The sequence below is a fragment of the Stenella coeruleoalba genome, assembly GCF_951394435.1.
Source record: "Stenella coeruleoalba genome assembly, chromosome: 15".
NCBI classification, from domain to species: domain Eukaryota; kingdom Metazoa; phylum Chordata; class Mammalia; order Artiodactyla; family Delphinidae; genus Stenella; species Stenella coeruleoalba.
In genome coordinates this window covers 68,545,538-68,606,485 of record NC_137161.1, presented here as the reverse complement: position 1 = coordinate 68,606,485, position 60,948 = coordinate 68,545,538, and the positions used below count along the sequence as shown (strand labels likewise).

The 60,948-nt window shown below is 38.6% G+C and overlaps 1 protein-coding gene across 3 annotated transcripts; it reads right to left on the bottom strand.

The window, feature by feature from the left end:
* Positions 1 to 848: 848 nt before the first annotated feature.
* On the bottom strand, positions 849 to 33,104 carry RBBP6 (RB binding protein 6, ubiquitin ligase). 3 transcript variants are annotated; one of them, XM_079943681.1, is made up of 19 exons: positions 31,795 to 33,104; positions 27,116 to 27,215; positions 24,808 to 24,844; positions 20,362 to 20,406; positions 18,184 to 18,272; positions 17,973 to 18,069; positions 17,481 to 17,620; positions 15,710 to 15,823; positions 14,583 to 14,755; positions 13,042 to 13,145; positions 12,590 to 12,924; positions 10,311 to 10,407; positions 10,133 to 10,211; positions 9,968 to 10,022; positions 8,578 to 8,646; positions 6,134 to 6,496; positions 5,744 to 5,845; positions 3,149 to 4,906; positions 849 to 2,847 (listed from the first exon to the last, which is right to left on the bottom strand). In XM_079943681.1, exons 1-19 carry the CDS (start codon positions 31,958 to 31,960, stop codon positions 1,266 to 1,268), a joined length of 5,505 nt encoding a protein of 1,834 aa, XP_079799807.1. In that variant the 5' UTR covers positions 31,961 to 33,104; the 3' UTR covers positions 849 to 1,265. The 3 variants fall into 3 exon arrangements, with proteins under 3 accessions (XP_079799807.1, XP_079799805.1, XP_079799806.1); XM_079943679.1 differs by lacking the exon at positions 15,710 to 15,823; XM_079943680.1 differs by lacking the exons at positions 5,744 to 5,845; positions 15,710 to 15,823.
* Positions 33,105 to 60,948: the final 27,844 nt, after the last annotated feature.

Below are 60,948 nucleotides of genomic sequence, written 5' to 3'. Positions count from 1 at the left end.
TTTTCTTTAAATCACTTTTTCCTTAAATATTAAATGCTGCATTACACACATTTAAGTATGTTTGTATACCATCTAAAACCGAGTACCAACAATGGTATACAATACTGTAAATATTGTACTGTACGCTCTGGAAATAATGAATCAAGGCAAGACAGGAAGTTAATAAAAGTTGCTGCTAATGTAAGCCCTTTCCTCTTCTACTACCATAGTCCAATGCCCCCTGCCAAAGTACTTTAGGACCACTACCTCACACTAGAACTGGTCTTTTCCTGCTTTTAGCCATTGTCTTCTTAATCTGCATTTATACAGCTATGTTTCTAATGTACCGTTCTTATCCTACTTCCCGACATCCTTTCAACAGCTTTTTATTGCTTACAATAAACTTCCTAAACCAGAGCCATTAAGGAAATCCATTGTAGCCTTACCTAGTGCTTCTTGCCTCCTATTGCTGCTTGCTTCTGTCACCTGGACAGATTGGGTAGGCCACAGACTGTTGTGTTATTTAGTACTTTATCAAGGAATTTAATACTCATTTATCAGGGTTTCAAGAAAAATACATAACCATAAACAAATCAAAATTCCTCATCTCTAAAATTCATGTCCGAACTTCTAATTACTATATTTAAGACCCTTCCAGATTTATTCAACCAGATCTCCAATTAACCATGATTTCTTATTTCTGGCTACCTATTACCAGCCCACTAATAAAGTACATTTTCCATGTTTACTTCAGAATTTTACATATACAGTTCAGCTTATACTAAAGCCTCAAAGGATATTTTAAATATGAAAATGGAAGGGGGAAGAGACATGACACACTTTCCTTCAAATAAGGCAGATATTCAACATCTGAAAAGTTTACTGAAAACTTTTATTGTAATCAAAAAGTGACATAACGGAGTTGTAATGAATTCAGCAAATCATTCTGCTGATATTTTAGAACTGATATCAGCTTTTGCCAGGCAATTAAAAAAATTCAATGTGAAAATTTCACAGTACAGTAAACTCCACCCCAACTAATTATGGTGGTTAAAAATAATAGGCCCTAGCAAAACCTCTCATGTTACATGGTCACAACTCACAATTCTGTACAAAAGTTCGTGTTATAAAGCTCTGATGTAAAAATCAAATAATCAAGCAGCAATATTTTAAGTGCAGCACAGGGTCTTCCATATCATTATTTACAAGGCTTGAATCTCTTTACATTATAACAAAATTTAATACAGATGACTTAGTAATTAAGTCAATTTTTAAAATCTGCCCTTTTACACAGTGACAGATTTCACTTTTTGGTCATCCTTCTCCTTCTCCTTTTCTTTATCTTTGCTCTTCTTTGACTTCTTTTTCTTATGTTTGTGTTTTTGGCTTTTTTCCAATTCTACTTCAGTGCCTGCATGTTTCTTATGCTTCTTATGTTTTTTATGTTTCTTGTGCTTTTTCTTTTCTTTCTTTTTCTTCTTCTTCTTGCTGTCCTGACTTTCTGCAGAGCTAGCACTGCTACTGTGGCTTCGGGTTTGGCTTCCAGAAGGGCTATGACTTCTACTTGGACTGACACTAGGGCTGCTTTGACTCTGGCTCCTGGTTACACCTACCTGGCTGACTGCTGCCATGTCCAGGCTCTCTTTTGCTTTCTCCATTACTTTATCTTTCAGTTCCTTAGAAATTTTCCCTGAAGTTTCTTCCTCTTTTACAGATACATTGCTTTCACTGTCACTTTCATTGTAATCTGGTTCAAAAGCAGCTTCATCAGTTTCTCTAGTTAAGTCAGAGGACAGTCGAGAGGAATGACTTAACTGGGGTTTAGGCTTGATGGTGTTCTTATCAATTTGCCCAGTAACTTGCTCCTTCTCAATCTGTGGGTCCGGTGGGTTAAGTATATACAGTGATTTATTGCCACTTGACTCTTTATTGTTCTTTGCCTCTAACACATGTTTCTCACGATCTTTACAGGGATTTTTATCTACAGATTTCGTCTCTTCACTTGAACGTTTAGTATCATAAGTGGATTTATGATCATGAGGTTTTTTGTCTCTTGAGGGACTAGAGTTACTTTTTTTGGAATCTCCTGTTCCTTTTTTAGGCAAATCTCTCTCCTCCCTTGGCTTAGTTTTTTGTCCAGCTGCAGAGTCTTTACTGCGAGAAGGAGAGTCTTTTCTTCTTGTTAATTCATTCCTTTCATCTCTACGTTTGGAACTTGAATACTCTCTGTTGTCATAATCAGTTTTTTTGTCTCTGTTGGGAGTGAAGTCTTTATTTGAGGAACCTCGAATGGAATCATGCTTATCTTCTTTGCCAGAAGTTCTAGTCTCTTTGGAAGATTGAGACAGACTTTTAAAATTTCCTTGCTCATTCAGACGGTCCAGATTACTATCTTTCTCTGGCTGAGTGCTGTTCTTCCTCTTTTCTGGGTTTTCCTTTTCCAACACTGAATGATCTCGATCTTTGGTTTTCCCTTTTTCACTAGATGCAGAGTTTTTTGAACTTTTGACCTCATGCTGTGTAATTTCATGGCTCACTTCCTTGGTGAGTTTCTGAATTTTCTCTGACGACTCATTTTCTTTTTCAGTATATTTGACTGCATTTGATGGCTTAGTGCTAACATTTTTTATAACACTGGCAGGTTTTCCTACACTTGATATAGGCTGTGTGGTGGATTTAACATCTTCTTCTTCAGATTCAAAGTCATCTTTATCCCATTTGGATTGAGGAACCTGAATCATAATAATAACATCTTCAGCAGGAGCTGTGTTATCATTATTATATTCTTCCATTGTTTTAATGACAGTTCGCTTTGTATCTGTTTTTTCTTCAGATTTCCGCACAGGACTGCCTCCAGTCGAACTGGTACTAAAAAGAATTAAAATATTTTTTAATTCATGAAGAACTTACAGTTATTAAACATTGATAAGTATAAAAAGACCAACTTAAACATGATAAATGTCCTTTTAACTTTCAAAAGCCACTTATTTTGCTGAGATATAAAGATTTAAGTGTATGATTATATAAAAACAAATGTGGCTCACCCCCAAAATCTACTTATCTTTTAACAATTCCTTTCTTCAAAGACAAGAGTAACCAGCTAACCCCCAACATCAATACATTCTTAATTATCATATTCCACTTTTTCCACCCACCCATTATCAGATACCTGGTATAATCCACGAGTGTTGAGCTGGATCCTTCAGTTCCAGTCACTTTTCGCCTGACCTTTCCTTTGATTTTTTCTTGTTTAACTTTGCCAGATGTTGACTCCAATTTTTCAGAGGGTTCTTTTGTATTAGATATATTTTCTGTACTTCCAATTTTTTTACCAGTTTCTCTGTTAAGCTTGATTTTTTTGGCTGGAGCAGTTGATGATGAAATTTTGTCTTTTTCAGGCGTCCTATCCAGCTTTTCAATATCAAGTTCCATTTTGCGCTTTGGTGATGGTTTCACTATTTCAGTTACTTCTAATTTAGAGATTTTCATTGAAGATGACTCAAAATCTTTATCTCCACCTTTCTCTTCAGTTTTTCTTTTTCTTTTTTCTCCCTTGCTATCAAGTGGTTTACTCTTATCATTAGGCTTCTTGGTCTTTTCTTCCTTACTAGTTAGCTTCTCTGACTTGACGTCTTTGGAGTAGTCCTTCTTCACTTTTTCCTCTTTGACTGGTTTTGTCTCCTGGTGTTCCTTTACTGACTTAGAGTGAGCTTTTCTGGGGGTACCAATGATCTTTTCATCTTTTTGAGAGGAAGATGATGATTTCACATTGTCAGTCTTTGGAGTCTCCTCTTTGGCTTTTTTAAGTGGAGGTTCAGATCGAGGAGATTTTTCACGCTCTCCATCTAGTTTTTCTTGAGGTCCTTTAGCAGGTTTTGCAACAGTTTCTTTTTTGGACACAGCAGATCCATCATTTTTCCGTTTGGTCTTGTCACCTTTTGCTTTAGGTTTATCTTTTTCTCTCTTGTCTTTTTCAGACACTGATTTAAAAGTAATGGATTCAGCATCCATTGGTTCATCTCTAACAGGTGTAGCATCATCTCTACTTGGGAGAACAAACAATGAGTCTGTTTTATTTTCTTCACCACTTGTTGGCTCTCTTGATTTCCTAGAAGTTTCTAATAACTCTGGGTTTAGAAAGCCTTCACTTTCTTCCCCCTTTCTTCTTTTTCTGTGTTTCTTATGTTTATTTCCTTTACCATCTCCTGAAACATTTTCACTCTCCTTCTCTTTTGACTTTGTATTATCCTTCTGATTGTGACTGTCTCTTGATGAAAGCTTTTCTGGATAGTTGCCACCTATGTTTCGACTTCTATGACTCTGTCCACCAGAGTACTCCTCTCTGCGGCCTCTTGTGAAGGGAGAATTCCTGATATTAAGTGGTAAAAATCTCTCTGGAGAAAAGTTCTCTCTATTTGCTGAAGGTCTAGGCTGTGCTCCAGCAGCATAGCCTTTATAATATTTTTCATACCATTCTCTATATTTTCTCTCCCATTCTCGATAACGTTCTTTTTCAAATGGGTCTCTGAAGTCAACACTCCTCCCGTAATAAGCTTTCATGTCATAAGGTGGTGGAACTTCTCTGTACCTGTTAAAATATTCACGTTCTGTTTCTCCTTGAGGTACATTACGTTTATTAGGAGATTGTCCCCTAAATGCTTGAGGAGATCTTGATCGTGAATGATACCGTCTATATGGGGGTGACCTTGACCTAGATCGATGATACCCGTGCGATCTAGACCGTGAACGGTAATTTCGACTTTTTCCTCTGCCTCTTCTGGGGTATGGAGGTGATCGTGAATAGGAACGAGAATGTGAGCGGCTAAATGATCGAGAATAAGAACGTGATCGTGTTGAACCAGATCTTGATTTAGAATAAGTATATGAACTTCTTGAATAGGATGAACCACTATAGGGAGATTTGGACCTAAAAGCAAAAATAAAACAATAGTTGATAGTTGAGAAATATATACAAAATAAAACACAGACTCTCAGATTTCAGTATGTTCTCCTCATGGTTCATTATTTATTTATATCATTTCATCTTAGATGATTAAAGAGGCACAGTGACCTCTACTGGAATGGAATAAAGTACACAAAGATCGGAGCAATCACTTGTTATAAAACAAGAGTGAAATCTTAACAATTAGAGTGAAGTGCATTAATGTACCGTGAGTTATATGACCTAGCATTAAATAAAATGCCAATTAAATTTAAACATTACTTCCTATCTGATTATTAAGTAGGAGTAACTTTTTTTGTCCTACGTTGGCCAATAGTCTAGCTTTAAAAGGAACATCTCAAGCATAAAAAATAAGTCTTTTAAACAAACTTCCTGGGAATATTTATAATTCAGTTTTTCTATCAATAAAGCAACTTGTATTCTACTATTAGTTCATAATCACACAGGTTAATGTTCCAGCAGAAAGCTGTAGCCTTAGGTAAAAGGGGCCTCAGAAATGTAATCTTTGGCTAGTCCACTATTTTTTTCCTTCCACAAACATTTCCCAATTATTTCACACTATAAATAACTTCAAGGGACAAGGGCAATTTAATCCCCATAACTGCTAGTTCTACACAATAGAATTTACAGTGAGATATTTCAATAAACAGATATTGGGAAATAAGCTACATTTCCATTTTTATAAACCTAGACCGAATCAGAAAAATTCCATCACTGCAATGTTATTTATATCCATAGCTAATCCCTGGATATTCAAAGTCCCATTTGTAATTCTGTTGTGAAGGCTTGCAAAACACTAACCTGGAAAATGAGCGCCTACGCTCCTTTTGAATCTTTTTGTATTCCATCAATTCCTTAGCAAAATCATTTGTAAACTCATCTAGCTTGGACTTTTTCTTTTCCCTAGTAAAATAAAGTTAAAGAGCGAAAGTTAACAAAAACCATTTAAGAAAACTAACAAGACAAATGTAATTAGATCATGAATGAAATGAATGAAATTGTCATTAGTTTTCCACTTTAAAACTATAAATAACTAGGAATCCCTGAGGAAGCTGCTTGTATGGCTTGGTTTAATTTTTAGGTGATTTTTCTTATACTAACTGGAAACACTGGAAAATGCTTCCAAAGATACCTATTTAACGTTACATCAGAAAATGAAAGTGTAGAATAATTTCAAATTCAAACACTTACTCTTCTTTTAGTCGTCGTTGCTCTCTATAGAATTCTTCCCTGGACAAAGGTGGTGCTTGTGTTGTTGGGATGGTATTTGAATGAGCTGTCTGTACTCCTGATGATACCCAAGGTGTTGATAAATTGGCCGGAGCTGGAGGAAACCCTGGAGGGGGAACACTATACCCAGCAGGTGGTGGCTGGCCAGGAGGAAACTGAGGAGAAAACTGTGGAGGAGGAACACCTGGAGGGAGAGGAAGCGTGTGGGGAGGAGGAGGATACAAGGGAGGGGGTGGGACAGGTACAAAAACTGGATTTGCTGGTAGTGATGGGCCTTGAGTTCTCTGTGATCTTTCGCTGTGGTGTCGTCCACGGTTTATACTTCTGGAAAAATAAATTCCAAGATATTAAAGCATCTGAGACAAGTAACTTTATCTTTTCTACTCATCATCTTTTCAATCCACAAACAAGGAAAAGAATCAACTATTCAAATAAGCACAGGGACACTGATATTGTTTATATGTAAAAGTAACATCATTTATATGTTAAAAACAACATTTAAGGCCAGTTAGGGATTGAGATAAGTTTACAAGGTCTTCTTTATATGGAGATGCCATACTTTTATCTTTTGATAAAAGTTATCTTTTGTGAAGTCCAAATATCACTCCACAATGATCTCATTACTTCCTAATCTGTCATTTAAAGGAACTGACAGGTTAATGTCTCTGTGACCTATTTCTCCCCAAAATGCCTTCCAAGACCAAAAGTTTAAATGAAGAAAACCCACTTCCTATAATATTTTTGAGGAAATAAGACCCTTCAAAGTAGAATAAACATGGGACTTCCCTGCTGGCATGGTGGTTAAGAATCCACCTGCCAGTGCAGGGGACACGGGTTTGATCACTCGTCTGGGAAGATACCACATGCTGTGGAGCGACTAAGCTCATGCACCACAACTACTGAGCCTGCATTCCACAACTACTGAAGACCGCGCGCCTAGAGCCCGTGCTCCGCAAACAAGAGAAGCCACCGTGATAAGAAGCCCATGCACTGCAACGAAGAGTAGCCCCCCCCCCAAAAAAAGAGTAGCCCCTGCTCGCCTCAACTAGAGAAAGCCCGCGTGCAAGCAACAAAGACCCAACACAGCCAAAAACAAACAAACAAATTTATTTAAAAACAAAGTAGAATAAATACTAGTTTTAACATTTGTAATTAACAACTGAAAATCTCACTTTTTCTCTCAAAGGCTTAGATTAAAATTAACAGTGCTAGCCAAAGTTTCTAAATTCTGCCTCATCAAACAAACAGTGGCTTCTTCAAAAAAAGTGGGCTTATTTCTGTTAAGCTAAAAGGATCTTTAAATTATAGGTAACTGGTATACAATAGCAGCAGCTGGGATTTAGATTTCAGGTCTCTTTTCAGAGTCTGATTAGTAAATGTTATCTTCTTATTAAATATGTGATCTAGCAACAAAACAGTAGTTATCTTTCATAAGCTTAGCAATTCTCTTTGGAGCACTAGAAGATACCCTTAAGTATGACCTAGATAGTAAGCACTATATGGCTTACTTCTTAGATTAACACTGCTTGTGCATCTTCTGGGCAAGGGCCCCTAACAATCTTCTGTCTAAACTTTTGGAAGAGAAGATGGTAGAAGATGGGGATAACTGAGTCTAGGGGAGAAATAAATCCAAGTCTTCTTCACATTTGGGAGCTGAGCTCGTTAACATCCATCTTAAATTAAATCGACACCTTAGTTTGTCTGGGCCTTACTGACCACCCTCTACACTCAACAGAGTAAATGTAAGCCAGTATTCTGCTGTGTGCTGACAGGGAGAAAGCAGTCCCTGGGAAGGAGTAGTAAAGATGTAGCCTTAAAAAACCATTTAAAAATAAATAAATAAATAAAAATTTAAAAACCCCATTTAAAACACTAAATGTAGGGACTTCCCTGGTGGCGCACTCGTTAAGAATCCGCCTGCCAATGCAGGGGACATGGATTCAAGCCCTGGTCCAGGAAGATCCCACATGCCGTGGAGCAACTAAGCCCGTGCGCCACAACTACTGAGCCTGCGCACTAGAGCCCATGTGCCACAACTACTGAGCCCATGTGCCACAACTACTGATGGCCGTGTGCCTAGAGCCCGTGCTCCACAAGAGAAGCCACAGCAATGAGAAGCCCGCGCATGGCAACGAAGAGTAGCCCCTGCTCGCCGCAGCTAGAAAAAGCCTGCGTGCAGCAATGAAGACCCAACGCAGACAAAAATAAATAAATTTATATATATATAAAATATTAAATGTAATCTATTCTTTTATAGGCCTCTTAAGGGCAACTACTTAAGATATAAGTGAGGAAAGTATAAACCAAATGAACCCACTCCCCCTACCACTACTGTGCTTTAATTTGTGTTATATTTTTCAGTGTGTCATCAGATTACTGTTTTTCAAGATTTTTAGCAAGCCTACCTGTAGCAGCTTCTCTCCCCTCTTCTAATTTGCTGTGGTGGAGAAACCAGATATCCAAGCTTGTTGGAACTGTGTGGAAAGAAGGATAAAATAGGCTTGAGTATTATACACACCTTTTCGTGTGTAGACTTTAATATACCTATTTTAACTATTCTGAAAACTTTTCCTTACTCCCTGATCCTGATTCTTAAACTTGTTTCAGACAGAGATATGAGCAAGTGTTATATTTACTTAAAATGAAATATTCTTTCTGATTAACATATTATAAACAATTAAGCTTCAATATATATTTTATGTAATATTGTATTTTAATTAGCATTCTATAAGTTTCTCTATGAACTTATTGTTATAGAAAAGGAAAAGAGCTCTTTTATCTGCTGGACACTATGCAGAGGCATTTGACATGTGAGGTAAGTAGCACCATTCCAATTCTACAGATGAGGCAATGGAGGCTGAGAAGTAGAATCACATACCCTTGTCACATAGCTAGCAAATGCAGGAGATGGGACTCAAACCCAGGTCTGTCTCCAAATCCCGTGTTCTTTCTACTGATATATTCTGCTATTCTCTCAACTAACATACTTTTTCTAACATACTTTTTCTGTAAGAAGTTTGGTTTATCTTTCAAACAAAAAGATTAAAGTTTTAGAATATAAGCCAGTTTACATAAATATATGATCCCATTTATATAGGTCACATAAACAGAAATAATTATATAAAAACAATAAATAAATCTGATTTTTAATGCCATAGAACATCCTATAGAAGATCAAAGTTCTTAGTACTCCAGGGTAGAAAATCATACCCTAAAGAATTTTTTGTTTTTTCTTCTGGGAGACGGAAGGATTTATTACTTGCAGCAGTAAGGAGAACACCAGGGATCATTCACAAAGCAGTGTCTCCCACACCCTACAGATTTTAATACGCAATAAAATTTCATTAACATAGCTAGTCAAAATGAGAAATTTTGTGTTTGACAGACTTTAATCTTATTATGTGTTTATTTACTCAAATCAAAAACATCCAAATTAAAGAGGAAAGTTTAATCTACCAGCATAATAACTGACTCAGTATTTAAAATATTCTTTCAAGTAATTCTTATCTGTTCATTAACTGAGATTCTGCCAAGATCACCATTTGTTAAGCCATAAAAGTAAAAAGAATTTACATGAGTTTACATCTTATTATTATAGAAAAGAATTACTAATTTTTTAGGAAGAATTCTTCATATAGTCTTGAATTTGTGACATTTTACATAAAAACTGTGTTAACATGGCATATAAAAGAGGAGTTCACAGTAAAAGACACTCAGCACACACTGCTGAGATTGTAATTTCCATCATCCAGTTAGAAAGCAATCATCTGAAGATTATTTGAGACATATACTTACTGTTCCCAACCTGGTCGACCACCACCTGGACGAGCAGTGTTTATTCTTACTGGACCTTGGAAACAAAAATAAACAAAACCAATAAGTAAATATAAAATTACAGGTTAAATAAAGTTAAAATTATTTTTTAAGGAAAAAAGTTCAAACCAAAATGATTTTACTCACCAGTTGTGGGGATCAATTGTCCATGCAATAATGACTGTCCAAGCAAAGATGGGGTTCCAAGTACAGGCACCTGGTAACCCTTTAGGAAAAAACCAAAAAGGTATAGTTAAAAAAACAAAACAAAAAACTCTACTGTAATAATAATAAATCTCCAAATTTAAAAGCCAGTGAAACTTACCTTCTCTTCCATAAGGGCAGTAATTGCAATTGAAGAGGCTCCCTTTGAATGTTCAGATGCAAGTGCTGCAGCTGGCAGTATTTTATTATCAGAATCCCTAGATAATAATATAATTTACAATACATTAAAAAGTCACCAGAAATGGAGGATTAAAGTTACAAACTTCCACTTATATAAGATAAATAAGTACTTGAGACATAATGTACAACATGATGACTATAGCTAACACAGCTGTATGGTATATAGGAAAGCTGTTAAGAGAGCATAGATCCTGAGTTCTCATCACAAGAGAAAAAAATTTTTTTTCCTTTTTATTGTATTTACACATGAGAAGATGGATGTTAGCTGAACCTACTGTGATAATTATTTCACAATATATGTAAGTCAAATCACTGTACTGTATGCCTTAAACTTATACAGTGATGTATGTCAATTATTTCTCGATAAAACTGGAAAAAAATAGGCAATATTTTCCATATTTTTGAAAAAAAATTCCATGTTACAAGGATGTGAGTCATATTTAAGAGGCCTCTATATATAATACTTGTAAAGTTTGAAAAATAATAGACCTGAAGGAAATGTCTGCATTACACAAATATTATTTCAGGAACACATAATCTGTGATAATAGGATTATAAAGTTTACTTCTGCATGTAATGAGTAAAAATTATCAAAGGAAAATAAAGAGTAAAAGTCACATCTTGTTACTGTTCATCCATCACACTTCCATTAAGATGAGTTACATCAAAGATGATGAAAACTTCTGGGGAAAGTGAGAGAGGACTGGACTTTTGAAGAGTTCTTCATATGTAAGTGAAATGTAAAATGAAGAAGCCTCCTTAAGAAGTACAATCGGGCTTCCCTGGTGGCGCAGTGGTTGGGGGTCCGCCTGCCGATGCAGGGGACGCGGGTTCGTGCCCTGGTCTGGGAGGATCCCGTGTGCCGCAGAGCGGCTGGGCCCGTGGGCCATGGCCACTGGGCTTGTGCGCCCAGGGCCTGCGCTTCGCAATGGGAGGGGCTGCGGTGGTGAGGGGCCCGCGTACCGCAAAAAAAAAGAGAAGTACAATCTATGATAGATATGATAGAAATTGGTTCAGTTTTAAGACTAGTAAAGCTAAAAAAAAAAAAAAACTTGAGAGACAAAATAAATAAATAAAGGATTAAGAGTAAATTCTACTTCCACCTCTACCACTAAATCGAAGGGTAACCTTAGATAAGTCAATGAACTCTCTGGGCCTTATTCCCACTATTAATCAAATAAAAAGCTGAAATAGGTTAAGTGGGATTTAAAAAAAATTTTTATTTTATTCACGTATAGCTGATTTATAATGTTCTGTTAATTTCTGCTGTACAGCAAAATGATTCAGTTATACATATATATACATCCTTTTTCACATTCATTTCCATTATGGTTTATTACACGATATTGAATATACAGTTCCCTGTGCTATACAGCAGGACCTTGTTTATCCATCCTATATATAATACTTTGCAGGGATTTCTTAAATATACTTGTAAAGGTCCTACTCCTAAAGATTTTGTTTCTGGGAACAAACCCCTGGCATCTATTTTTTAAAAGCTGGTTGATTTTTTAAGCCTTTATGAGCCATTGGACTATAAAGGTCCCTTTCATTTCAGGAGTGGTAGGATTTAAATGAGTTTTCACTACTCTCCTACATAATTATGCTCCAAAACAATCATTTCTTGACCTCTCTACTTCTACCAGTATTTCATCCCCTCTTTCTCTATTTATCCAAATTGTTCTTAGTTCTGCTCAAATCTACTGTTTTCTAATAACACCATAAGAGGTGACCATAAGTGACCTCTCCCTCTTGTGAACTGCAGAGCTGACTGTCATGGGACATTATTCAACATTTAATGTGACTTGCTGGCAATGTATATAGTTTTTGACCTTGGGATGCTTAATAATTTGCAAATGAATCTCCTTCATTTGTCTGTTCCTCCAGTAAAACTTAGCCATTTCTTTCTTTTTTTTTTTTTTTTTTAAATTTGGCTGTATTGTGTGGCTTGTGGGATCTTAGCTCCCCAACCAGGGATCGAACCTGGGCCCCAGCTGTGCAAGTGCCAGGTCCTAGCCACTGGACTGCCAGTGAATTCCCAAAGACTAGGTCATTTCTTACAAGTCATCCACCTTACTGAGCACAGTGGGATGCAACAGACTGAAGGTCACTAAAACAACTGTTAAAGCAATATACAATAAAAAAAACTACATCACTCATCTCACTTGTTTCCTAACAGCGAGAAATACATAGACTTACCGAAAAGGTCCATCTGATTTTTCTGAGTGGACTGATATGGAGACTGTTGCAGTTATATCAGGTACAGGGGCTGGGGTAGAAGATGGATTTCCAGGCACAGGAGGGGCCAAGGAAGACTGATTAGAGGTTAATGAAGATATGGATGGAGCCGGGTGAGTTGATGATGTCACTGGAATCATCAGAGGATCTTGTTGTCTTGATATTGGAGACCTCATCAGAGGTTGTAGGTTCCGTTGAATGAGTGGTCTTGGAGGTGGTAGTTGGGGTGGGGGTGGAGGTAACTGTTTTCTTAGTCTTTTCGTATAACCAGTTTCATTTTTGAAGTTATTAACAGCCTACAGACACCAATCATAAAAATGCAGAAAAATGTAATGTAGTATTTACTCAAGTACGGTTAAATCAATTAAAAGATTTTTAAAAGTTTTTCATAAAAATGATACAAATATAGCTACCTGTCGTAAGAACTTATTGGCAATTAAAGCATCAGGAGAGACATCATTCTGATGACATGTTGGACATGTATGTTCATCTGATTCCAAGAGAGCTGTCCTTATACCTATGTGTAAGATTTTAAATATTAACAAAAGCATAGTTAGGAACCCAGTTTTTACTGAATGAATTAAAAAGACAGTTTACATGTGTTCAGTTACATTACTGTTTTTCAAGCACACATCACTAACCATTTCTATTCTTAGATTAAGAAATTTAAAAGTAAAATTTCTCGCCTGATAGCACTCCTCTGCCCTAATCTCTCTCTATCTTAAAAACAGAAGTAATGGATATAAGCTAAACAAACATTTAAACTGAGAGAAAAGATGCTCTTTCCCAAATACTATTCTCTTTGTTTAGCTAGTAATCGGAATATTATAGGGGAAAAAAAAAGAAAAGAAATAGTCTACAAAGAGACAAAAACATTATATGGCTAATATAGGGCTTTTAAAAAAGCATCACTTGGGAATTCCCTGGTGGTCCAGTGGTTAGGACTCCACACTTTCACTGCTGAGGGCCCGGGTTCAATCGCTGGTAGGGGAACTAAGATCCCACAAGGTATGTGGTGCTAAGAAAAAAAGCATCACTAGAAAAGGGCATTATAAATAACAGAAGCATTGTTCAGGCAAGGAAATCAGAGACATCTATAGCACAGCAGGTAAGAACCAACACTAAATTATAGATGCACTGACTATGCTTCAGTGTTGCAAAAAATCCAATCATAAGTGGTCTGTTAAATTCAAGACACACTCTGAAACAACTTTTAAGTGACCTCTTCTTGACTTTGGTCTTCACTGAAGAGGCCCCATAAAAAAGATTTGTATTCCAAAACTACCTTTATTTTGTGGCCGTGAGACCAGGGATCAAACCTGCGTCCCCTGCAGTAGAAGTGTGGAATCCTAACCACTGGACTGCCAGGGAAGTCCCCCCAAACCATCTTTAGAAATGATGAAGACCAGAGCAGGACTGAGCAATGAAATTTTCAGATGACGTAAGAAGGGACAAACTTAAGATAAGTGGCAGAAAAAAAATCAAGTGCTAATAGAATATAAATGATTCACAAGTAACCCCCTGGCAAATGTTGGGTAATATCTTTACAGAGTAGTTCTCAATCACACTTAAGAATTTTAGAATAAGCTATTTTTCACATTCCTAGAAAGGGACTTAGATATCATTTAAAAGTACTTCTGGAATATCTAAAGCCCAAAAGGCTTTTAAATTTCTGTATACCATTTAAAACACAGAGGAAATAAAAATCCTACATTTTATAAAACCTCAGTAAAGTCACCTTGATGAAGGTAAAGAATGTGGTCAATTCTAATATTTAAAAGGACAAGGAGGTGGTTGTTTTTTTTAAAAAAAGTAGCAACAAAAAGTTATTAAATGCTCATTGATTAATTTATCAATAATTCATATTATTAAAATATACAATATTGCTAACAGCCTTTCCAAGGAAATACACATACTCTAAATTATGTATTGTCAAAGATTCAACATTTCTTACATTCATCACAATAACTATTTCCACAGCATGGAATGACAACAGCATCAGTCATAATATCTTTGCAGATGAGACACAACAATTCATCTGGGATAGGATCATCTTCTTCTGAAGATGATGATGGTTCCTCTGGTAAAAAAGGTGGTTTTTCTTTTTTCCCAATTGCATATGCTTCTCTGTAAAAGAAAGTTTTAGTGTTTTAACATTGTTAAGGCGAAGTATTTCCAAAAAAATTTATATATTCTACTATACCATAATGGATACTTATAATTCAGTACAATGTCAAATCAGTTTATATAAGTGTGTACCTCCCAAAATAAGGGAGCAGTTATGAACATCCTCCCCTGAACAAAAAGATATAAAACAAAATCCTAAACAAGTATAACAAAAAAGAAAAAAAATGCTATGAAAGTGGCTAAAAGGATCTTCGAATCTGTAACTCTAAGAACTGAGAGCCAGAGAAGTAAAGCGACACAATCAGTGCCACAAAGTTATATGGGTGGCAGAGACGGGATTTGAGCTTAAGCTATGACAACACCCTAATCACTATTTTCTGTACTACCATGTTTCTTGGGGGAAAAAATTGTTTTTTCTTCCTCCATAGTCTAACAGTCCCCAAAACCTGTGAAGGTACTAATGTGAATACCACAATATGGGAAACTAAAATTGGAACTGACATTACACAATTAAGGGGGATAATTCAAGGGAAATATGTCACTAATCACACCAGTAATTAATAGCCAGAATTAGACTTCAAAACAGTGGTCTACTATACTTAACATTTTAAGAGAGATTAATCTATTTATAGTCAATTAAGAAATATTCATGACTTAGATATTAAAAATATGTGTAAAAAATTTAAAGGAACACCTCATTAGATATTTGGAGGTCCATTTTTCGTAGAAATGTACTTTGCAGAAATGTTGGGTATTAAATATATTAAAAATAAAAAACCAAAATATTCTATTCTCAGACTTATCACCAGTGCTTCCAACACCCTCATCTTGTAATCAGGCACATTTGTAAAACACAGGAATTCCTAGAGAAATCCTTTCTGTTTCATTCAGGAACAGAGTGTGTTCATCTCAAATGCTAAAATGAAAGAATCTCATCTGCACAGAGCAGGGTACCTTAGGTGTGTTATTTGTGTTGCAGTTGCTCCATAGACATCACCACGATTCCAGAAATATGTATCAATTTGCTTATGCCCCATTGTTCCCAATTTGTGAAAGAGGAGTCTCCCACTGCCCAAAAGAGAGAAAAGAAAAAAAAAAAAAGAGGAGAAGAGAGGATAGAAAAAGAAACAGAAGAAGAGTCTAAGTTGCTTATCAGTGGTGTTAGTGGAGAAGGTGAAAGTTTCATTTAAAATATTTGGGTTCCCATTTTCCCCAGTATTTGCTGTGTGTTTGGCACAAATGGGCTTCTGTATTTCAGTATTCAAAAGCAATGAAGTTAATTATTAGTAGGGGTTCACAGGTGATGTTAATTTTTCCAACACAAATTTCTATTTAAATACTTTAATATCTACATATTATATTAATATGTAGCCGTCTGCTCTTAAATTGTGTCTGTAAAAGTCATCAATTTCAACCTAAAGCTGTTTGGAATCATGTATGAAATGTCTGAATTAGAAACAGCGTAACAACAAATTGCTCTAAGATGAACCACAAAAACACAGGATGGTAGACTGATAAAAAATAGATGGGAGTGAAGTTGAGAAAGTGAGTAGGGCTGGGAGTTTAGGAAAACATTAATTCTTATCTGTGAACTACAACAATGTATCTACTCAAAAACAATGTATTTACCTACTCAAAAACACAATCTTTTTTCAGTATCATTCTGTAAGCATAGCCATTTTCATCATCCTTACCTGCTCACCACATCTGACAATATAGCATGAAGCTGAGGAGAACTGTTCTTAATATACATTTTGTCACTAAGAACATGGACATTTACTCTCTAAATTGATGTTTCTCAAGGTATGCCCTAAGGATCCCCTAAACTCATAATCTCCTCGAGGACTTGTTAAAAAATGCAGACTCAGAGTCTCATCATATAATCCCTGGGGGCGGGGCAGGGTACCTAGGTTATTTAACATACTTTTGTAAGAGATTCTTATGCACGATTAAGTTAGCGAACCATATTCCAAAGAACACTTAATATTGTGTTTTATATTGTGAGACTTTACAACTGTTGATGGTAATCAAAAAGGTAATTAAATGTATTAATAAAAGCATATAAAATGGGAAGTTACCTAGTTGAACTATGCCTCTAGGTTTACTGTCTATTCATTTCATTAAAAATTGGCTCATAAAATAAAATCTGAAAACACATTAAAAATAAGCATTAAGGTATAGCTTATAGAGCTATAGCTGATCTGAACTAATGGTTTATAAAATAAACCACACTTCAGAATCTTAAGACTCACACAGTATATCCAAACTTATTCAAGATACCTCAGCATTTCCTTTAATCTTGGCACTTAAATTTGCCTTGATATCTTGCAGAACTTTTATTCTTAACCGTCCTGCTTCTCAGAAAGTTTAAGATACTTGTCTTGTTCTTTTAAAGGATGCAAACAGCATATAAGACTATGTGGGAGTATGTATGTGAATGAGGAAGAAAGCAGGGAATGACAGAAAAAGAAAAATTAGAAGATCACAAGGGAAGTGGCACTCACTGGCAGCAAAAAAACCCCAAATCCATTTTAAATTTGCTTTAAATGGAGCAGACTGCAGCTTCTCATTCTTAACACAGAAATGCAACATGTGGAGACTAAGTCTTGGTATACAACGTTCATAAGGAATCCAAGTAGCCAACTCACAAGCCCAAGATTAAATAAAACACTATCACCTGGACTGACTGTAGTCTCCATAGATCATACCTAATTTGAATACTTACGCATCTATAGTTGGTATTGCATATTTTCCAGTGTTGGTAAGCATTGCACCTTTCATGTTAGGATCTTTCACCTCCATCATAAAACTTCTGGGAATTCCAGTGCTCTTTTTAATCCTAGGACCAGATTCAAAGTTCTTATCCTATATGTATGGGAAAGGAGAGAGGAGGAAGAGAAAAAGCAGTTACCTTTATTTAATATTAGCTAACACGCAGTGCTATCATATATGATCTCATTTAATCCTCACAACAGCCATGTGAGGTAAGTACTATTATTACCTCCATTTCACAGAGAAGAAATAACAGGCTTGGAGAAATCAAGTAACTTGCTCACTCAGTGGCAGTGTCAAGATTTGAAGCCTGGCAGTTTGGCTCTAAAAGCTATGCTCATTTGCCGTTGTAATAGAGAAGGCAGTATTTACCAAGAAAAATAATATGGCTAAGAAAAGATTTTAAGAAAAATAAGGTGTATCATAGCTTCTACTTTGAACTTACCCCATTTGTTGGGCAATTCTTAATATAATGGCCAGGTTTACCACAACGGAAACAAGTATAAGATGGAGGTGGTGGACCTAGAGGTTTCTTCATGTAACTGAAAGGGGAAAAAAAAATTACATGTACACAAAGACTTGAAAAAAATGCTTTTGATATGGGGGGGAGACCCCACCCCAAAGTACCTATTAGTATAAAGTATTTATGAACTTACTTGACTGGGTCGTATTCATGGCCAGATTGCGACATCATTGCTTTAATTTTATCTTCTTCAGAAGCATTGGCTTCAGCCAGATTGGCAGTCTGTTTAACAGGTAATTATTTGACACACACATTAGAAACACATTTAAGACCACACAGCCAAAGACAACACCACTCATCCTGTAAAGAGCAGTATCTAATCTTGCATAAAAACAGTTATTTACAAGTATAACCTAGAAGACGCACTGGGAGTTCATTAGGTCATTACATGATGTTTGGGTGTCTATGGTGCTGAAGAAAGTCTTTCTGGGGGCACTCAAACCTTAGACCCTGTTTGTACCTTACATTTAAGATTTGCATACTACTCTTCTAAGAGTTAAAAACTGAGATTAAGCTAGGAGAGAAACACTTGATGTTTTTAAGTCTTAAAAATAGTTCAAGTGTCACAGCATTAAGCATCAAATGTCAAGCATATAACTTGGAGGTAGGGTTGGGGGTAGAACAATTGAGCATATTATGCAGCAGATACTACAAGTCAGAAGGCTCTTTAGGTAGTGGTGTCAAATTTCAAACTAAGTGCAAAGCACATGCATTGAGCATTCAAATTTTAAATCCAACTCTTCAAAGATTTATGAACTTTAAGGTATTACATACAATAGTCTAGATATAAGCAGGGTCTAAGGGAGTGAGTCCTAATAACTTGAATCTTCAAGCATCTAGCACTCATATCAGCCATTCATTAGGTTTTAGCTTTACATTCATCCACAAAACAAGCAACCAGTTTTAACACTTTATTGTAATTTTATATACAAAGAATGCTTAACATTAACAGAGCTTAGAACAACAGCAACATTTACAGAAAACTGGATTACAGATGTTGAACAACTAATTTGTTTGAACCCAAACAGTAACTTACAGATAGTTTAAAAAAAAAAAAAAAATCCCCCAAACCTCCAAAACTCCGCAACTGCTTCCCACAAAGAAACAATGGTAGGAATAGACCAAAACTCAAATATGGTCCTTACAGTACACATGAATTAAAACAGTGAACTATAAATTGCTAAAGATGTTAACTCTATGCTAAACCACTTTGCATTAAAAAATTATAGAGATTGGTTTTAGCCCACTTCATGTTTTAGAATCATCAACTTTAATGTTTACTTTTCCCACAACAGGAACTTAAAAAGCTGTATTTGTTACTAGGACATTTTGGGGGATACATTCTAGGGGATAAGGACAAAACCTATAACAAAGCCAAAGACAAGATAGGGACAGCACTAATGGAAAACTCATCTAACTCATTAACCTCGGTTGATAAATTTGGTTTTACATTTCTGATAGGGAAAAAATGATTTTCGGAAAACTGGAAAACTTCCTTCTTGGCCCTCAAAAATCTGCCTGATCTGTAATATTTGCCTTTTTTCCCCTAAAGGCACAATTTGCAAACTAAGTCTATTGTTTTAAAAATTAATCCATCACTAGTGCTTTCCCAAACAAAAGGTACACATTGTTGAGCAGAAAATTGCAAGCAATCTTATCGCAAAACATGGCATATACAATGATTTCAGGAGGTAACAATTTTCCCCTCTGCCAAACATACACATTGGTATATTCCTGCAAACAACTTTATACATTTACACAATTCATGTAGTCTGTGTTCAAACAAATTAGGTTGTTTAAAACTTTTTCTAATGCAGACAGACTACAAGTCTATAGCATAAAGAAACAATTGTATCACATTTAAAATGTTGACCTTCAAGGGATCAATTCAAATATTCAAGAAATAACCACGCAATCGTCCGTGTAAAGGAAAGCTTCTATTTTGGCTGCGTAAAGTCCACATAATTTACAGCCAAAACCAGGGAATTCCTCCAGAAATTTGCTAGTTTCCAATGTATAATTAAACAAAATGTATGAGGGGAAAAAAGCGAGTAAGTGTAGCTTCATGTGTTTCTTCTGTCTTGAAGATGAACAATACTCCAACATTATGGTGAAGCTGATTTCAAAATACTCCCCCTATCTTCTCAAAACAGCAACTACTCTTTACAGGATAGTAATAGTACGTACAATGTGTCTGCAAAATATCTCCTCCCCCAACCCCTCTTAAAACACTGTTCCACATTAAACAACAACAAAAAAATACGATGTTAGAAAAAGATTTATATTTTCAAGAATATATATATATATATACCTTCGTAAGCTGGGCCAGAGAAATAGATGCAGAAGAGTCATCAATCTGTTCACAAAAAATTAAACACACATTCAAGTTCCACACTGAAAACATCTGAAAGTGATCATTTAGTCCCTACTGCCACTTAATGTTCAAATACTGGGCATTTTTCTTAGACGTTTTCTAAAGAATGTTATCTTGTTTTAAAGCTGAAATGTAACTCACCCCACTTATCCTTCTCCACACATCCCACATAACAGTAAATAAAGGCTAACCGTTGATAGGGACTCAATTACAATGAGAAAACAGGGTAAAGAACACTATATCACATAGGAAACCTGTTCAGAGTGGTGGTTTAATACTAAGAAAGAGTCCCATGTCTATCAATGGTCTCTAAATTTGATAATGCTCAAGACAATGTACACTAGAAGAGAGAATAAGAAATCTTTCGAACTTTCCCATAATGCCATTACATAACACTGTAAAAACAAGCAGCTCTTTAAAGGCTCAGATAATTGCTTTAATAAAACAGGTTCCAGATAATTGCTACTTTTTCTTCTTTGAGTATGTACTGCTCAGTCTGAATAAGTTCATTTATTCTCCCATACAAAGAGTAACAATAGCTAATCTTGCCAAAGAAACCACAGCTTTATCAGGGCAAAGATGTTAAGCCAAATAAAGGGAAACAAAAGGTACCCCGGGGCAGGGCAAACAGAGTAGTTACAGAATGGACTTTAATATGCAGAGAAAAGAAAGTTAATTTAATCAAACAGAGCAAGTATTAAACATGGATATAAAAGGGCTTTAAAAAACATTTTTTTTCAAATGTGACATTTAAAACTTCTTATTGTTCCCCTGAATACGTTAATATCAGTTTAAAAAAAATGTTTATGTATGTGTGTATGCACACACCTTCAGCCTCTAGCTCTAAAGATATGATTTCCCTACAAGTGTACCAAAATGAAAACATTATTAGCTTCCTATGCAGTAAGTGGGCCGCTTATTCGACATGTTATACATTTCTCATGCATTATTGGTCAGAACTCTTCTTTAAAATGGAGAGAATGTAACAAGTTGTCTGCATCAAAGAAAAAAAAGTGAGTCTTCATCATGTATTTTTCAGGTATTCCAGAGAACTAAGTATTAAAATAAAAGCAGCATGACTTAGAGCCCCAAACAGAAATGTAATCAGTTTCGATATGAAGTTCTTAGCCCAATGCCCACCACAGCAGTAATTCAATAAATAAAAACAAAACTGATGTTGACTAAATTTAAAATACATCTTATAAATATCTTAAGAGTTTTAAATGTTAGTTTGATGGATATTATTACTGGGATGTTTATTTAAACAAAAGGTTCTTAGCTCCACTTCGAGGGACTACAGAGTCCATAATGCACTAATCCCACATACATTCCTAGCCATATAACCCACCAGTGGGTTCTCACTCTCGTGCAGCTTTGAAGTGTTCTTTCCTTAAAGAACGAGTATCTCAGGAGGTAAATTTAAAAAAGAAAAATTGAAAGAACACATAAATAGACTATTTTTATCCAGAACAAATTCTGACCTATTCAATCTATTTTGAAGAGGGTAATGTTTTATTGATATATCAACCAGGAATTACCTGAATTTTAAGAAACAAGGACTGAACAAACTGCTGTCAATCCATGAAATTAATAGCCTTTAAAAATAGCCTATTACTGTCTAGAATATGCATACTGATCATTTCCTTAGAAAGAAAGCAATCAGTTATATCACTCTTTTTTATTGTTGGAACTAAAAAACTAACATTTTTTTGTTCTTCCCACTCCTAAGATACAGCTGTCTTTTTGTTATTATGCTGGGCTTTCCTATCGTTTCTTTTAGATTTCTGCCAACTTGTTATTATTAGTATATATTTATCTGGTTAAAAGTGGTTTCAGATATTCAACAGCATCTAAATCACTTTTTTCCACCAAATAATCCCTATAACACTTTAATACCTTATAATTCACAAGTCAAATTTACCACAAATTTAGAAAGGCATCCAATTGTTTTCTACATATAGCAAGGTACTAAGAAATAAGTGTAAAATGCTGACAAGAAATGCTTTAGAAACTAGGAATTTATACGTACTAAACATCAATAAATACAGTAACTTTCAGATTTAAAAAAAAACCCTACTTAAAAAAAATAGTCTCCAAAAACACTGATTAATGCACACTATAGACATCAAAATTAACCCACATTCTCACATCTAATTTGTGGTCTTGCATCTGGAAGCAAGAATCTGAAATCTTTTATGCCAACTATATTTGCTTGAAATTAAAGGATCTTACAAAATGTAAGCAGGAAGAACCCGCAGCTTTGGAGTACCAACATAGAAGGATGACTACAAACAAAAGTTGTGGAATATAGATAGAAACAGTCATCCTTGATTAGAGCTGGCTTAAATTATCAAAAGTGTACATACATTTACTAATTAGAATTTAAAAATCTGGTTTAGTGATTCTGTCTTAATTGGCTTTTGTGAATTTGCACAATGCACGTAAGTCTCCTAAGATGGGCACTAATTACACTTTATGAATATATTCTCTCAAATCTTAAATGTCAGCAAGTGTACCCCAAGCAAATAAATGATGGGGATATTAAGTTACTTAATATCTCCATTTAAAATTATTCTACCTAAAAATCAAAGTCAGTTTTAAAGTTATTTTTTAAAAAAAGAAGAAAGAAAAGAGAAACCTAAATAAGCATAAAATAAACTGCTTCTTGTAAGTGTAATACAGACATGCCAGGGAACACACAAGGCTAAAAGAACGTTAACTTTATTTATGAACATGTGATCTGTGTTCATACACATGCTAATAAACAAAAAGGAAATAATTGTTTTCAAGAAATAAAACTTCATCTGAATTAGTTTAAATACTATATAAAATGTACTTTATACAAAATGTGTTACATTAACTACTACAGTCACCAGTATAGTCAATCTGATTTGTGCTAGCATTTGGATACATAAAAATCAGTTTTAAACCAATCACCAGCAAAACAGAAACTGTGGACAGTCTTTACAGCATTACGCTTTAACCCCCCCCCAAAAAACCCATATACCCCAAAGAGGGGGAAAAAAAAACCCAAAACACTAAGAGTTGTGATTTTTGAATCACTATATTTAGTTCCATGAGAACTAAAGGCCATATACTTTATAGAGAACAAGTCCAAAGTTCAGATATTCTATGTTATCATGTTTAAGATCCAATGATCCAAGGTTAGTGAAATGCCTGATACACAATTAAAAGATCAGTAGCATTTTAAAAGGATAAAGTTGAAACAGCAAGCAATACCCTTAAATTCTACGTGAAGATTTCAGACATCTTGTATTGTGTACAAATCAAGCCTGAGCAGTCAAATGTTTAGAGCACCATCAAGTTTACAGAACCCAATTACTACAGATCTCTGTTCTGAAATGGATGTTTCACCCCACAACTTAGGAATGCTGCTACCTTTCACTTAAAAGCTTGAAGTCAAAATGGTGTCATACTTAAGGTTAAGATGTTACCCTGGTTAAGGGGAGTTACCTTTGATAAGCTACAGCTTTCAGCTGGCTTACAATTAATGCAGCATTTTAATATCTTATGAGAAACAGGAAATATTTTAATTTGGACAACTGAGCAGACTAGAGAAGTAGAAGACCTCTGTTAAAACTTGAGAACGGTGTACTCAATTGTATAAAATCATCAAAATCATCGACGAGACACTGATATACTTGTAGGGGGCCCAATTCCAGGTTTCACTTTACAGTACAGATATAAACAAAGAATAGGAGCTCAAAATTGCCAAATAAAGCAAAAGTAAATAATAAAAGCTGCATCAATGGTCTCTGGAAAGCTCTTTTCTATGACGTGTCTGAAACTGGAGAAAGAATCAAACCTTAAATATATGCTTTGGATGTTGCTAATGCATTTTTCAAAGCCATCAATCAGGCAGAAAAAAAACCAAAAACCAAAAAAAACCAAAAACCAAAAAAAGAAAAACTAAGTGATACAACGTGAAAATGGCAAAATATACACTCCAAACATTTTTTATTGCAAGAAACAAAAAGCACACAACAGCCTGTACATACATACAAAATACTAACTATAGACAGACAGATGTAGAACATGTTACCATGTTCATTAGTGTAAAACCTACATGATCTAAAAAAAGATCATACATTAACTGTACAACACAGCGTCATACAGGAAGAATGCTATCATATTTAATATGAAACAGTGTTTTTTGGGCACAAACTACCCATTTCTACAAAATAAAGTGTGCAAGTTATGCCACATATATCCATATTCAACTGAGCTGTAATCAAATACATTTTATTTACAATATGTACTATGATCAGTTGGATATTAAGTTCTAAAATGATTTACTTCACTGCTACATTATAAAGGTAAAAGCAATGTGTAGAAAAAGTGTGAGATTGTGTTTTTACATACTGCTTTTGAAGTTCCCATCACTGGTTCAGTTCGACTTCTAAAACGACAAAAAGAAAATCAGCATTAGCTCTCTGTGAGTAGCTATTAATGAATTTTTGTGATAAAAACATCTCTATAATCACACATTTTTAGGAACACAATTTTTCCTTGGCATAAAGATTTTAAAACAGCCAATTTCAGAAGTAATAAACACATTACCTTGATTAATCTTTACTATCTTTGAACAGTTTAAGATGCATTTCTGGTTTTAAAAAAAAAAATCCATACTGGGGAATTCTAGAATAGATGTGTATCTTGCCACTTATACAATAAATGTTTTCTGAAAGGTAGTATGAGTTTTTTGTTATTTAAGAAACTTTGTCGTTATTTCTTAATAGATTGAACAATAATATTATTCCTCAGTTTCTTAATAGGTACAGACGTTAACTTTCATACATCGGATTTCCTTAAAGCAAGACCACTGTTGTTAACATTTTTTAATTTGGATCCCTGAGAAACTGCTGTGCTCCAAAAACTAAATTTGAAATCCAGAAAGGTTGGCAGTTTAATTTTTTAAAAAAGTCTCAAGACAATGACCAAAGACTAAATAAGAATTCTAAGTTCCAAAAAAATCAACAGTCTGACAGAGTATTTTGGTTAAAAGAATAAGTTAAATAAGTTGGTTATGGAGAACTGAACAAATTGATTTTTAAAATACATACACAAATAAGCTCAAGGAGAAATTCCTTTAAAAGTCCACACAGAAAAGGGGACAAGAGTCAAGTTGCTAAAATACAGCCTTTAAAGGCTTAGTTTTAGTTTTAAGTTTACACTATCCTGACTACAAAGAAATGTCAGACAGCGTATGAATGGAGTTTCTAAATCTGTGCATGATTTGGAAGTCCTGAGATAAAAATGAAGTTTTAATTTACTAGTATTTGCTCAACAAATTCAAAGGCACTTCACGAGGCAAGTACATTACAAAGGAAATCATATACACAGTGAATTCACATTTAATTCTTTAAGGGGCAACTATTTTCCCTAGTATTGATACTTTGAACAATTCTCTCCTCAAAGTCTCTGAATATCAAAAAAATCTACTGAAATCGAATGCTTGCTATTTTTAAAAAGCACTTGGTAAATTAAGGAATAACTTCACACTAGATTCTAGGAATTAATTCTTCTCTTACCATGTCTCAAAATTATGTAAAGTAAAAGGCACATAGTTCACTTGGTATTTATAGGAAGAATAAAAGTATTCAGCTTTTTAAGTTGTTGCTATACAGAAGATATTACACAAAAGAACCTCCAAACATTAACGTATGGAATATAACTTTACACTAAACTAATGAGAATATTCTTAGAAAACTTGTCCACATGAGGTAAAGCTCCAGGAAATGACTATTTTCCCTCAATTCCAAGAACACATTCCATTTCCTAGGACTGGCAAATTCCAGAATGTTTCATTGACCAAAAGCAGAATTTGCCAGAATTTCAAGTAAGGTAAAAATCTCTACGCTTTAAATAGCTCAAGTTGCTACCCTTTTCACATATTTTAATTGTTATCACCATTGAAATTTCAAGAAAGCAGAGAAAGTTAGATATAAAGTTTTAATCCCGCCCCTTTAGTGCATTTCTTAAGCTCTAGACCACTCCTAGGATATTACCACATTCTTACTCCAATAAAGGGCATTTACCATGTGCCAGGCACTATTTAATTCCTACAACTCCCTGGAGTTAAATACTCATATCCCTATTTTATTTTGAGGAATCTGAGTCACAAACTTTAGGTAACTTACCCAAATACAACTTCACACAACTGGTGGGAAGTAGTAAATGGAGTCAAACCTAAGCCTGATTCCAGTGTCTGTGGTTGCTTCCCAACAAAAGCCCCGTACTGATTAGGAACAAATGTTAGCATTACTGAATACTCTTGATGCTGACAAAACATTTAGGACAGATCTCTTAAGACACTTAATATACATTTCTGTAGTGAAAAAATGGTAGGGGGAAAAAGTGTACAGGCAAACAAAAACCAAAGAAGGGTTCAGAAATATTTATTCACTAATTTGAACATCATTTTCTTGTCTTTGTAAATATTACCTATACAGAGCAAAAAATCTTTCTAATTAGCTCTTACTCCTAACTAGAGGTTAAGTTAGCTGGGGGAAGAAATCAGGAAAAAACAAACTCATCCTCACAATTTTAAGGATTAAGAAGACATACTTATCAGGGTAAAGTAATGAGTTCAGTTCTAAAATATACTTGTTCTTTCTCACAAAAAAAGTCTATTTTGAGAACTTAAACATGGGATTTAATAAATACTTACATAACGTATGTCTTGCTTGTAGATTTAACACCTCCAATAGGAATTCTTCTAACAATCACAGATGAATTCTTAGGAATTAGAGCATTATCATCAGTATATTCTGTAAATAAAAAGATAAAGATTTGAATTTCTATTTGGGATTTGGATAATTCATAGTCCTCAAGAAATAGAAAACTTCAACCAGACATATATGTTACGGGAAATGATCTTTAATATAAAGGAGCATTAGTAACTACATGCTCCTTACATCTAGATTACTGAAATTGTCAGAACAAATATCCAAAGCCATAAGGGGTTTCTCTTAAAAGGACACCCAATAGTATCAGCAGGTTCTTGGCTCTGGCACCTCTACTTTTGTGGAACCCCAAATCTCAGTAAGACTAAGTCATTCTCTATTTAGCCAGTAATGCAGAACATCTGAACTACATGAGAAAAAGCTGTTATTTAGAATGCAAACATTCTCTCTCTCCTAGGCCCTAAACACAGTATTACTGGGGAAGACACAGTAAAAAATTAAAATATGACACATTTCAAATACAGAATAAAGGGCTTTGTAATAAAGAATGAAAAGTGGATGCAACTTTGGATAGTATGTTGATTCAAGGAAGGCCCCTCTGAGGAACTGACATGTGAGACTAAGAAGCCAGCAAGATGTGCAAAAACACCGGACAAAGAATGTTTCAGATAGAGGGAAAAGCAAGTGAAAAAATGACACAAAAAGGCCAGAAGAGCTGATGAAAATGAAAGAATGAATTGAAATACAAGTAGAAAGGTACACATTATATATACTGCTTCATATCTTGTTTCTAAGTACAACAGGAAGCCACTGAAGGATTTTAAATAAAAATGATGATAATTTTAAAAACAATATTAAAAACAAAGATAACTCTGGTATCTAAGTGGAGAATGAACCTGCATGGGAACAAGAATAGAAACAGGGTGACTAATATGAAGATTGCTGCGTAGTTTAGGTAAGAGAGAATAATGATCTGTTCTGGAATGTGACAGAGAAATCAAGAGTCAGAGTGTCTTGAGGTAGAACGAAGGCTTTCGGATGGATGCGGGGGCAGAGATGAAGGTGAAAGAGGAATCAGGTATGAATTCCTGGGTTCCTGGCTTAAGCAACTGGATGAACAAGGATGTCACTTTCTCAGAAGACAAACAGGGAGGAAGAATTTTTCTACTCTTTGGACTATTGCTTGCAATACTTTCCTAAGAACGAAATTAAAAAAGAAGCCGGACCAATGAATTCAACTATGGTTAAAAAAAAAAAAAAAGATTTGCTATGAAAGGAATTTGTAAAATTACCAAAAAGAAAAATAATCCACTACAGGGAGACAGATGTAAAAATGTACCCATCTCCCTTAATCATATAATCAGGTATCAGGGTTCACTCTTTTAAGATTACTGAGTTTACCTGATTCACTAATGTTACTCAGCACCTAGGGGCTGACTACCACTGTTCTAATTATTTTAAGTTTATCACATATGTAAGCATTTTAAGCTTTTATATATGTATCAGCTCTATTATTTTTAATCACACTATTACTATTTCCTGTTATAAACTGAAGTGTTCAGGAAAGGGCTCTTTTCAGTATATTTCAGGTATAAGCTGTATCTTCACAAGTATCCAATTAGAGTGATGCAATTTCCTAGATTTCGCATACCAATGTAAGACTACAATCATTACCTTTTGGATAGTTCAGGATAGTCCCAAATTCCAAGCAAGATCTGAGTAAGAAAAACTGGGAGCAGGGGAGGTGGGGTATCTTTAAAAAATTCTGGAACCAAAACTTGGTGTCAAACACAGGACAGCTAAGCTTCTACCTATGTAACAACCCTCAAAAGAGTTCACTGTGGGAACAAATAGCAAATATGTTGTTCATGAGCTCTCCAATCCAACTTATTCATTTGATCAACACAGTGCTCTGTCAAGCTTGAAGTCTGGTGCCCTGATGCCACATGCTTTCTAATTGGCCTTTTAAAGTATCTGAGTTACACTGATGATTTCTTACCCTTTAAATACCTCCTTAATAAGTAGTCTGTTAACTTCAAAAGACCCTTTCTATGCAACACTGTCATTTCAGATCCAAAACATGAAGACTATGGATGAAATGAAAAACAAGATGAATTTAAGAAATGGAGAAACAGTCTTGAAAATACTTCATCCTCAGCTTCCAAATCTTTCACACTAAGTTCAGGATAAAGGTTGTTTTGTTGTGTGTGTGTGTGGTTTTTTTGGAGGGGGATTGCAAATAAGCAGAAAATTAGGAAAACAAGTTTATTCAGGAAAAACATTAAAAAAGATAATTTGAGATTCATTTTGAAATACAGTCTAGAAATAAAGAAGAATTCTTAAATCTAAAACATGAAATTCTGATCCAAGCATTTTAGTCTAATTAAGATGTAAGAGTCCTAAACATGGACAGATTTCCAAAACTGTAAGGAATGTTTTATAGAAACATGATAGAAATATTAATTCAAACAAACGAAAGTGATCCAGTTTGGCATTCTTTCCTAGGCAATCTCCTAACTAGGAAGCTGTATTTATTCCGTCCTCTTTAATTCACTGGATGGTGCTAAAACCAAGTGGCATTCTTACTCAGCTACCTTGTGACACTGGATGCTATTTCTCATAAAACTCATTAAGCGCCTAGATATCTTTTTCTCTCCTAATTTGAGGACTGCATAAGATGCAAATTTTCTCTTCTCTTAACCAATCTAATAGCAAAGCTTTCTCCAATAATGACAGTTCACAAATACATAAAAAATATGCTGCTGGGCAAAGCACTTCCCTGCTTTCAGCGTTTGTAAAAATAACGTATCATATAATTTCCTGGCTTAGAAAAAAACACAACACATGACAAAACTCTTAAATTCATGGACAAGAATTCCATCAACAATAATTTACTCCAGTTTAACAAAGTTGTTATCAATTATTAGGTGGAAAAGATGGACAAAGTCTAGCCTTAAATGATTAAATCCTGTTATACTCCAGTAAAATATGAAATTGCGTAGTATGTGATTAAAATTGCCTTAATATTCTCTAATATCATTTATATTTTCTTTCCTCTCATTCTTTAAGTATCACTAACATATAAAGATGGCCTAAAATTCGTGTAAATCCATCTGTTCTGTTAAGCGTGACTATAATGCTTAAGGGATGCTTTTGTGGCCTTAAAGAATATCTTCTTTAAGGTATTTTCTTGAATAATATTTTTAAAAGCTGTTTCTCAACTGTTCATGATCCCCAGTAATTTTCCCACGTAATTACAATTACTAAAGCCTCACATGAAGTGTCCCTTAGGTCTGATACACTGAAAAAAGTTGGGGGGGGGAGTGGAGACTATTCTTTCACGTGTTATCAAGTGAGTATATAAAGTTCTTCTTCTTGAGTATTTTTGAGTTGTGATATGCCAGTAGTAGTTTCTTAACATAACACAATTAGTTATGTCTGGATGTACTGATAAATGGAAAACAGCTCTTGTACATGACAAGAGTTACTCTACCTACCAAACTATATGCTAGATGTGGGCCCCCCACCCCAAATTTCAACTAAAAGAACCCATGTTCCACCTTAAGCCAAATGTAGTGATCAATGAAATACCCTAACTAGCACTTCACTTTACTTCTCATCCCATCAGTAAAACTCAAAAGACTGACCTACTAAAAACTACACATCAGCATTACAGTAATGCGAAAAAGAAACCAAAACAAGCTCAAAGCCAGAACCTGAAAAGGCCATTTTGTCTCATTCTCATACCTATGCTACATTCTCAATATTGTATAAACTGCTTTTAAAAAGGAGAAAGAACTTAAAGATTCCAATGAGTGGCTTCTATAAATAAGCTACTCATATGGTAGCAGCCGACTATTTTTCAGTATCCTAGTATCAACATAATCATGTAAAGTCTAGCAATTACTATTCAAAAAAAAAGAAACACCTGTACTTTTGATCTTTACGAAATTGCTGAAGTTTGAGAGTAATGTGATGAACTAAGAGTTCAACTACCTAATTACTGCATTACTAATTCTGGACTTTACACACAAGACAAAAGTGGTCACACCGGAATATACCACGTTCCAAAAGCAATTCCAACATTAAAGACTGGCTGGATTAAATCCTCTAAAACATTAAAGTGAGGATCTTTCACCACAACGCAGGCAACTCCAAAATTTAAAACTAACTAAATAAATCAGGAGAGGGAGAAGAGAACATAGAATTTGCCATTAAACCCCCAAACGTGGTTAGGTTAGAAAGGTAGAAAAGTATCTCTAGTGCTGCTTTAACTAATAAGCAGCCTGGCTTATGCGCTCCTCTCCTCCTTCTGAAGAAAAACAGGTTAGAAAACGCCCCAGGGCAAGCACTCAGAGAACCTGGACGACACCCCCATCCTGTGCCACGGAAATCCTCGTTTTAAAAAATCATTTGGGAGGAATCATCAGACTTTGCACGACTGGGGATCAGCCTGTTCCAGATGATCCAAGTACGTAGAAATCAAATAAGTCAAACTCCAGGGCCGACTGCTGCAACCCTTGGCTATCAATGAAAGTCGTCCGCAAAGTGTTTGAACGAACAGTCCCACAAGAGACATCATGGCGGTTAGTCTCCTGCCAGGCACCTCGCCACCAGCATCTCTCTTCCACCAGCGAGGATCTGGAGCCCCTGTGGCTCTTACCTTCTTTCGTCTGCGCGTTGGTGATCTGCAGGTCGCAGTCGGCAGCTTTCAGCTTCTCTCTCCCCATAATCTGCTTCTTTAAATCGCAGAGGGAGATATGGAGCCCATCAAAGGTGACGGTATCATAGTTGAGTTTAGAGGAAAATTTATAATGCACACAGGACATGGTGCCAAAGGATTCCTAAGGTTCAGCGAGGAGACGTGGACACGCTCAATGTATGTATATTTATAAACTTAAGAGCAAAATATGTACACACACAGAACACTCAAGAGACACCGAAGGACCCTAAGGCCTCAGATTAAATAACCCCCCCAGCCACAAGCGGGGGTTCGTAAAAACAATAATCCAGAACACCCCCCCCCCCGGATATTCAAAATCGCTTCATGTGGGAGGAGGAGGACGAGGACGGGGCAGGGGGCAAGCGAGAATCCGCCAACGGGCACAATGTCACCCCGCTGGGTCCCCCTCGCTCATGCTAAGGGCCGGCAGGAGACGGGGGCAGGCGGTGCAGTCAGTAGCGGTCAGTCCACACGTTAAAGTCCGAGCGACCCCGCGGGGTCAGGGGTCCATAGCGCGGCCGCACCTCCCGGTTGGTCTCTCTCTCCGTGGACGGGGGTGACCCAGGCCCCGGGAGAAGGTTGAGGGGAGAGGGCCTAGGCCCGGAGTCCACGAGCGGCCTCTCGCCTCCTCCTGGCTTCCGGACGACCGGCGTCGGCTGCCCCAGGCCCAGGCCCCCACCACACACAGACCCCTTTCGCCTGCTCCCCGGAGGCCACGGGCGGCCCCGCGGCCTAGGCCGAAACGCGCGGTCGGCGGAGGAGAGGCCTTCCCGCAGGCCGCCCCCAGCTCCGCCTCCCCCCCGCCGCCGCCACCGCCAACGCCGCCTCAGACACAAAGCCGGTACTAGGCCTCGGCTAGGCCTTGCAGCGCCTCCTCACCACCCCGGGCCCCAGCCAGCGGCCGGGGGGCTTCGGCTGACCCTGGCGACACCGCCGAGGCTCCCCGACGCTTCCTCTCGCCGAGTGCTCCGCGCTTCTCTCGCCTTTCGCTTCCGTCGCCTTTCGGCCCAGTACCGAAAGATTAGGCCCGGAAACCGCCGGGCAACGGCGAGGGCTCCGCCGGCTCCCTTTTTGTTTTGCCCCCCCTGCCGCTCTCGGGTTCTCGCCAGGTGCCGGCGACACCTCCAAGCCAACCACTATGGCGGACGCGGCCTGGCTTCGGACGAGCGCCCCACTCCGGGGTCTCTTAAGCAGGGATTGCACGGGCGGCGCGCGCGGGGCGGGCCTGACGTGCGCGCATAGGCGGGACGAAGGGCGGGGCCTGCGGCGTCACAAAGCGCACCGGCCCGCCCACGTGACCCCGTGCTTTGTGACTCCCGAGCGCGTAACCTAAACCATCCGGGAGAACGGAAGAAACCATCTGCCTCAAAGGGCGGGGGGGAACCACCGATTCCTCTCCCCAGTTTAAATGAGCATTATGGTTGAAATGCAGTAAAGTATGGTTGCTATGCAAGCACCCCCTAGCTTCTTCTTACAACAAACTGGTTACCGAAAGTTCTTCCTAAGGAGAAATTCTGGAGCAGCCCCGGGCTTGAACTGATAACAACCACTACTGTAAAGATATATTGAGCTCTTTAAGTATATGCTTGATATATTAAGCATGGGGGTAAGCGCTTTACAGTATTTTCACGCTCGGGAGCCTAGTTGTCTGGATTGGAATCCTAGCTGTGGGGACTCTAGATTTTACTCCTCTGTGCCTTAGTTTCCTCGGTTATATTATAAAATGTTGTTAAAAAAATCGTATTTGGTTTACTGGGTTGTTAGAGATTAAATTAATGAATACATATCCATTGTTTAGGACCGTCCCTGGCACATGGTTCAATGTGGCTCAATAAATGTTAGTTTAACAACATCAACAAAAAACCCGAGGTGGTCAGCACTACCGTTATCTCCAATTTATAGATGAGGGAACTGAAGCTAGTGAGCGATCACGCACTTTCTGAATTCGCAGAATCAGGGGAATGTCTGCTCAGTGGCGGGGTCCGAAATTCCATCGCTAATTATTCATGCCGGGAACTGTACCAAGAACCCCCTCAGTAGATTGGAATATTTTTTCCTTGGTGCATGGGGAAGTTATTATTACATTCATAAAATTCATAATGTAATAAAATTGTGTTCATAAACTGCAATAATCACTATTATTTACAAATGCATTTTCCGCATCCTCTCTGAATTCTACAGGCTGGGCTCAGAGAAGTTAGTCACTGGGAGCAAGGTCACACAGCTAAGATGTGGCAAAGTTTGCCAGGGACTTCCTAAATACACACACCAAATTCTTACTGAACTCGGTTTAAATCAATTATCTTATTGTAAAGGTCTCCTGAGGCCACCTTATCTAAATAGCACCGTCATCATTCTCCATTCCTTTACTCTTAATTTTATTCCAAGCACTCACTCAACATTACTTACAGGGTGTATGTTTACTTTTAAATCCTCTGTCTCCCCTTCAGCTGAGAAAAGGGATTTTTGTCTCTTTTGCTTATACTGTATCCCCAGATCTTAGAACACTGCTTGGACATAGTAGGCACTCAAGAAATATCTGTTGAATAACTAAATACATTTTTATGTAACCTATAGAAATACCATGGCGATAAGATTTTGGCAAATCAAGGGCAGTCCCAGAGACACAAATACAATTTAATTCAACCACATCATCAGTGCTTTTCACATGTAACAAATTTCTCTCTCCTTTATCTTTGGTAACTCACTAAAATTTTCTTGCTCTTGGGTCCACTGTAGAAGAGCTGCTTTTCTTGAAAAAAATCTCTGTGTGAATGAAAGGGGGAAAATCACATCTAATGAAAGAAAAACTGGACAAGAGAATGGTGAATCGTCTTGGTATCCCTGCCTCCAAAGTGGTCTTTGGTTAATTCCTCCACACCCAATTTAATTAATCAACCTGATGGGATTCAAAGGAGGCCACACCCTTAGGGTAGAGTAGATCAGACCCCTGCCAGAAGAGGAGTAAGTGTACTTTGAAAGAATACAGTCAGTGGTATGACTTGGTCCAACCGTTCTCCTCAGCCAAGAGCCCTTTACAAAGCTTTGCTCACCCTCGGCACTCACTTATGGAGAGCTCACGCCTTAGCACATCAAACAGGTCAAAATGTACTCACAACCCACATTAAATATACTTTTGATGAGATTTTTTTTAAATTAATTAATTAATTTATTTTTGGCTGCGTTGGGTCTTTGTTGCTGTGCGTGGGCTTTCTCTAGTTGCGGCGAGCGGGGGCAACTCTTCCTTGCGGCGCGCGGGTTTCTCACTGCGGTGTTTTCTCTTGTTGAGGAGCAGCCAGGCTCTAGGCAGGCAGGCTTCAGTAGTTGTGGCTTGCAGGCTCAGTAGTTGTGATGCACGGGGCTTAGTTGCTACGCAGCATGTGGGATCTTCCCGGAACAGGGATCGAACCCGCATTGGCAGGCGGATTCTTAACCACTGCACCACCAGGGAAGTCCCTGATGAGATTTAACTGAGCTGCCTGACTAATTGACAAAATGTTACATCTGGTCCACTTCATTAGATTCCTTTACTAATATCAATTTTGTACATTTCTTTTGGTTATATGGAACTACATTCCCTGCCACTGCTGTACCTACCTCCCCAATATTTTTGTAAGCCCTTGAAGAGCCTTTTGTGCTATACCTATGGTGAATGAAGCATCCCTTTCCAAGCTCCTCCTCTGTAGCAATTTTGGGGCTCTCACATCTAGGATCTTATACCTTTGTCATTCTCAAACCCACCGTACCCTCACACCTCCACCAAACACATACATTTAGTAGATCTCCAACCTTATTTCCTTTTGCTAAAATGTCCTAATTGGGAGACTGAAGAAGCTCTGCCTGTCCACTGAAGGGGACTTGGACTACTACCCAGGCTCCAGAAGTTAGAGTGAGGCCTGCCCCCGCGGAGACTGTATTTATATACATTTATAATCCAATCCCCCAAGTGCCCCAGTAGCAGTGACATCACCAGATTCTTACTCTGGCCTGCACACTGTGAGGCCAAATTCATCAAAGGTAGATACATATATCCCCATACCACCAATGTATCTTCCCCAGATGGTTGATTGATTGCCCTTATATTACCTTTATATTTATTTAATATTGGGGCCTACAAAAATTTTTGCATTTTTAATAGAATCCATCAGTCTTTTTCCCTTCACTTTTTTTTTTTTTCCCTTCACTTTTTTTTTTGGCCGAACCACTCAGCTTACAGGAACTTAGTTCCCTAACCAGGGACTGAACCCGTGCTCTCGACAATGAAAGTGCCACGTCCTAACCACTAGACCACCAGGGAATTCCCTCCTTCATGGTTTTTACCTTTATTTGTATACTTAAAAAGGTAGTTCCTGGCCATTCAGTACCCACTTTAGATATTTACCTGCTTATGTGTCCTTCTAGTTTATGTATGAGCTTCCTGAGTTTAAATTAAACTCTGTAATCTATTTGAATATTTCTGTGTATAGGATACACAGAGCAAAGATGATTTTATTCCTTTTAAAATTGCGGGGCTTCCCTGGTAGCGCAGTGGTTGAGAATCCGCCTGCCAATGCAGGGGCACGTGTTCGATCCCTGGTCTGGGAAGATCCCACATACCTCAGAACAACTAAGCCTGTGCACTACATCTACTGAGCCTGTGATCTAAAGCCCATGAGCCACAACTACTGAGCCCGCATGCCGCAACTACTGAAGCCCACGTGCCTAGAGCCCGTGCTCTGCAATGAGAAGCCACCGCAATGAGAAGCCCGTACACCACAATGAAGAGTAGCCCCCGCGCTCTCTGCAACTAGAGAAAGCCCGCGCACGACAACGAAGACCCAATGCAGCCGAAAATAAATAAATAACTTGTTTAAAAAAAAACCCATTTCTAAAAAAAAAAATAAAAAATAAAATAAAATTGTGAAATATATTGTTAACAAAAAAAAAGCATAAATATATATTATGATTTGATGCAAACTACAATATGATCTATAAAGGGACTTTGTTTTTAAACTATTTTTATCTTACATCTATTTATAATAGGTGATTTTAGTTTTTAGAATATTTTTGCAACCTTATGTTTGACTCCTTCCATTTTGCCTTCTTAGCAGCATTTTAAGGCACACTTAATTTGCTGAAAGCTGAAGGTCATTGATTATTTAAGTCCTCATATGAACTGAGTTTTTGAAAATTGATATGAGCAACCTATTTTCCCTCCACCGTTAATTCATGTATTCACTCAACACTCATTCAATTGGCAAAAGTAAGAAGTTTGACTGGGAATTCCCTGGCAGTCCAGTGGTTAGGACTTGGTGCTTTCACTGCTGAGGGCGAAGGTTCAATCCCTGGTCCCAGACCTAAGATCCCCGTAAGTCATGTGGTGTGGCAAAAAAAAAAAAAAAAAATGATAATACCATGTGTGGGGAGATGGGGAACAGTGGGATCCCCTGTGATCATTGTGGGGTGTGCATTGGAACAGTCATTCGGAGAAACAGTTTGGGATTCTCTTGCAAAATTGAGCATTCCTATACCCCATGAATCAGTAATTCCACTCCTTGACTTGTGAAACAGAGTTAAAATGCTACTTTCCTAGAAACAGAAAGTAGGGGTTGGGGGAGGGGGAAAATGAGGAGGAGATGTTCAATGCGTATAGACTTTCAGTTTTGCAGGACGAAAACATTCTAATTCTAGTTACACAAAAAAGGGAATATATCTAACACTACTAAAGCATACAGTTAAAAATGTTTAAGATGATAAATTTTGTGTTACATAAAAAAAAAAACCAGAAATATAGTATCTCAGAAATTCCCTGGCAGTCCAGTGGTTAGGATTCTGTACTTTCACTGCTGAGGGCCTGGGTTCAATCCCTGGTTAGGGAACCAAGATCCCAGAAGCCACGCAACACTCCCCCACCCCCACCCCCACAAAAAAATATACATAGTATCTTCCTCATATTATATTGGTTATATACCCAAGGCAAAATTTAACTCGTGTACTTGCACAAGAATTTCATGGAGGCTCTCTTTTTAATAACAAAAAGCTGAAACAACCCAAATGCCCATGCCATGAGAATAGATTCATTAAACTCCATCCAGACACTAGAATATTGTACCGCAGTGAAAAATAAGTAAAATACAGCTACATGTAACAATATTGTGATGGGAATCTTTTTAGCTGTTCTTGAATCAAAAAAGCAAGTCTCAGATGATGGCGTATTATATAATACCCTTTCTGTGAATTTCAAAAACTAGTAAAACTAAACAATGCGTTATTTAGTTAGTCATACGGATATAACACATCGGCAAAAAGACAACTGGAAAACACAAACTTCAGGAGACTCATTACTTCTGAGAAGGAAGGATGAGATACAGAAGAGGAACCCAGAGTTGTTGGTAATGATCTTGGTCTTGGGTCGGTTCACAGGTATTCATTATTTTAATGAAAAGAAAGAAAGAAAGAACAATTAAACTGCAAGAGAGCCATGCACAGAGCAATGATGACAAGAGGGCATGAGATCAGGGTTATGATTAATCCACTGATGTGCTCCTGAAGTTCCAGCCCTCCCTTCTTCCCACTACCAGCAAAGAATCTCACACACAGACAGAAAAATGAAGTCCCTTTCAAAGAAACCAAAATTAGGCTAGCTCCCTAAACTCTTGTAGCACTTAGTGCCATAACTGTAAAAAACAAAACAAAACAAAACAAAAACACCTCATGTTTTGCTTAGACTTGTATACTTCTGTTCTAGTTTTCTTGTGTTCAGATCAGAGAGGCGACTTGACCCTCAGACCAGACTCTGGGTGACCTAGGGACCTGAAGCCAGAACGTGCCACCAGGGACCTCATGTTGTCCTGTGTCTTCTAACTTCACCTCATAAAAGTGGGACTCAAAACCAGGAATGTTCTGAAGAGGTGCGGCCTCATAAAAGTGCCAGGGGACATTATGTAGAGACAGACACACCCCACGCTTGCTTCTCCTAGGAATGCGAGGGCTCTAGGTAAACGCAAAAGATGAGTAGTTCCGTGCTTTGTGGCCACCTAGAGAGGTGGGATAGGGAGGATGGGAGGGTGACGCAAGATGGAGGGGATACGGGGATATATGTATACATATAGCTGATTCATTTTGTTGTACAGCAGAAACTAACACACCATTGTAAAGAAATTATACTCCAATAAAGATGTTAAGAAAAAAAAAAGACGAGTGGGAATGGGAATGTTATTGTGTCAGAGCTCAGTTAGAGCTCAGAAACTTGGAGAAGCCTCTTCTCTCTAGGATGAATGTGACCTATTCATTCATTTCCCCAGATATGAACTTTGTAACGAGTGCCAGTGTGTGGCAGGCATCGTGCTGGCTGCTGGGCAATCCGCTGTGAACATATCAAAGCCCCTGCCTGCAGGGCGTTTACAATAAGTTAGGGAAATCGTGTAATTTTAGAGGCTCCCAAACTTGCTGTGTGACCTTGGGAAAGTACTTTAACTTCTCTGGACCTTGGTTTCCTCTGGGACCTGTTTCATGGGCCCTGTGTGACTGCACTCAGAAGGGTCCTGTGCTTGGTTTAATGCTCTGATATTGCGGTCTAGACATTCCTTTAAAGTTTCATTTTCATTTGGCCCTGAATCCCACAAAGTATGTAGCTGGTCTTGGTTTTCTTGATTGGTGAAACAGAGTTAAAATAGTGTTTTCCTAGAAACAGAAAGTAGGGGTTGGCGGAGGGGGAAATGGGAAGCGTTTCAGTTTTGCTAGATGAAAAAGTTCTAGAGATCTGTTGCACAACAAAAGTAAATACGCTTAACACTACTAAGCTGTACGCTTAAAAATGGTTAAGATGATACATTTTATGTTATGCGTAAAAAAAAAAAAAGATGAAAAAAATAGTACGTTCCTCATATGTTTGTCAAGACAATTCCCTGACATTGTCTAGCACACAAGCACCATGTAAATAAATTCAAGCGGCACATGCTAGAGATGTTTCTTTGACGCGCTTCCCATTTGGATAAACATAACAACAACACCACAACTCTGGCTGGCATTTGCCACCACTTTCCTATTCACCACGCCCCATGCCAAGTATTTTTAATGCAAAGCTCATTAAGTTCTCCCAAGAACCCTGCAAATAGGTCCTAATATTGCCCCCATTTTATAAACGAGGCGATGAGGTTCAGAGAGGTGAAGTCATGTGCTTGAGGTCACACAGGATCCACGATTTAAAACAGGGTGTGCCTGGCTGGGGAGGACGGTCTCCTAACCACGACTCTATGTGACAGCAGAGGCATCCTATGGAGGGGCCCACGGGGAGGGGCATCCTATCTTCGTGTACCAGGAGCAAGGCTGACCCACTGCCAACAGACTGTCCCCGGCCTTCTTCCGTCTCACAGTTACCCTCTGTTATCTTTGATCCTGTGTTTTATCTTGTCTCTGCTCCTGGATTAAGTTCTCAGAGGGCACAGACCTCATCTGCTTCATCTGTCTTCCCTCAGGCACCTGGCAGGTGCCCCAGATAATTATTTGTGGAGCCCCAAAAGGACGCTTGATAAGTGGTTCTGTCTGGCTTCTCCAGCAGTAACAAGCTTGGTAGATTAACACAGGGCAGTGGCCTTGAATCTGCCTTTTAAGGAAGTGCAAACAGGGCCGCCTTTAGGTACACAGGCCATCTCTCAGGCTTTGTGCGTGCCCTTATCCCACTCCGCATCCAGGATTATTGATCCAATGGGCCTGGCTCTGTGCTGCATGCTGAAAGTGTAGTGTCTCCTTTACCTTTACTATGACACTGTGAGGTAGGTCTGATTCTTTTCCCGGTTTTATGCAGGAGGAAAACCGAGGCTCAGAGAAGGAAGCCCAAGGTTACATCCCCCAGAGGTGAGACCAAGGTCACAGCTAGTAGTGATGCAGCTGGGATTCAAACCCAGTGGGTGAGCTGACTTACCCTGTGTGGGGTTCCTCGCTGTGTCTGTCCCCTGTGCCTGCCTCAGGTGTCTACCTGTCTTTGGTTTGCTGCTGATGACAAAGGTATCATTCTCTCACAGTTGCTTATTGAGTGACGGCTTGTTCCTGGCATTGCTCGAGGCATGCAGGGTACAGCAGTGATGCGCAAGTCTTTTGCTATCCTGGAGCTTCCGATCTAGTGGGGGAGAGCTACAATAAGCAACTAGACAAGCAGAGAGAGGATAACAGTAGAATGTGATAAGTACTATGAAGAAAATTAAACCGGGTTAGGGAGATGGAGAGTGACAGGGCGGTGGGTGAGGGTGACTTAACACTGGCTGGTCAGGAAGGACCTCTGTGAGGAGGTGACATTTGAGTGTGAGGTTCTAAGGGAAGAAGTTTCTAGCTGGGGTGAGTGGCATGTGCAAGAGTCCTGAGGTGTGATCTAGGGACAGTCAAAAGGCTGGGACGGCTGAGGTATGGATAACGATGGGGAGTGACAGGGCTTAGGCCAGAGGCATACACAGGGGCCCAATCACATAGGACCATAGAAGCCATATGAACAAATTTTGACTTAGAGAGGAATGTCCTAGAGGTGTATGAGAACTCCCTCCCATGTTAACATTCAGGGCAATTTAAGTATGGCTGGTACCACAGCTGAACTACAATTACCTTCAGAAGCATCTGGGAGGTTCCAGGAACTTGAAGGGGCTCAGGATAGCATGGGGCTGTCAGGTGTGGTTTATTTAAAGGCAGAGATTGGGTGGCACACACACCATGGCTCATAGCATCCTTCCCAGCAGTCACGTAATCAGGGTTATGGCTTCTGACAGGTGGAGAAGGATGATCCAAAGGATAGCTGTTTCTTCCCGCAGCTCCTGGAGCCTGTTCCACCTGTTGTGCAGGCTGGTGACATAGATCTGGCAGGAATGGGTCAAAGGTAACCCTAATTATCTAGGTCTGAGACTTGGTAGAGGAAGAGGCTAGCGGTAGGAATCTTCCCCAGGGAGGCAGAAAAAGGGAGACGGGAGGGGAAAGGCATGCCCATATTTGAGCCCTGACTCTGTGTTGAGGCATGGAGCTTCTTTCCAAAGTAGAGCTCAAAGAGTCTGATTCAGCAGGGCTTGGCGGGATATGCAGGTGGTTCTGATGCACAGCCAGGATTAAGAACCACCACATTCTAGGTGGTTAAGTGCATAGATGCCAAAATAAAAAGACAAAACAAAACAAAAAACCACATTCGCAATCCCTATCAAATTACCAATGACATTTTTCACAGAACTAGAACAAAAAATTTTTTAATTTGTATGGAAAACACAAAAGACCCCAAATAGCCAAAACAATCTTGGGAAAGAAAAACGGAGCTGGAGGAATCAGGTTCCCCACCTTCAGACTATACTACAAAGCTACAGTAATCAAAACAGTATGGTCTGGCACAAAAGCAAACATATAGATCAATGGAAAGGATAGAAAGCCCAGAAATAAACCCATGCACTTATGGTCAATTAATCTACAGTAAAGGAGGCAAGAATACACAATGGAGAAAAGAGTCTCTTCAATAAGTGGTGCTGGGAAAACTGGACAGCTGCACATAAAAGAATGAAATTGGAACATTCTCTAACAGCATATACAAAAACAAACTCAAAATGGGTTAGAGACTAAATGTCATACCAGATACAATAAAACTCCAAGAGGAAAACATACGCTAGGAGAACACTCCTAGGAGAACACTCTTTGACGTGAATTGTGGTCATTTAGCATTCATCTTCTAGAATAATGGAAATAAAAGCAAAAATAAACAAATGGGACCTAAGTGAACTTAAAAGCTTTTGTTTTAAAGCTGATCACTCCAAACTGATCTACAGATTCAGTGCAATTCTGATCCAAAATCCCTGCAGGACTTTTGTAGAAATTGGCAAGCTGATTCTAAAATTTATTTGTAGAAGTCAAGGAATTAGAATAGCCAAAACAATTTTGAAATTGAAGAACAACGTTGGAAGATTCACATTACCTGATTTTCTGACCTGCTATAAAAGTTAAAAAGTCCAGACATATATCCCCATGTATATATATAGCTAACTCACTTTGTTATACAGCAGAAACTAACACACCAGTGTAAAGCAATTATACTCCAATAAAGATGTTAAAAAAATAGTCCAGACAGCACTGTACTAGAGAAGTGTAGATATCTAGATCAATAAAACAGAATAGAGAGTCAAGAAATATATATATATATGACATTCTTACAAAGCAAAACTATAGGGACAAAAAAAAAATCAGTGCTTTCCAAAAGCTGACGTGTGAAGAGGGGGTGACTACAAAGAGGCATGGGGTAACTTTTGTGGGTGATGACACTGTTCTATACATTGATCACGGTGGTGGTTACAGACTGCATATCAAAACTCTAAGAGCTGTATGCTATGAATCATACCAATGTTTTTGTAGGACAGTCTCCCAAGGCAATAGAAATAAAAGCAAAAATAAACAAATGGGACCTAATCAAACTTACAAGCTTTTGTACAGCAAAGGAAACCATAGACAAAATGAAAAGACAACCTACAGACTGGAAGGAAATATTTGCACATGATATGACCAACAAGCCTTAATTTCCAAAATATACAAACAGCTCATACAACCCAATAACAAAAAACCAAACAATTCAATAGAAAAATGGGCAGAAGACCTAAATAGACATTTCTCCAAAGAAGACATACAGATGGCCAACAGGCACATGAAAAGGTGCTCAACATCACTAATTGTTAGAGAATGCAAATCAAACCTACAATAAGGTACCACCTCACACTGGTCAGAATGGCCATCATTATAAAGTCTACAAATAAGAAATGCTGAAGAGGGTATGGAGAAAAGGGAAAACTCCTACACTGTTGGTGGGAATATAAGTTGGTGAAGCCACTGTGGAAAACAGTATGGAGGGTCCTCAAAAAATTAAAAATAGAGTGGGATCCAGCAATCCCACTCCTGGGCATATATCCAGACAAAACTATAATTCAAAAAGATGTATGCACCCCTATGTTCACAGCAGCACTATTCACAATAGCCAAGACATGGAAACAACCTAAATGCCCATCGACAGATGAATGGATAAAGAAAATGTGGTACATATACACAATGGAATACTACTCAGCCATAAAAAAGGATGAAATAATGCCATTTGCAGCAACATGGATGGACATAGACTATCATACTAAGTGACGTAAGTCAAAGAGAAAGACAAATACCATGTGATATCACTTATATGTGGAATCTAAAATACGACACAAATGAACCTATCTATGAATCAGAAACAGACTTACAGACACAGAGAACAGACTTGTGGTTGCCAAGGGGAAGGGGGAGTGGGGGATGGGTGGAATGGGAGTTTGGGATTAGCAGATGCAAACTAGTATATATAGAATGGATAAACAACATGGTCCTACTGTATAGCACAGGGAACTATATTCAATATCTTGTGATAAACCATAATGGAAAAGAATGTAAAAAAGAATGTATATATATATATATATATATATATGTATAACTGAATCACTTTGCAGTACAACAGAAATAAAACATTGTCAATCAAAAAAAAAAAAAAGCTTTTGCACAGCAAAGGAAACCATAAACAAAATGAAAAAACCTATGGACTGGGAGAAAATATTTGCAAACAATGCAACTGACAAGGAATTAATTTCCAAAATATACAAACAGCTGATTCAGCTCACTGTCAAAAAAACAACCCAATCAAAAAATGGGCAGAAGACCTAAATAGACATTTCTCCAAAGAAGACATACAGATGGCCAACGAGCACATGAAAAGATGCTCAACATCGCTAATTATTAGAGAAATGCAAATCAAAACTACAATGAGGCATCAGAACTTCCCTGGTGGTCCAGTGGTTAGGACTCTGTGCCAAGGGCCCAGGTTCAATCCCTGGTCGGGGAACTAAGATACCACAAGCCACGTAGCATGGGCAAAAAAAAAAAAAAAAAAAAAAACCCACAAAGAACTACAGCAAGGTGTCACCTCACACTGGTCAGAATGGCCATCATCAAAATGTCTACAAATAAAAATTGCTGGAGAGGATGTGGAGAAAAGGGAACCCTGGTACACTGTTGGTGGGAGTGTAAATTGGTGCAGCCACTATGGAGAACAATATGGAGGTTCCTTAAAAAACTAAAAACAGAGTTACCATATGATCCTGCAATCCCACTCTTGGGCATATATCTGGAAAAGACAAAAACTCTAATTAGAAAAGATACATGCACCCAAATGTTCATAGTAGCACTATTTACAATAGCCAAGACACAACCTAAGTGTCCATCAACAGATGAATGGATAAAGAAGATGTAGTATATATACACAATGGAATATTAGCCATAAAAAAATGAAATAATGCCATTTCCAGCACATGGATGGACCTAGAGATTATCATACTAAGTGAAGTAAGTCAGACAGAGAAAGACAAATATAATATGATATCACATATGTGGAATCTAAACAAAAATGATATAAATGAACTGATTTACAAAACAGAAATAGACTCACAGACATAGAAAACAATCTTGTGGTTACCAAAGGGGAGAGGGGGAAGAGGGATAAACTGGGAATTTGGGATTAACAGATACACACTACTATATAGAAAATAAATAAACAACAAGGACCTACTGTATAGCACAGGGGACTATATTCAATATCTTGTAATCACCTATAATGGAAAAGAATCTGAAAAAGAATATACATATGACTGAATCACTTTGCTGTGCACTTGAAACTAATGCAACATTGTAAATTAACTCTACTTCAATTTTAAAAGATGGTTAAAAAATAAAATAAAATCTTTGGAAAAAGAGTCACACTCGATCCCAAAATGCTCAAAGGATCTGGGGTCTAATGGGCCCATATGACCCACTGCTCTGCAGGCAGGGGGCAATAATATTACCTTTCCTGCAGGGTCGTCCTGAAGGTGCAATGTGGCCATTAGAAAGAGTGAGGCAAAAAAAAAAAAAAAAAAAAGAGTGAGGCAAAATCCTTCTCCCAGTCATGGCCAAGCACCTCCCCAGATCAATCCTGTGCAGCTAACAGCTGTAAATGCTGGATAAAATGTAAAAAACTTAACTACCTGAGGGCACTGGAGAATGACCAAAAACAGACCGCTGCTGAAGGGGTGTTGTCATGTACAAGAAAGGGACAGGACCCGGGTGTATGTCCCATTTTCAAAGGCAGGGCAAAGGGGGTGGGGGTGGGGGTGGCTGCATCTCTGCCAGAATGCCTGGTTTACTGGCTTGAAGAATCAGAGAGCTAAGTGTGCATGAACACGGCCTCTGGAAATTGAGGGGGCAATCCTGGAAAGGGAGATCCAGAGAAGAGGAACCCCCCCATTCTATACGTGAGCCCTGCTCCAATCTCTAGCAGAACCCTTGTATACAGGGCAACTCCAGCTGCGGTTAAACAAAGTGAACGGATATACTTCAGCTAAGACCCGGGGTGGGGCGGGGGGCAGCCTGCAGCTTGAGTTCAGCCAAGTTATCTGCCTGCTTCAAAAAAAAGACTTGCCTGGTGGTGCAGTGGCTAACACTCTGCGCTCCCAGTGCAGGGGGCCCAGCTTCAATCCCTGGGCAGGGAACTAGATTCCACATGCCGCTTGCGTGCCCCTACTAAGTGTTCGCATGCCACAACTAAGGAGCCTGCCCACAACTAAGACCCGGCACAACCCAATAAAAATAAATTAATTAATTAAAAAAAATAAATAAAGGAATGAGACAGCCTGCTCTGTACTGATATGGAAGGATATTCAAAATATATAAAGTGCAAAGCACAGTAAAAACCAGTGTATAATAGGCTTCTAAAATTGTGTGTATACATATCTGTGCATGTATATATATATATATACATGCATATATATATATATACACATGCATATATACATATGCACTTGTATATATCTAGAGTATTTCTGAGAAGCTGAGAGGATACACAAACTGGTAACAGTGATTGCTTTCTCGGAAGGGAGAATGGAATTAGATTGGTCCAACCATATGAGAGGAAGAACCACTTTCTTTCCCCCTTTGGTTTTGTTTTTTTTCTGAGTCAGAATCACTGAAGTATAATTTCCATACATAAAAATTCACTCTTTTTAGTTTACAGTTTTCCAAATTTTGACAGACACATACAATCACGTACCAACCACCACAGTCAAGATGTAGGCTATTTCCGTCGCCTCCCAAATTCCCGCGTGCTCCTCTGCAGTCAACCCCTCCCTCTACTTCCAGCCCCTGACAACCATCGACCTGTCTCCTGTTCCTACAGTTTTACCTTTTCCAGCTCATCCTATAAATGGAATCATACTGTATGTTGCCCTCTGGGGCTGGCTTCTTTCATTTAACCTATTTAATTTGACATTCATCCACGCTGTTATAGCCACAGTTCATTCCTTTCTGTTGCGGACTCCTCTTGCATTGCATGGACGAACCACGGTTGGTTATTCATCATTTGAATATTTGGGTCATCCCTTTCTTTCTTTCTTTTTTTCCTTTCTTCCTTCCTCCCTTCCTTTTTTTGGCTGTGCTGTGCGGCATGCGGGATCTTAGTTCCCTGACCAGGGATCAAACACACGCCCCCTGCATTGGAAACACAGAATCTTAACCACTGGACCGCCAGGGAAGTCCTTGGGTTTTCTCGTTCTGGTAATGACACTGCTATAAAATTCATGTTTAGGTTTTTGTATGAACACGTGTTCATTTCTCTTTGGTAAACACCTAGGAATAGGTTATTGAGCCTTATGGTACGTGTATGTGTAACTTTACAAAAAAACTGCCAAACCGTTTTCCAAAGTGGCTCCATCTTGCATTCCCATCAGCAATGTATGAGATTTCCAGTGTGTCCACAGCCTTGTCAGTTCTTGATATTGTCCGTCTTTTTCCTCTTTTTGGCCATTCTAACAGATATGTGGGAGTATCTCATATATATGTCCCTAATAGTTAACAATGAGGAACATCTTTTTACATGCTTGTTTGCCACCATATATCTTTATAACAGCATTATTGAGGTATAATCCACATACCGTAAGATTTACCTTTTAAACATATAAATTCAGTGGCTTTAAGTATATTCACAGAGTTACGCAGCCATCACCACTAATTCTAGAACATTTTCTGTCACCTCCACAAGAAACCCATTAGCAGTCACTCCCCATGCATGCCTGCCTGACCCCACCTCCCCTCCCCCAGCCCTGCCCCAAACCATAGTTTGTCTTCAAGGATTTGCCTATTTTGGACATTTCACATAGATGAAATCATGCAACACGTGCTCTTTGGTGTCTGGCATCTTTCACTTAGCTCATGTTTTCAAGGTTCATCATGTTGTAGCATGTATTAGTACTTTTTGCCAAATAATTGTCCAGTTTTGTTTTTTTTTCCCTAATAGATTTATTTATTTATTTTTGGCCGCGTCGGGTCTTCGTTGCTGCGCGCGGGCTTTCTCTAGTTGCAGCGAGCAGGGGCTACTCTTCGTTGCGGTGCGTGGGCTTCTCTTTGCAGTGGCTTCTCTCTTTTTCGTTTTTTAATACAAGTTTTACATTTAATTTTACTTGGACTTACTAACAAAGAAAAACTGAAAGGAATTAATATACTTTAATAAAAATATTTCTGTGACACAGAAGCTAATCATTCTTAAAAGAAGTCTCTAAGACAATGTGTTATAAAAAATTGAGGCTGGAGTAATTTCTGTAACTTTTTAAAAAATAAATTTATTTATTTATTTTTAGCGGCCTTGGGTCTTCGTTGCTGCGTGCGGGCTTTCTCTAGTTGTGGCGAGCGGGGGCTACTCTTCATTGCGGTGCGTGGGCTTCCCATTGCGGTGGCTTCTCTTGTTGGGGAGCACGGGCTCTAGGCATGGGGGCTTCAGTAGTTGTGGCACGCGGGCTCGGTAGTTGTGGCTCGCGGGCTCTAGAGCGCAGGCTCAGTAGTTGTGGCACATGACGGGCTTAGTTGCTCTGCAGCATGTGGGATCTTCCTGGATCAGGGCTCGAACCCGTGTCCCCTGCATTGGCAGGCGGATTCTTAACCACTGCACCACCAGGGAAGTCCCCTGTCCAGCTTTTTTATGGCTGAATAGTACACCATTGTATAGTTTTGTTTATCCATTCATCAACTGATGAACATTTGGCTTGTTTCCACTTTGGGGCTATTATGAATAATGCTGTATGAATGTTCATGCACAAGTGTTTGTGTGGACAGATCTTTCCATTCTCTTGAGTATAGAAATGGAATTGCAAGGTCATATGATAATTCTATGTTTAACTTCTTGAGGAACCACCAAAATATTTTCCATAGCAGCTATTCCATTTTATTTATTTTTATTTTTTATTTTTTTTAATTAACATAAATATTTTTGGCCATGCCACACGGCATGTGGGATCTTAGTTCCCCGCCCAGGGATTGAACCCACACCCCCTGCATTGGAAGTGCGAAGTCTTAATCACTGGACCACCAAGGAAGTCCCTATTTTTATTTTTTTTATTTTTTTTAATTGAAGTACAGTTGATAGCTATTCCATTTTACATTCCCACCAACAATGTATGAGGGTCCCTGTTTCTCCACATCCTCACCAAGGCTTGTTATTGCCTCTTTTTTTATTACAGCCATCAAGTGGATATAAAGCGGTATCTTATTGTGGTTTTGATTTGTATTTTCTTTTTTTAAAAATATTTATTTATTTATTTGGCTGTGCCGGGTCTTAGTTGTGGCACACGGGATCTTCGTTGCCATGTGCAGGATCTTTAGTTGCAGCATGTGGGCTCTTAGTTGTGGCACGTGGGATCTGGTTCCCTGACCAGGGATCAAACCTATGCCCCCTGCATTGGGAGCGCAGAGTCTTATCCACTGGACTACCAGGGAAGTCCCTGTATTTTCTGAATGACTAATGATGTTGAGCATCTTTTCATGTGCTTATTGGCCATTTGTATATCTTCTTTGGAGAAATATGTATTCAAGTCCTTGAACATTTAAAAATTGGGTTATTTGTCTTTTTGTTGTTGAGTTTTAAGAGTTCTTTATATAGTCTGGATATAGTTCCCTTATCAGATATATAATTTTAAAATATTTTCTCCCATTATATGGTTTGCCTTTTCCCTTTATTGATGATGTCCTTTGAAGCAGAAAAGTTTATAATTTTGATAAAGTGCAATGTATCAATTTTTTCTTTTGGTGTCATATTTAAGGAACCATTTAACTGGGGGGAAAACAGCATGTAACATAAAATTCACCATCTTAACCAGCTTTGAGTGTACATTTCACTGATACTAAGTGCATCCACAATATTGTGTAACCATCACCACCACTCATCTCTAGAACATTTTTACTCTCGCAAAACTGCAAACTGAAACTCTGTACCCACTAAACGCTAACTCCCCATTCTCCCCCTTCCCCTGAGCGTATTCTTTTGTGTCTTGCTTCCTTTGTTCAATATGTTTGTGAGAACTCTCTATGACGAGGCATATTATGATGTAGCTCATTCATTTTCATCGCTATATAGTGGTGCTTCTTAAAATCAGACCATTCAAGAGGTCAAAACTGTTTTCATAGTACCAAGTATACACACATAGCATATAAATACTAAGAAGAGATTTGCCTTTTTTATCTTTATTCTCTCATGAGTACTGTGTAGCTTTCTAGAAAAAAATGTACTGTGGAGCTTTCTAGGAATGACATGAGGTGAGATATTGAAACAATGAATGCAGAAGTAGATATGAGAATGCAGTTGCCTTCTATTAAGGCAGACATTAAAGAGATTTGCATATATGTAATGTCGCCATTTTTGCTAGGCTTTAAAAAAAGTTATTTTTCATAACAATATTATTTATGTTATGGTATATATTTATTATTTTTAACTGAATTAACAAACATTTAAAAAGTTTCGCAGTTCAAACTTCCCACATGGTAAATACGTATAGGTATAAATGTAAACAAAAGCTCTTTGGGGTGGTTAGTAGTTTTTAAGAGTGTAAAGGAGTCCTGAGATCAAAAAGATAATTACTTCTGTATAGTATCAATTGCATGAATATACCATAATTTATTTATGCATTCTACCATAGATGGACATATGGGATGTTCCCAACAGCATTATGAACAATGATCTTATGAATGTTCTCAGATGTATACATTATTGCATATATACATGAGGAGAGGAATTATACATCTTTAACTTTAATAATGTCGTACTGTTTTCCGAAGTGGTTGTACCCACTCATATTTCCACCAGCAGTAAAGGAGTGTCTATGAATCTCCATTCATGCCAACACATAGAATCACAACACTTTTAATTTTTAAATTTTTTTTATTGGAATATAGTTGATTTACAACGTGTTCGTTTCTGCTGTATAGCAAAGTGAATCAGTTATACATATACACGTAATCACTCCTTTTTAGACTCTTTTCCCATATAGGTCATTACAGAGTATTGACTGGAGTTCCCTGTACTATACAGTAGGTCCTTATTAGTTATCTATTTTATATACAGTAGTGTGTATATGTCAATCCCAATCTCCCAATTTATCCCTTCCCCCCCCTTTACCCCTTGGTAACCATAGGTTTGTTTTCTACATCTGTGACTCTATTTCTGTCTTGTAAATCAGTTCATTTATATCATTTTTTTAGATTCCACATATAAGTGATATCATATGATATTTGTCTTTCTCTGACTGACTTACTTCACTTAATATGATAATCTCTAGGTCCATCCCTGTTGCTGCAAATGGCATTACTTCATTCTCTTTATGGCTGAGTAATATTCCGTTGTGTATATGTACCACATCTTCTTTATCCATTCATCTGTCAATGGACATTTAGATTCCTTCCATGTCTTGGCTACTGTAAACAGTGCTGCTATGAACACTGGGGTGCATGTATCTTTTTGAATTAGAGTTTTCGTCTTTTCTGCATATATGCCCAGGAGTGGGATTGCTGGATCACATGGTAGTTCTATTTTTAGTTTTTTAAGAAATCTCTGTACTGTTCTCCATAATGGTTGTACCAATTTACATTCCCACCAACAGGGTAGGAGGGCTTCCTTTTCTCCACACCCTCTCCAGCAATGTATTATTTGTAGATTTTTGATGATGGGCATTCTGACCGGTGTGAGGTAATACCTCATTGTAGTTTTGATTTGCATTTCTCTGATAATTAGTGATGTTGAGCATCTTTTCATGTGCTTTTTGGCCATCTGTATGTCTTCTTTGGAGAAATGTCTATTTAGGTCTTCTACCCGTTTTTTTTGATCAGGTTGTTTTTTCGATATAGAGGTGCATGAGCTGTTTTTATATTTTGGAGATTAACCCCTTGTCAGTTGCTTCGTTTGCAAATATTTTCTCCCATTCTGTGGGCCGTCTTTTCATTTTGTTTATGGTTTCCTTTGCTGTGCAGAAGCTTTTAAGTTTAATTAGGTCCCATTTGTTTATTTTTGTTTTTATTTTCATTACTCTAGGAAGTGGATCAAAAAGACATTGCTGCAATTTATGTCAAAGAGTGATCTGCCTAGCTTTTCCTCTAAGAGTTTATAGGGTATGGCCTTACATTCATGTCTTTGATCCATTTAAAATTTATTTTTGACAACACTCTTAATGTTTTGCCAATTTAATGATATGGCATAAAATAAAAAGCATGATAGAGATCTGCTTTCCGTTGTGTATTCTTTTGCACATTTTGACATTTGTTCCATGTGTATGTTCAACTATAAAAGTTACACTATATATTTTTTTACTATATATTTTTACTATATATTTTTAAAAGCAAATTTGTCTTTATAAAGTCATTTAAAAAATAACTTTCCATACAAATATGTTGAGAGTGCTTACATATATTTTTCACTGAAAAATTTCCTTGGAAAAACAGAATGTGCTATTCATCAGCATCTCTTATTTTTTGGGCAAATATGGGTAAATGGAAGAGCTGGGATTTTAAGCCATGTGTCTCTCTTATTCCAGGCTCTTTCACTTCTCTTTAGGAGAGCATGGTGACAGGTAGCAGGTCTTTTCTTGTTTTATTTTGATTTAATTTTAAGCCACCTTTAAGAGGGGATGCTGCTGATAGCTGCCCCCTAGTGGAAATTTTCAAAACTGCTCCCACTGGAGGGTAAGAAACCCCCTTTGGGTCCCTCACCACTCTCCTGATGAAAGTCAGGTCTCTGTTCTGTACTAGCATTCTGCTTCCAGGAGAGAGTAAACAAACTGATAATCCTCAGTGTGGCCAGGGTGTAAAGAAGTAACATTCTTACCCCTGCAGCATGAGCACACTTTTGGGGACCAAGATCGAGGTCACCCTGTAGCATCACAGCTTTGGTTACAAGTTTGGGTTGGCTATTTATCAGACTTTCGAGGCATCACAGACTTTACTAGTTTCCCACCCTCAGCACTATATTGACATTTTGGGCTTGATAATCTCTTGTTGTGGGGCTGTCATGTGTATTGTAGGATATTTAACAGCATCCTTGGCCTCTACTCACTAGATACCAGTAGCATCCTTCTCCTAGTTGTGACATCCAACACCTGTGTCCAGTTGCCCTGACAAGAGCCAAAGTGTGTAGACATCACCTTTATACAGAGAAGCCTCAGCCTTGACTTATTACCCATCTTTTATACCATGTTAGTCACACGGCCCTAAGGCTCACATGCAGATTCAGAGAGCCTCCAATACAGGTGTATTCCTGCATTCCCACACAGCAGAAAAAACTCAGGACATTCCATATTCACCCTAACTCTTTGTTTTCCAAGGAAACTGCACTGTGAGAACTCAGAGACCTGGGGTCATTCTCAGGTAGACCTGCCCCAGCCCAGGCCTGAAGCTAATTAATCCTTTACTTACACTGCCACAAACCCTACCCAGCAAATTAGAGTTGGTTTATTAAGTGCTTCCTCTCCCTACAGAGACACTGTTCATGCACCTCTCTCCCACCCACCCCACTTAAAAACAGAAAAAGAAAGAAAGAAAGAAAAATAGCAGGACCTTCTGTCCACCAGGACCTGTATAGCCTCATAGCAGCCTCCAACAAGTCTGCTTTCAGGTCCCCTGAGCCCTACATCCCAGATGAACCTCGTGGGACCAATGAAAATCTACGCTTCTGGGGTGGCATGCAAAGGCTTACTTTGCTCCTCCACTTAAAATACTACCCCCCACCCCCACCCTTGTTTTGGCCGAGTTGTGCGGCTTGCAGGGATTTAATTCCCCGACCAGGGATGGAACCCGGGTCCCGGCAGTGGAAGCGTGGAGTCCTAACCACTGGACCGCCAGGGAATTCCTGAAGTACCTCTTTTAGATCACGTATATTGTGCTAGTGAAGGTGCAGTGCCTACATCTAGAAACACTTGTCAGCGTGCAGAGACATCTTAAAACGTTCCCGTGAAAGAAAAGCTTAAGGAAATTTCACAGGGCATGATTCCACTCCAGTGGAAAGAATCACCAAGATTCTTTCAAGACAGTGGGAGTAGCTTCTAATATGACAAAATAGGGGACATTGGTAACTGTTGAAAATTTGCTGGGGTCCAAGGGAATTCTGGAAATCTCAAAGAGTTGTCACTCTTCATAAATCATAGCAAGATCCTATTTGACCCACCTCCTAGAGAAATGGAAATAAAAACAAAAATAAACAAATGGGACCTAATGAAACGTAAAAGCTTTTGCACAGCAAAGGAAACCATAAAAAAGACGAAAAGACAACCCTCAGAATGGGAGAAAATATTTGCAAATGAAGCAAGTGACAAAGGATTAATCTCCAAAATTTACAAGCAGCTCATGCAGCTCAATATCAAAAAACCAAAAAACCCAATCCAAAAATGGGAAGACCTAAATAGACATTTCTCCAAAGAAGATATACAGATTGCCAACAAACACATAAAAGGATGCTCAACATCATTAATCATTAGAGAAATGCAAATCAAAACTACAATGAGGTACGACCTCACATTGGTCAGAATGGCCATCATCAAAAAATCTACAAACAATAAATGTTGGAGAGGGTGTGGAGAAAAGGGAACCCTCTTGCACTGTTGGTGGGAATGTAAATTGATACAGCCACTATGGAGAACAGTATGGAGGTTCCTTAAAAAGCTAAAAATAGAATTACCATATGACCCAGCAGTCCCACTACTGGGCATATACCCTGAGAAACCATAATTCAGAAAGAGTCATGTACCACAATGTTCATTGCAGCTCTATTTACAATAGCCAGGACATGGAAGCAACCTAAGTGTCCATCGACAGATGAATGGATAAAGAAGATGTGGCACATATATACAACGGAATATTACTCAGCCATAAAAAGAAACAAAATTGAGTTATTTGTAGTGAGTTGGATGGACCTAGAGTCTGTCATACAGAGTGAAGTAAGTCAGAAAGAGAAAAACAAATACTGTATGCTAACACATATATGTGGAATCTAAAAAAAACCCCAACACAAATGGTTCTGAAGAACCTAGGGGCAGGACAGGAATAAAGACGCAGATGTAGAGAATGGACTTGAGGACACAGGGAGGGGGAAGGGTAAGCTGGGATGCAGTGAGAAAGTGGCATGGACTTATATATACTACCAAATGTAAAACAGATAGCAAGCGGGAAGCAGCCGCGTATCACAGGGAGATCAGCTCGGTGCTTTGTGACCACCTAGAGGGGTGGGAAGGAGAGGCAAGAGGGAGGAGATATGGGGATATATGTATATGTATAGGTGATTCACTTTGTTACAAAGCAGAAACTAACACACCATTGTAAAGCAATTATACTCCAATAAAGGTGTTTTAAAAAAAAAAGAGTTGTCACTTTTCCTTGAAAATGCCTAGTGCTCTCAGAGATCCTCACTTTACCCTCCTCCCAGGGCCATAAAGTAATTCAGGAGAAACAATCTATCTCCACCCTACCCCCCTCCTCCCAGTTTAGTTTGAGGAAAGGATAAAATGTAAACTTGAATGTACTGATGGCAACTGGGGAGACCCTGCCTGGAATGGAGTTGTCACCAGTGGAGTTTTCCTAGAAGCAGATCCTGCGACAAGGATGTGAATGCAAGTAGGTTGTTGGGCAGCTGATCCCAGGAAGCCTCAGTAGGGTATTAGTGTCACAAGACAGGGAAGGGAAGGAAGCCAATTAAAAATGTTTTGTGCAACAAGTTACTGCTGTGGGCAACTGGGGTGCAAACCCCACTGGGGAACTCGGGGAGATAGTATAGAACACGCACCACAGAGTTAAGGCAACCCAAAGAGAGAGATGGGCTGCTAATCTATCAATTCTTTTTTTTTTTTTTTTTACTGTATATTTATTACATCCTTTATTATGGACATTTGGTTGTTTTCCTTTTTTGTTGCTGTCATCACTGCTATTATTAGCATCCTACACACACTGTATCTTTGTACACACCATATCAGAATGTCTCATAGTATAAAGTATTATAAATGTAATTGCTGGGTAATCCATCAGTTTTTTGTTTCGTTTTTGGCTGCGCCGCACGGCATGCGGGATCCTAGTTCCACGACCAGGGCTCGAACCCATGCCCTCTGCAGTGGAAGAGGGGACTCTTAACCACTGGACCACCACGGAAGTCCCCCATCAGTTCTTATCAGCATTTGTTAAGGGCACTCCAGGCATTCCTTGCAGGTGGACCAAGTGGGCTTCCTTGCCTGTGGCCAGAGAGAGCCCTGAGGCCAAACTAGCTGCTGCCGAAGCTACAGCGAAGGGTGTGTGCTTGGATTCCCTCATGCTTCACGTTGTGTTCTTCCCTCTGTCCTGTCACCGATCCTTCTGGGTGGTGGCCCATCATGACAATTTCTTTAAAAAAAGATTGCCAAAAGGAGGGTCCGTGGTATAAGCTCCATCTCTGCTCTTTCATTTGGTCCTGAGGCCGTCATTTATCTCCAGTCACCATTCTCAACTCTCCTCAACTTTGGCCAGCAATTTTTTTCCTCATACCTTTCTTTTTATTGAGATAAAATCCACAAACCATAACATTCACTCTTGTAAAGTGGACAGTGCAGTGGTTTTTAGTATCCTCACGAATTTGTACAGTCATCACCACTATCTAATTTCAGGTCACTTTCACCCCTCCATAGCCATTAGCAGCCACGCCCCACTTCCTTCACGGCCAACCCCGCCCCATCCAACCCCTGGCAACCACCAATCTACTTTCTGTCTCTGTGGACTTGCTTGTTCTGGACATTTCCTATGAATGCAATCATATAATATGTTGTCTTTTCCACCTTGCCTCTTTTCCTTATCACAGTATTTTCTTTTTTAAAATTTTTAATTTTTTAAAATTGAAGTATAGTTGATTTACAATGTCGTGTTAGTTTCTGGTGTACAGCAAAGTGATTCATATATATATATATATATATATATATACACATATATATAATATATATGTATATATACATATACAGATCAGATTCTTTTCCATTATAGGTTATTACAAGATATTGAATATAGTTCCCTGTGCTATATAGTAGCTCCTTATTTTTCATCTATTTTATATATAGTAGTGTGTATCTGTTAATCCCAAATTCCCAATTTATTCCTCCCCTCCTTTCCTCTTTGGTAACCATAAATTTGTTTTCCATGTCTGTGAGTCTATTTCTGTTTTGTAAATAAGTTCATTTGTGTCATATTTTAGATTCCACATAAGTGATATCAGGATATTTGTCTTTCTCTGTCTGACTTCACTTAGTATGATAATCTCTAGGTCCATCCATGTTGCTGCAAATGGCATGATTTCATTCTTTTTTATGGCTGAGTAGTATTCCATTGTGTATATATACCACATCTTCTTTATTCATTCATCTGTTGATGGACTTTTAGGTTGCTTCCATGTCTTGGCTATTGTAGATAGGGCTGCTATGAACATTGGGGTACATGTATCTTTTCGAATTAGAATTTTCATCTTTTCCAGATATATGCCCAGGAGTGGGATTGCTGGATCATATGGTAATTCTATTTTTAGTTTTTTAAGGAACCTCCATGCTGTTCTCCATAGTAACATAGTATTTTCAAGGTTCATCCACGTCGCAGCATGTATCAGTACATCATTCCTTTTATGGCTGAATACTATTCTATGGTATGAATATACCATTTTCTTTGTCCATTCAAGGTGGGCATTTGGGTTGTTTCTGCTTTTTGGCTGTGATGAACAGTGTTGCTATGAACATTTATGTACAGTCTTTGTGTGGACATATGTTTTTATTTCTCTTGGGTATATACCTAGGAGTGGAATTGCTTGGTCATATGGTAACTCAAAGCTTAACTTTTTGAGAAACTGCCACACTGTTTCCAAAGCAGCTGTACTATTTTACTTTCCCACCAGCAATGATGAGGGTTCCAAGTTTTTCACTTCCTCACCAACACTTGTTCTTCTTTTTGGCTGTGGACCTCCCAGTGGGCGTGAAGTGATATTTCATTGCGGTTTGTATTTGTATTTCCCTAATGACGGATGACGTTGAGCATATTTTCCTGGACTTATTTTGGCCACCAATTCTGCTGGTGTGATGATTTAGCCTAGAACTTCATCCCTGAGGGCTCTGAGCCCCAGGTTTCCATGCCAGAAGGAGGCTGGGGTTGCTGTAATTGCCTCTTCAGAGTTAAAGTTGGGCATAGGAGACCAAGGGGCACCCCTGGAAATCCTCTGAGTTTCAGAATCCTCTTCTCTGTCCTCATTATATAGCAGCAATCCTATGTCCTTGTGATAGTGAGAGTCAATTACTCTACTAATATAGTAACTGCTTCTTCTTTTCTTTCTTTTTTTTTTTTTTTTTTTGCCTGCATAAGGAGTCCAAAGTGACCAGATAGCAGCTTAGATTTAGGCTAGTGGAATGGTTACTGTGTCACCCTCCTTTAGGAACCAGAGCCTTTAGTTCAGGAGAGCTTAAAATTGCAGGGAGAGGAAATACAGATTCCCTAAGTGGGTTGCTGGGAGTGATGGTGGAGGGGTAGTGATGTCTCTGGTTCTCAGATCCATGCATTATAACTTTTAGGGACACACCATCATATAATGGCTGTTGGTTCAAATTATATATTGCGTCTTGAGGGACTGCATCCTAACCCCCTATGGTATCATCCTGGAGCTGGTGTCTTAGCTGTGCTTTTAAGAGGCCATTTGAGCATTCTTTCAGACAGGCAGCTTCTGAGTGATGTGGAATATCATGTCCACATCCTTCATCATAAAGGGAGGCCCTCGGTCTAAGACTTTGTTACCCAGGATCCCATGATGGAAAGTCAGACACTTTGTGAGTCTTCTGATAGTGGTGCTGGCCAAGGTACTGGGTGGACAGGAAAGGTAAACAAACCCATACTTGGAATCCAGATGAACTCCAGTAGAGACAAACCACTAGCCCCTCCAGGGTACAAATGGTCCAATGCAATCAATCACCTTGCCACCAGTGAGCAGGTTGGGTTCTTCCAGGGATGGCACTATACTGAGGGTTTAGTGTCAACAGGTGATGCTGACAGGCTAAATGTCCAGCAGCAGCCGTGACTGGACCAGCCTTGGTGGGAGGGAGCCCACACTGTTGGGTCCTTGCTGAGCCTCTAACTCTGCTGTGCTTATTCCATTCAAGGGCTCACAGTTATGGCACAGTTACAGCTGAATAAAAAGGCTGGGGCTTCCCTGGTGGCGCAGTGGTTGAGAGTCCGCCTGCCGATGCAGGGGACATGGGTTCATGCCTTGGTCTGGGAAGATCCCACATGCCGCGGAGCGGCTGGGCCCGTGAGCCATGGCCACTGAGCCTGTGCGTCCGGAGCCTGTGCTCCGCAACGGGAGAGGCCACAACAGTGAGACGCCCGCGTTCCGCAAAAAAAAAAAAAAAAAGGCTGGCCAATCTCCACTGAACGAGTCACCCTGTGCACCCAGTTTTTCAGTTGTTCTCTTTTGGTGGATGTCTTCTGATGATTATTAACACAAGACACAAGGATCTACATACGTTGTGCCTCTCTCACAGATCCATCCACACACTACTGCTTTAAGATCTGTGATCTTCTAATTTTCCTTCATCAAGGCTCCTGACCAATCATTGAAGCCACTCACCACTGCCAAGAAGTCAGTGTAGATCCTTAACTCAGGCCACTTTCCTTTTTTCACAAAATACACTGCCCAAAGCTCTGTCCAGTCTTTCAAAGCTGCCCCTGAGTGGGGAAGTCATGCAGGAACAGTGCGTTTTCAGATCACACCAAAATATTGAGCCAAACCATCCATGAACTCGGCTTGGATTTTCTCCTTCTCCAGCAGGTATGTAGGAAACCCTTCATCAGGACATAGGTATGAGCTGAGGAAGAGTATCAGAACAACAGAGGTAGATAACACGGGGGTCTGGGCCACATGTTTGTATAACTTAAGGAAGCCCTCTGGATCTGCTCAAGACTGATCCCAAATGTGCCATTTCCACTGTACTATGGGTTTCTAAGGCACTTGCCCAATCTTATGACTTGGTGGGTCTAACAATACCCAGCTCATAACGGGTGTCCCATGGTTAGGTAGTCTCTACTTGAGTCTCTACCAGAGCCCAGTGGCATGCCAGGAGCTGATTTTTCAAATATTGAGGAGTTCTCTGATGCAGGTGGCATGGCCTTTGTCCAGAACCCTAGGGGTCTGTGTTGCAATTCTCCTACCAAGTCTTGCCAGAGATTTTACGCAATGTCATTTTCCACCATGGGTACCTCTCTGCCATGGGATCTGCCATGTTATATGGCTTAAGTTGCAGGACCCCCTGTAATGTGCAAATGCTACTATAAAGCCCTGTTTTGCTCTGGGCCTAATTCAAAATCAGTAGCTTTCTAAGTTAGCAAGAAGCAGCATCCCCAAGTATGTATGAATTGTCTCTAAAAGCCCGAGGCCAACCTTGTGCTGTCTTCTTAGTAATATGAAATGCAAGATGCAGTATCCTTCCCTTTGTCTTGGAGGCGATGTCTTGCTATGCCCCAGACCACAAGGTTGGAAGGTAAACCTCACCAACGTGGCAGGCTCCTGAATCTCTGTAGAGTTTACCTCCTCTCCTGTTGCACGCCAGAATGGCCAGAAATTGTCTACTTCCTGCTCACTAGGTCTGATGAGCATGGTGTCATCAGTATAGTGAACCCGAGTGAGAGGTATAGTAGACCAGTGGGATGTCCAAAAGATCGAGATCACTTGGGACTACATTGCCACAAAGAGCGGGAGGGTTGGTATCACTCTGGACAAGA

Excerpts from the sequence above, each read along its gene's own strand:
- RBBP6 (XM_079943681.1), bottom strand. The coding sequence starts at position 31,960 with ATGTCCTGTGTGCATTATAAATTTTCCTCTAAACTCAACTATGATACC. Across the intron at positions 12,925-13,041 it reads CCAATAAGTTCTTACGACAG|GCTGTTAATAACTTCAAAAA; the intron begins GTAGCTATATTT and ends TGGTGTCTGTAG. Across the intron at positions 6,497-8,577 it reads GGGGAGAGAAGCTGCTACAG|AAGTATAAACCGTGGACGAC; the intron begins GTAGGCTTGCTA and ends TTATTTTTCCAG.